Genomic DNA, 72,089 nt, shown 5'->3' with positions numbered 1-72,089 from the left:
CTCGAACCTTCGCACATCCGCCTAATTTGGAGCGAAATCGATTACATCTGTAAAATGTAAAACTAATTTTGCACTAGCGAAAAGGTAGTATCATACAAACCCCTGCGGGGTCCATACTTATTTATAGTACATATACACAAATACATGATACGTATGCATGAAAATATCAATTTTCATAGTTGACAAAACCCTCTGATGGCATGCAAACAATATTTATTTTGAACTTGATCCGAGCGATAATTGAAGAAATGTAACGCAAAAACACATTATCTCTTTTTTATTATTTTAATTTTGTTGTTTATATTTTTTCACTACCTCACGGACAAGCTTAATTAAATGTAGCCTCGTACAAAAACTCCCATTTAATGAGTCTGATACAAATTTTTGCATTCACCAAAAAGCAAAGCGCGTGCACACATACACACACACACTCACACACGCATACTCATGAGGTCGCACGTGCTTACACCCCGACTCGTTTCTCATTTCAAGCTTTGTGAACGAACTTTCTCACCTGAATAGTTGAGTGGCGTTTTTAGTACCAGCAAAGCGATATCGTGATGATATTGGCCCTGTTTATAGTCTGGATGCACAATGACATGGCTAATCGCATGATTGACGGAGCGAGGCGCACAAAATCCTGTGCTCGCACAATCCGGATCACTGGAGGTGTCATATTCACCCACGCGCACCGAAGAGCTGTAAAGAGAAAGTATCAAATTACCGTAAACATGAATTTAATTCACAATTTTCATTTGCGTAGCTTACAGTCGATGTCCTTCTGCCTTAGCCAAGGCACAGTGAGCAGCTGTTAAAATGACGCGTCTCGCAATGACCGAACCAGCGCAAGGATACGCAAAAGCACCAGTGTTGATATCTAAGAGAGATTGTACGAATTTTTTATTAACTTCTTTTTATATAAATACTTATAGCTTTTTTGCATTCCACAAACTTACGCTTGAAACCGACGCGCGCCACGAACGGGTGTGTGCCTAGGCCCCGATAGAAATGCCCTTGCACCAGCGATTTGCCGCACACTTGATTCTTTTCGAGCGGACTACTCGGACAGCATACGTATGGCATTTCCTCGCCCCCGCCGCAAAATAGCGATTTGTCGCCATAATAGCAACGTTTCGCCACTTCGTAAATCATTGCCGTACAGTCGTGTAGTGGGGTGCATTCCGTGCCCACTGTGCACTCGGTGCCGCCTTCGTAGTAGGAACGTGGCGCAAAGGAGCGTCCCTGTGGTGATGCTGAAACGCTGGGAATTGTGTAGGTATCGGGCACAACGAGTTTTTCTGTAAAAGATATTTTGCAATTCGAGATAGAAATACAAACAAAGAACAACTATATAATCAAAGGAGCCTAAGTGCGGTCGAAACCGAAATTCGTATACTCGGCAAATCCAATTTAAAGTTGCAGGGTGAATCTATAGGAGGCGATATCATTGGACCAGCTGATTTGTTTTTTTTTCCGAGGCGAATCTATTCAAGGTGGTAGGTTAAGTTAGGTTGAAGCGGTTGTCCTGTGGGACACACTCAGGCACATAGTCTATTGTGATGCCGCGAGGGGAGCTTGCCCCTATCTCTCCTAAAAGTAGTGTGTGCTTTTCAGAAATTTTAGAATATCTCTGATTTCTGCATTTCCAACTCATTAAAAAAGTGTCTACCTTGAATAGTAAACCTACGTCTGGATAGAGTAGGACAATGGCACAGGTGGAGCATTGAAGCAACAATAGCATTTTTTTAATTGGAACTGTCAAGGGAAAAAGAATAGAAGACTGGAATGTTAGTAGGTAACATATGTCCACTAAGCATTGAGACCAACTTCAGATATTATATATATTTGAGTGCATAAAGAAACACACAGATGTAGCTCCATGCACTTGTCATGCCCAAGTGTGCTTATAAGGCGTTTTTCAATAGGTGCGCTTCAACTTTTTTCCGATAGAGAGAGCGAACGACGCAATATTTTTTATTTTTCGCTTGTCATTTGTAAACTTCATTAGTATACATTTCATTATGGAATGCTACACACTTGAGCAACGATTGCAAATCGTGCAAATTTTTTATGAAAATAATCGTTCTGTTGCTGATACTTAAGAGCATTATTTTCCAAAAAATCATCTTCAGTGATGAAACTCACTTTTCGCTCAATGGCTTTGTCAACAAGCAAAATATGCATTACTGGGCAGAAAGCAATCCACACGTGATTCATGAGGCACCGTTGCATCTCGAAAAAATCACTGTTTGGTGCGGTTTACATGCCGGCGGCGTAATTGGCCCATATTTTTTCGTTGACGAGAACGATCGCCACGTTACTGTGAATGTAAATCGATACCGCGACATGATAAACGATTCTTTTTGGCCGCAATTGAATGGTATGGACTTAGACGACATGTGGTTTCAACAGGACGGGGCCACAAGCCACACAGCACACGCTACAATTGATTTGTTGAAGAGTAAGTTCGATGAGCGCATTATTTCCAGAAATGGACCGGTCGAATGGCCGCCGCGCTCGTGTGATTTGACGCCTCTAGACTATTTTCTTTGTGGTTATGTGAAGTCATTGGTCTACAGTAACAAGCCGGCGACGATTTGTGAGCTCAGAGCCAATATTGAACGCGAAATTGCTGGAATTTCGGCCAATTTATGCAAAAGAGTGGTCGAAAATTGGGTTCAACGATTGGACTTCGTAAAGCGTGCACGCGGTGGTCATGCAAAAGAAATCGATTTTCATATTTAAACGTATATGTTCAAACTCGATAATAAAAAAAAAATTAGTTAAAAAAGTCAAACCGTTTGGGTTTTATTCAAAAAAAAAGTTGAAGCGCTCTTACTGAAAAACGCTTTATATACTTAACTGTCAAACTCATATTACGCGAAAGTTTCCATTCAAAATGCCGTACAAGCTGGATTTACGTAAATATGTCGCCAATCTGTTTGGACGACTCAGTACAATGAGTACAAGTGAAATTCTGAAGGTGTTTGAAGATAAACCACGGGAAGACTATTTTGCGTGTTTTGAAAGATTGCTGGAATGGAAAAGAACCGGAAAATAAGGTTATACCGGGTCGCCCACTAAAAGCAAGTGCCGCAACAACGAAAAAACTGAGCACGAAAATTTGGCATTTCAAACTCTGGCGTTCACAAGATTTTAAAGAAAAACAATGTAATTTTTCGTGAAAGAAAAAAATACCAATTTGCTGCCGTGCACTTCGTCGTGAACACTTTGCGAATGAAAAATTCATAATCGTACTTCACATTTCCTCACCATGAATTGAGTGGCAACGACGGTTTTTACACTGACGACATCGAAACAACACCAATCGAGGTTAAATATGTCAGCAAATCAAAATTTGAGCTGAAGGTGCTAATATAGTATGGGTGATCATTTCTTCGAAGGGTGTTTCAAAACCATTGATTCGCAAAAACAAAGCGATCAATGCTGACGTTTATATCGGTCAATGCTTGCCAGAACTGAATAAATTCGTCGAAAAATATCACAATAGCGACGTAATCATGTTTTGGCCAGACCTTGCAAGCTGCCATTATGCAAAAAAAAAACATTGGATTCGTTAACTGAGCAAAAAATAACATTTGTGCCAAAAAAAGACAATCCTCCTAACGTGCCGCAGGCACGTCCAATAGAAAATTTCTGGGCAGTTCTTAAGCGGATGGTGTACGAAAAGGGCTGGGAGGCACGAATCGAGCAACGAAAGATCGAGTGCAATGGTCCATTGAGTGTAATCTAAATGTGTTTTTGATATGTAACCAATCGACTGAAGTACCAAATAAAAATAGTTTTTAATTCAATTGCTTGTTTTCAAATGGCGTATGCCAGAAGTTAGTCTCAATGTTTAGTGGGCATATGTTAGGTAGGCCTACGGTTGTATTTCTTCCATGAGAAATCTCCTCATAAAAAAACCATCTGCCGTTCAGAGGCAGTATGAAGCTGTAGGGCGCCCCGTTTGTGAAAAAACATCATAGCGCACACCACAAATTGGAAGAGAAGCTCGGCCAAACACCCAACGAAAAGATGTAAGCACAAAACAAAAAACGTTTTTTTTTTAATCTTGACAATCACTTTATACGGACTTTTTAAATTACCTATTCGCCATGTTTATAACATTCCGTTTTCATTAGATTTATTCTCTTAAAGATTATGATAAAAAAATGCTTTCCCATGTGCTTTTTTTCTATTGTCATTAGATTCATTCTCTTAAAAATTATGATAAAACTTGGCAAAACTCACTCTACATTTTCCTTAACTCACCTGGATTAAAAGTAGATGTGAATTTTGCATTCAAGCCTCTTATGCCTTTATAAAAACCCTCAAGACTTTAAGGAAACATGCTCAGTATATGGCATTTGTTCCTTCATTAGGATTTTCTTTTTCTTTACGTCCTTTCAGAACTGTTGAATTTCAGATTTAACAAACACAGTTGAAGTTTGAACTTAGACGCATATACGCATTTTTTTTGCTCCTTTTTTGTAGAAAAAGGTTGCTCTCTTTTTTTAGATATTTATCGCTTTTCTGCAACTTTTGCTTGGATTTTTTTGAACGGGAAAATATCGGCAGCTTAAGGGTAATGGATTTAATGCTTTTATCTTATTTCAGCAGCGGAGCACAGCCATAGATACCATAACCAATAATCGGAATCAGTTCTACAGGAATCATGAATTAGATGCATGTGTGCAATTTAAATGAAGTGCGATCGTCCAGTCTAGAACGCTACAGAACTGCAGTACTGTCAATCTCGAACAGAAAACTGCCGAACTTTCTTCTCAAACTTGTTAGAAAAGACGTTCGTGTGAAGATCGGTATAATTACAGGACACAACTCATGGGGTCAACATATGACTACCATTAGAATCAGCGAGGGCCCGATTTGCCTGTCTTGCTTAGAGGAGCCGGAACATTTTCTCTGTATCTGTGAGTGTTCTGCCTTTGCTAGAGCAAGGCTATGAATTTTAGGTTTCGATGTCACGAGAATGAGTAATATTCGTTCTCTTAAACTGAAGAATATTTTCAGATTTGCTAAAGAATCTGGAAAATACTCGCAGGACTAGCTATCTCTGCTTCTATTATATCCTATCTCTTTCTCTCCTTTCCTCCTTGATTATCTAATTCTTTACTTTCTAGAGCTTTGAATACAATGGGCTTTTTAGCCTGAGTGTTTTAGGAGCTACCATTCTCTCGCTCGCATTTTTCAAATTTAAATTTCAAGCAAAACCATCAGTATGGAAATAAAGAGAGAGAGAGACTACAGATTGGCTGCGACACACCATCCGTAATCAAAAATAGTCCTTTAGTAGAATCAAACTAGAGTAGAAGGCTCACGCGGACGAGGAAGACACAAAGGTTTTTGGCGCAGATCTATTCGATATGAATTCCAAGCAGTTGACAGCGCTCTATCATGGAACCAGCTGAAGACTTTAGCGAGAAGTCGACAACAGCCATGAAATGGTCCTCATAAAAGCCATGAAAAAGGTCCTCATAAAAAAGATCTGCCGTTCGGAGTCAGCTTAAAACTGTAGGAGGTATAGTGGGAACATATGTGGAAAAACGTCAGAACCCGCACCTCAAATAGGAGGAGGAGCTCGGCCAAACACGCAAAATGGGTGTAAATTAATGAATAAAAAGTAGATTCTTTACATCAACGTCATTATCTAGAATGTTGCGTGACAATTTGCCGAAATTGGCATTGATTTTTTCACAAATATCAATTATTTGTACCAATTTATTTCATAGTCAACATTTTTTTGTATTAATTCGCCATTTAAATGTTTCTTATAGGGATACCAACAGTCCGGTCACAAATACAACATAAATTTTTTTTCTAGCATAACAGTTTGTTTTCAACTTTTTTAACCCTCGATAGTCCTTGTAACAAAATCTATGTATATTAAAAAAAATTATCGTCATTTCACATTTCAAGCTTTTCTTTGTTTTTGCACAGCATTTGATTTTAGATAATTATTTTTTAAATTACACATATTTTTTTAATGATTTTTTAAACAACTTCGCAATTGAACCTTACCGAAACTACCAAATTCACAATTTCCGGCTTCTGCAAACCAGCCAATTATAATTAATGTAAAAATTTGCCAAGCCGAAAGAAACCATTTATTGTTGGCATGAATGTCATTTTGACCGAAAGCATCCTGCCACAACATATTGCAGCAACGAAACCGACACGAATAGGCGTATTTGAATAATTTTCGGAACAACTTTTTTTAAGATAAACTAAATAATTTAGCTCTTCGTAAGCTTTGTATATATGTAATAAAAAACAAAAATTTAATTTTTAATAAAATTTATTTTCACTGAAATTTTGGTGAAATTGTAAACACATCAAGCAATTAAATTTAAATGCGTCCAAATGCGACGACAACACTCAAACTACTGGTCAACGGTTGATGACAGTTACGGGCAATAATGGCTAGTGTGACAAATTTCCATTTTTTTTAATGTTTTTAGAATAAATGGAGTAACACGCACAAATGAGCCTGCAATACCAACATAAGTATGTACATACATATGTGTGTGTGATGAGTTTAAAAATGTGTTTAGCAATTTGTGCTCATACCTGTAAAAAAACACATACATATGTATGTTCGTACATGTGTTTGTACCACTCGCATGCACTTTGCCCGGAGTCAGTGATGGAGAGAAAAATAATCAAATTTTTTGGTTAAGCCGAGTTAAGAGCAACGAATTGAAAATCGTTTGGCAAATTAATGGCTGAACCCTGAACCATATTTCAATCGAAGTCCACTAATATTTTGTGGAAAATCATCACCACTAAATGACTTTCTAAAAATATTTAATTAGTATACAAATTTGAATACCCAAATTATCTAAGAAAAAAAATATTTTCAAATTGTAAGCGAAATAAGTTTACTTGGCAGACTATTTGTACTTGTTTTGTAGTAGCTGGTTGTTGTTCTAACAGCATAAGCCAGCTACTACAAATTTTTTTCCACTATTGATGTAGAAACAGTCAGTGATCAAATACAAATCGTGACGTTCCAGTAACGTAGAACTGACTGTGGTTATCAAAACTCATCAAACTTTCTCATCAGTTGTTGTTGTCGCTGTCTTCCAAGGATAGTCTCAGGAAAAGAGCTAAAACGTCGAATTCGAACTAAAGAAAAGGTGTCTTAGGAAAATTGGTTTAAAGATGCAAGTGAAAAACTGGTTGGTGTCGTGCGGGATTCCCTGACTAACGGGTAATATCTTTAGTATAGCGAAGTCAATTCGGGAGAAGAGCGACTTCTTGTCAAGCGAACCAAGTATTTTTGGCATAGCATTCAATTTTCGAGAAAATTTATTTATTTGTCAAAGATATTGAAGAAGTTAATTGAAAAAATTAAAAAAAAAAATTTGAATTAAAAACAAAAATTTTATTAATAAAAATTAATAGTTCAGAATTTGAATATTGATTTAATATCTTTAGTTATTACTAAGAATTTTGTAATTTTTCCTTTTTTTTTAGTTAAAATACAATATACTTAAAACAACATTGGAAAAAATAAAATTTTTAATTAACATTTCTAAGAAAAAATTTTCCCTAAATATTTGCGATAGATTCTTTTCACCTCGCTCAGGACGAGGGGTATTGAAGTGAAAATAAATACGTTGAACGTTATAAAAACTAAGGCTTTATTTAGCACACACAAAAATTTTTATAAATTCAAAAAATATTAATATACAAACTGCTATCACTGCTAAAATTGAAATTCCTGAGTGGATTCCTTATTGCATGCATTTCACTTCCACCTGACGAAGTAATGCCGTCATCTTCCGCCTTATCAAATTCAAAGTAATATTCGTCAAAACTGTCACTATCTAACGTATCATCTCCAGATCGCTTATCCATCGTGCGTAGGATAAAATATATAAAAAGCTTGCTGGTTCCTCTGGCAGTGACCCTGAGAGACTGAATCGAAGAACTGAAATCGAGAACTGACTCTACCGTCGTCTCACATCGTAAGTTTTCGTTATAAGGAAGATAAGACTTCATCGCTAATGGCCCCTAATGTCTTTGAGCTACGAACTAATTTGCGCAGCTATAGGTATGCCGACACGCGTCCAAAACGGTAAAACGGCTTGGGCGGCTATATGCCGACACTCGTCCCCGAGGGGTTAAAGTGAATTGAAAAAAATGTGAAAAATTTTTGTAATTTAGAGTATTAATATTCAGTTTTTAAAATGAAATAACTTCACATATTAATTGTTTTTCAATCTTTTTTTAAGTACATTTTAATCCAACAATTAAAAAATCTGAATAAAATTTTTAATTAACATTTTTAGGAAAAAAATTAATATTTTGGGGTAAATTCTTTTCGTTCTCATTTGTGAAAACACCTCACTCAGATTTTTTTCTTTTTTTAAGTACATTTAAAAAAATGCGAAAAAGAAATGTATAATTAGAGTTTTAATATTCAGCTTTTTAAAGTTAAATAACTTCAGTACATTTCATAACATTTCTATTTTTTTAGATAAAATATACTAAAAACAAAATTTAGAATAAAATGAAATTTTTGTGTAACATTTTTGGGAAAAAATTTAATATTTTTGTTCAAAATTTTTGGAATAAATTCTTTTTGTTGTCATGTGTGACTGTTTCTTTTTTTCTTCTTTTTTAAAGTAAATTGAAAAATTGAGAAAAAATATTGATAATTTAGGGCTTTAATATTGAATTTTTTAAAGTGAAATATCTTCACTTTTTAATAACATTTTTATATTTTTGTTTGGTTCTTAACCGCGCTCCTCCTCCTCCTATTTGTGGCGTGCATCTTGACAATGTTCCACAAATGGAGAGACCTACAGTTTCAAGCTGACTCCGAACGGCAGTTATTTTTTTATGAGGAGCTTTTACACTGGGAGGCGTGCCATTGACTGTCGAGGGGCGACTGCCATTAAAAAAACTTTTTTCTTCATTTTGGTGTTTTACGGCGACTCTAACCTACGTTCTCCGAATAGTAGGCACGCATCAACCCATTCGGCTACGGCGGCCCAGCCAAGATCCGTAAGGACAAAGGCTAACAAGTTGAGAACGACGACGAATCGACATTTCGGCATCTTCTTGAACACTTCGCGAACAAATTTACTTTTTCTTTTTCAAAGAAAATTCTCTCATAATTATGTTATAATAGCTTACCAAACCTTAATGAACAGAAATGTTAACACAATTTGCCATTGTGAGCTGTTAAAACATCGTAGTTATCGAAATCGATAGTTCTCATACAGCTAAAAGAACACCCTTTAAGTGGAAAATTTAATAGCTTCTGAAATATAACAATTGGAAAAACTGGCATTGCTCTTTGGTCACCCTTTACATGTTACGAGTGTAAAATTACTTTGTCATTTTTGACATTACATTTTTGATTGTTACTGACTTCTTGTTTTTTTAATAATAAATGCCATAGCTTTTCTAAAACATATCAGCGCTATTGTACAACCCTTTGGCAGTGCACACACTATAACATTTTTATGTACGAAATGTTAAAAGTAGAAACATGCAAACCGCAAACTAAGCACCGTTACGTTGCATGTAGTTTGTGGCACTGATAAACACTTTTTGCGCTGCACCGTCGCTATGCCCTTTCTCCGTCGGGGGGTAGTGGAAAGGTATGGCGATCGTTTAAATGTGATATTCACATTTCACTGATCATAAGCCGGTTCTATTCATATTTTTTGAGTAATTTTTAATCACACTCCCTTTCATGTGCATATATATGTATGTATTTGTATGTGTATGTAACGTGGAATTCATGTTTTTTTGTCTTTTTTATTTATATACCCTTTGGTCCCCAATAGCGACCATTTTTTCTAGCTAGTTTTTACTTTCATTACATTTTTCTCGTTATTGTGTTTTATTAACAACTTTGAAAATTTATGACTTTTTTCCACTTTGTACTTTAATATTATTATTAGCATTGTAATTTGCCTTTGTTTGTTTTAATGGTTTTATTTTTTTCGTACATGCCTACACACGACAATTTTACAGCCCATTTTAAATATATTTAACGCACTTTTACGAAGTAGCAATTGAAGTGGAAAAATATTACATTTCACAATAAATGACTACTACAAATGGTACCCTTATGTGCGGATGTGTGTACAAATAAAATACTAAGCCGTAGTTGCTGTTGACCGTCCACTGCTTCTTGATAGGACTTTCTTTAATATTCCGGCCAGAGTCCTTCATAGTTCCGAGTTTTTCTGTGGGTTGGTCTCGCAAAATCTCTATGCTCGAAATGTTCCTATTACTAGAGCCTTATTTGAGTTTAGTAAGATCTCTAAATTTGTTGAGACAGATGCTTCATCTTCAAAAGATCGGCTACTGAAATTTTTGAAAATTTACTCGTATTATACAGGGTTCGGCACTCGAAGTGTAACTAACCTCAGACTGCTTGCGTAGCTGATGCACTGGAAAGGCTGGAAAATCACAATCAGCGATTGTTCGTGAGCTTGAGCACCTCAAAGTAAATAAAGTTTTTGTTTATCGCACCATTAATCGTTACAAAGATACTGGTAGCATCGCAAAACGTCATGGAGGTGGTCATCAAAAGACTGCAACGTCACGTGAAATGGTTCAAAAAGTGAAGAAACTACTTGAGCGAAATCCCCGACAAAGTGCCAATGAAATGGCGAAAGAACTGAAAATATTACGGCCATGCCGCATAATGAAAAATGATCGCAAAGTTAAGCCTTACAAGATCCAAAAAGCGCATGATCTCACACCAAAACAGCAACAAGTCAGACTTGAGAGAGCGAATGAGTTACTTCGCTTGGCCGAAAGCGGTCCATTTCCCAACATTCTGTTTTCTGACAAGAAAATTTTTCAAATTGAGCAATTCGGAAACTCTCAAAACGATAGGGTTTGTTTGAAAGACTGTTCTTACGAGAATTTGAGTCATCGATTGGCCACCAGGAGGCAGCACACGCCACAGGTAATAGTTTTGGCCACTGTAACCGCAGATGGGCGCTCTCCAATCATTCATCGTGATTCTTAATTTTGTATTATTTTTACACATTTTTTACTTTGAATTGAATAAAAGTAATTTTCTAAACAAAATTTATGGCCTTTGTAATTGGTTACACTTCGAGTGCCGGACCCTGTAAATAGTCTATTTGTACTTTATTTTTTGTCATCCCAGTTAACCTTAAACTATGTCTACTTAGCCTATAAGAATCTATTATATTCATTGACTTAATAAATAAATAAATATTTTCAAAGTTTTACAAAAGTTTCAAGAACGATTTCTCTTTTTCCTATTTTAACCGGATCGATACCTGTTTATCCTCCAGGATACACCACTGGCACAGAATTGATATGCTTCCGGAGAGTTTGGATCCAAAACTCGTGACCGTTCATTTTCGATGTGGCAAGTGGCAATAGTTTTGCACCGCATTCGATTTGGGTATATTCGCATCTACCCGAAATTCGACTCATTGGAATTGGTAATTCTGACGTTTCTCGCAGCAATTTCTATGGGTCGAACATAATAAATTTCAATTTGAAAGTGTTTTGTTTCGGGAGATGGGTGGCCAGCTGTCAGTGGGAAGTGAGGTGAGTCAAATTCAGCTTCAGGGTGAGCTCACTGGCTCCACAGATGATAGATTTACAAGGTTTGGCCAATAACTAGAATATAATGAAAAAAAAATTGTGTGTGTGTGTGCAACTTCGGCTGCCCCGTCATGGGGGATTCGGCAGCCGAATTCTGCCCGCTTATTTCACAGATATCTACACACTCGTCCAATCAGTAATGCAGACGGCAACGAAGCAAAATGAGCGAAGTCTGGGGATTGTTTTCGTATATCCCCAACACAAATTGCAAAATTAGTGGCATTGCATCAGTGGAGCCAGCAAGAGGAAACGGGCGATCGCAGTAATAGCGCAGACACACGAAATTTAGCGAAGTCCTCAACCGTCTGTGTGATCCTTCTGCAAGAAAAATGTAAAACACAGATGGCGCTCCTAGCAGTAAAAAGGCGCTGTTCCTAAGCAACGCCAGGTGGGCATTCCCACTACTTTGGACTGGTAGCGGCAGGCTAATCACCCACCCTATCAGAAATCAAAATAGATTAACGAAACCAACGCTAGACTGAGTCTTATCGAGGCCCTATGCTCCAGAGAGGAGTGAACAAGGGAAAAAAAACACAATTTGAGATTTTTCTTAAACAAACCGCAGTCATGACCCTGGTGGCATCAGCTAATGAGCTGATTCTTTCGAATTCGCTGAGAGCTGGTTAACGGTCTGATCTTGGCCACACCTTCTGAATTTTTTTCACCATGATTGTCTTTATGTGAAGATGAGACTTTTGCTGCTATTGTGAAAGGACTCCATATGATTTTCCAACACACGACATGTCTTTACATTATTTCATAGGCATATTGAAAATTTCAGCGGTTGTGCTAGGTGAATGAAATAATAAATATATAGTGAAACTCACTTAACCATTCTGACATGCAAGATGACTTAGTTGTCTAGCTGGGCACTGAAGGCCATGAGATCGAAGTGCAAACCTCTTATAGAATCTAATCTAATCTAGGTATTTAGTTGTCTAGCTACTACTGCAAAGCATCGTATGTGGCTCAAAGAACTATGTTCAGTTTCGAGAAAGTATAAGTAGCAACTACTGGGGGTTGCGGAAAGTTAATCTTAGTTTGGGGGAGAAGCTCGGTCATTGTTTTACTATTTGGTCTTGTATTCAAGCACAGGGAACTATTTTTTAAATCTGTTGAGGAAAGGTGGAGTAAATGAAATTAAAAAACAAATGGAATGACTCGTTTCAACAAAAAGGAAGAAACTTACGACAAAGCCAATGAATTTGCAAAACAAAATCTTGAATTTAAGACAAGATGCAAGAAGACCATTTAACTACAAATTATATCCATCAAGCTAACTGAACCGTCAACTTTGTTAATAAATAATCAGAGGAAACCGAAATCTGAGATTATGCTAACAAACCCATTCAAACCGTAACTCATTTAATTTTGGACACGTCGAACTCGATCTTGTGTGCAGGTTTACTGACCCAGCTTAAAAGATCTTTTACCTTCCTCTTATTTGCCTCAAATCGACGTGGTCCTGATGTTGTTGTACAAACGGAAAGGCCTACAGTTTTAAACCATCTCCGAACGGCAAATGGTTTTTATGAGCAGAAATACATTCGAAGGTTTGCCATTACCTGCCGAGAAGCGACCGCCAACCTTTTCTATAAAATGGTGCTTCATGCTCGGGGTCTCGAACCCAAACACTTCTGATTGGTAGTCACTCACCAGCGCATTCGACTAGCATTCAAGCACCAAAACTACTTTAACTGGGCTTCTGCTTCGGGCTTTTATTCAGTAAATAAAGCAAAAAATGTAAAAAAACTTCAGTGTATTTCCGTCATGAAAAAGCTCCTCATAAAAAACCATCTGCCGTTTGAAAGCGGCATAGATGTGTAGCTCCCTCCATTTGTAGGAAACATCAAGACGCACAACACTATGAGGAGGAGCTCGGCCAAACACTCAATAAAGGGTGTATTAAAATCGATTAATCAGCCGAGATGTCAGTGGACTGCATAGAAGTTGTGATTTGGCTCCATTTAACAACTTCTCATGAAACGCCGTTAAAGATAAATGTTACTCCAGACATCCAGATACGATTTAGAAAATATGAAATCGAACCTATCATTGATGAGATACGTGTCAAAACCAGCAGAAATGTACTAAAACATTTAATGAACAGAATAAGCTACTACAAGGCCAGCTTTAGAGTTGATTTGAATGAAAGTATGCTATCTGTTTGAAACTAAAATACATAGCAAAATATTCAAATACCACTTATACAAAATTGATTTGTCACTATTTAAAAAAAATTGTTTCCAAGTTTTAGATCTATCACTTTGCAGATCACCCTCGCATGCATATCATGAGCATATGGAAATGTTATTAAATGGGAATAATGCTCAGAAATGTAGAAAAGTGATGGACGTTAATAAGCCTGGCAATATTATTACATAATTCAAACGCGATATTTTGACATGTATGAGTACATTCACACAGAAAAGTATATACATAAGTATGTAAAAATGCACATACCTATAACCACAACAATCATGCCGCTTAATAATAAAGTGTAATGTTGCTAATTTTGTTTAAGCAACAATGGTTTTTGGTTCAATCAACTCGACTGTCAGTCACATGGACAACTGATGACCAGAAAATTAGTTGAGGGAACAAAGAAAAAAAAATCACCTAAATCTGTTTAATTTAGACGCTGCTGGCTGATGAGCACTGTGGAAAATTTATGAAAAATAAATAAGTCAGGTTAATTGAAAATGCGGAAGACTTTTGACGAAAATCACAAAAATCACGCAATTGACACTTTGTGTGAACTAAAGTAGACCACATCTAAGTTTATTACTATTTTACATATATAATTAAACAAACAAAAAATAGTCATAATTTCAAAAATGATAAGTACATATGTGTTAGGGATGCCAACTTTTTCGATTTCTACGATCCCGAAATTTCAGAGTCCCGGCACTAGTTTCGAGTTATACCTAAATGTTCATTATTTTGCGACAATTTAACTGGAAAAATTGCATCAATATTGTCTAAGAAGCTCTTTTATGGGGTTATTGGTAGTCAGAGGCCCGAACAAATGATGATTTTCAATAATTCTTTTTTTTTTGCCAGTCAATTGCTTTATTTTACAAAAATAAAATGTCATCAAATTTCGCCTTAACTTCAGCAAAATTTAAAAAAAAAAATAATAATTGTAAAAGGTATCGCTGTTTGTGTGGAGTCCGTTTCTCCAGGAGTCCCTTGCGGTGATCATCACAAGTCCTTGGAGATTTATTTAAAATCAATCAGGCAAGAGAAATTAGTTTTATTAATAGAAAACCTTGAGCCTGATCGAAGCATTTTTTCCAGATTAACAATATGGCGGCCTCAGGAAATATTTTTCAGATTTTCGAAAAAAAAAACAATTCAAAAAAATCGAAATTTTTGAAAAAACATCCTTTGATCAGGCACGGGTTTTTTTATATTTTTCAAAAACAGTGTACATTTTATTGAAATCTTCCAATTCGTTTTTAAGATACAGTGATCACCAGTTAAAAAAACATAGTTTTGAAAAAAACGCATTTAAAGTTTTACTACCGATTTATGTAGAGTTATGCGAATTATTTAATTATTTACACTGTGTCATATATTCCTGGGTCATATAATAATTCTTCAGCCGTCATAGCAACTTCCAAAATATCGATTTGCTGCTGCCTACGTAGCAATCTACCTTCTCGAGTGTTATCGGTTGCTTGCAGCTGCTGCTAGCTACTTGCTCTCGAACACTCCGGAGCGCCCGAGTGCCCTTTGCTAATTCTTGAATAACTCGAAGGGTATTTGTCGGATTCACTTCAAGTTTTCACAAATATTTTTAAGATATTATACTTTAAGAAATTGCGAAAAAAAATTAATTTTTTGAAAGTTCTGGCTACCTCTAACCCCTTATATCTAGTACTTTTTAGCTACATGAGAATTATCGACATTGATATCGATAACTCTAGTTTGACAGCTGATAATGGCAAACTGTATTGGCATTTTTGTTGAAAGAGGTTTGGCAAATCATCATGAATCGTTTAACGCCAGACCAACGCTTCCAAATGGTGGAAATTTACTTTGAAATAAATAAATCTGTTCCCGAAGTTCATAAAGCACTGGCGGCATCATCGGCATGATGACAAGGCCGATCTTTATTTCTTTCGGAATGAGGAGAGCTGAATTTTTATTTCCAAAAATTAATCAACTAAGCATCAACCACATTTGGTTCCAACAAGGCGGCGCAACTTGCTATACAGTGCGCTTAACAATCGATTTATTGCAATATTCAAGCCACCATAGACGCCATAAGGCGAATGGACCATGCAACTCATAGCCACGGACATATGCCGGATACTATATGTATTTAAAAAATAAATGCCATGAAATTATCTACTAGATAATAATAGCAAAAGTTCATTCCAACAATACTTCTGTTTTGTATGCTTTTAAAAAAGCACCCGTTATGTATGATATACATATAATTGGCGCTTACACCAATTGTTGGGTGTTTGGCCGCGCTCCTCCTCCTCCTTATTAGAGATGTGCTTGTTGATTTTTTTTTCCATAAATGGAAGGAGCTGCAGTTTTAAGCCGACTCCGATGATTTTTTGTGAGCAACTTTTTCATGGCAGGGATACACTCGGAGGTTTGCTATTGCCTGCCAACGAGCGACCGCCATTAGAAAAAACTTTTGTTTTCATTCTATCATTTGGTGTTTCATGTTCGGGCTTTCGAACACGGGCACTATCGAATGGTAATCACACCCAACTCATTTGGCTACTATATAATAAAAAAAAAACATATCCATATTTGGAAAAAAAATATTAAAGTCAATGTTGGTTTTTCGCCTTAAAAGGTAATTTTTTGTCCTAATTACACAAACTTCGTAAGAATTTTCAGGACTTAAAAATATCGGGACTCCGACATCTCGGGTTTGACTTCTCTAATATGCATACAGTGAATACTCAATTTGCCCAACTAATTACTATGAGCGGTAGCTGCGCAAATCGAAAAGCTACAATTATCGAGACACATAAAAAAGGACCTTGCAACCATAACACATGAACCGTCGTTTCCATTGAAATAAATTAGGAATATCAAACGTATTGTTCAGAAACAGAAGAATATTTTTTTTTGTTTTTCGTTCTTAGTTTTTCTACACGCCAGTATTGAGCGCATTTTATTCAGCCATAGCTATGCAATTTGTCGTCTACTCAACCATCTACTTCTATTTCGTCAACATTCCTTACATCAACCAATTCCAATTTGTTCATTCGGATCTCAATCCGAAACCAATCAGAGATTTCTTCAACAGTAAGTCGCTTAGAATTACTATCGGTTACCAAATTTTCCTTAGTAGTAGTCCATTCAAAGTTTCTCAACTGGGATCGGTACGAGGATGTATAGATTAATTCCAAGCAATTTTAGTAGACGAAGGATCAACAAGCCCTTTCCAATAAGCTCACTGGTTTTTTCAAGCTGAAACTCTTGACTTAGTTTTAATTTCTGTAAGTTGACTTCCAACCAAGTAAATTAAAAAGTGTTTTTTGTATAACAAGTTCATAAAATTAGTAACGTTCTAGTTCAATGGCTGGATCAGAGTTGTGAAATTTATTGGGAGACACATCATCGCTTTTTTATACCTTGGGGTGACAAGGAGCGCTGTCAATGATCGAAACCGCTTTTTTCTGCAGAACCTTCATCATCATCATTAGCTTCACAGCCTTTGACAGACCATAGCTTACGCAGCCGCATTCCCCCACTTAACTCGATCATTAGTCAACTCCTTCCAATTGGCAATGCTCATTGTGCTTAGATCATTTGCGACAGAAGCCAGCCACTTTTTTCGTGGCCTTCCTCTGCTTGTTTTTCCGACTCTATTTTTGGCATTCTGCTAACATTGGATTCCAGAAATTTTCGATCCTGGGACTGCCTTTATAAGTTATTAAAAAGAGGCAGTAAAGTTCTAACAATACTTCAGGTACAACTTAACCATTCCGAGGAAAAAAACTTGTAGTTATCCAGACGATTTTATTTATCTTGTACACTACGATTTTTTTTTATTTCTGAAAGTGCGAAAATCATTTGCTTTACCAGTAGCAAACAGCTTGACTTTGTGCTCTTCTACTAGCTTTCACGCAAGCCAACTAGGCTAAAAGCAATGAAAGTCAATTCAAAATTGAAGAGTTGCAATTATCAAATACCTTTTTTGAAACAAAGGAGAGTCCCTATTGCAAACATAGAGTCCGTATTGCAAAATAAATGCTTTTCCGAAAATAGAGTTGTAGCGCAAATGGAATGTTGCAAAAATCGAGACACTGCTGTATCTTTAGTACATACAGGTTGGTTTAAAAGTTATGAAGCAAAAATAAAAGAAGATGAATTTTTAATTGAAATAAACTTTTTTTATTCAATCTCAACTTAAATTTTTTTATTCAATAATCCCTCCTTTAACTCCAAACCGTAGTGTATTTCTGCGGTGAAAAAGCTTCTCATAAAAAACCATTTACCGTTCGGAATCGGCTTGAAACTGTAGGTCCCTCCATTTGTGACACAACATCAAGACTAAAGCCGCAAATAAGAGATGGAGCCAAATACCTAACAGAATTTTACTTTATTTAACTTCAATTCATTCATTCTAATGAGCCTCCAATAATTGTATACCATCTCTGTAATGATTTTACGTAAGCTCAGCAAAATACTGTGCCACAGCTGAATTGTTAACGAATGCGACACTAACTTTCCGTACAGCTTTTCCATTTGTATGTAAATCTTCGTATAAAATATCAAGTAGGCGCTCATCTGGTATGATATCAGCGATTTCAGATTTAGTCAAGATTGGGGCTTCGAAAAAATATAAAAACTTCTTGAACTGTTGCTGGTGCAGTTGCACTTATTTAACGTCCACTAAGTGATTGTTGATTTTGTTGTTGTTGTAACAGCATATTCTCCATAAGTGTTTAGGTAATACTACTGAAGTGATAGTCCTCGGTCGAATAAAAATTCTAGTCATTCCGCCTGTCGTGGGAGTTCTCAATGCTCTAAACCCTGTCCGTGTTCAGTTGGAAATGAAAAACAAATTCTTTTAACGCTTTCACCACTTTTTTATGAATTTCTGAGAATCGGAGGCCTGGCTTGCCTCGGAGCACATAAGCAGACGCCTTCAAACATTTGTCAACAAATGCCATAGGATTATATGCCGTATTTTTTGGCGAAGCCCAATCACCAATGTAGACCTTCTTTCGCTCACTAATAAATAGTTGACCGTTTAATTACGAAATTAAAAGACGAAAATGGAACTGGAATGGACATACTCCCCTTAGGGAAGCAGACATTGTTACCAAAAATGGTTTTTCAATAGAAGCCACAAGGCAGCCGGAGCAGAGAGAGCCATGAGAGCACTTCCACCGCCATCTAAAACGAAAACAGCCATTCAGTTGCTGACAGAAATCGTTGGAGAGCCTTTCTTACGGCCCTATGCTCCGACTAGGAGTAATAATATAGTAGTTCTAAGTTCCTCTTGAGAATGTCGTCCACAAACCGTCCACTTTATAAGGCTTGTAAATAAAGAATGTGTACTCTGCCCAGCTTGTGAAAAGGAGGATGAGACGACGGACCACTTTCTGTGCGTCTGCCCCGCCTTCGCTCGAATCAGGCTTGAGGTCTTGGTGTGTTTAGAAGCGACCACCTTGGCTCCTTGGCACCAAAAGATCTACTTAGATTTCTTCGGAGGTCGGCTAGATTTAAAGAAAAAAAATAAATGAAGAATGAATTGTTACGTAGATGGAAATAAAATGTTGTGTGTGTTCAAATGAAGGATGAGATAGCAAAATCGCGTGAAGATTTTTATTGCTGTACTGGTTAAATTTCTCAACAGCAATGATTTGAAATTTTAGTCGCATATTTCCTATATCTGGCGTGACTTCTACACACTTTTTAAGCAGCAAAGCTTCCTTCTACAGGATGGGCCAAATGAGACCTGCTAATGTTAAGCACAATTAATTTTTTTATTTTTTGACATATTTATTTTTCTCTTTTTGTAGGTTATAATTGAATTGATGGAAATTTATTATGGAACCCTACAGTACAACACAACGCGTTAAAATTATCTTACACAATTAGCCACACAAATTGATTTTTTAAATAATGGTTTGATGTCGGATGAAGCGCATTTTCCTTTAAATGGTTATGTCAACAAACAAAAATCCAAGGGCAACACACCAACATCAGTTGCACCCATATAAATGTACTGTTTGGTGCGGTGTTATGGCCACTAAAGTTATCGGTCCATATTTCTTCGAAAAAGAGGATGAAACTCCGGAATCGATTTCAGGAGCTTCTTACAGAACATTGATTGAAAACTTTTTGCGACCAATGGCGGAGCAGTATCCTAATTTGTGGTTTCAACAAGATGGAGCAACTGCGCTTACTGCTAGGCAGTCCTATTTGATCCACCTTGTAAATCCCGTCCAAATATTTTCCTAAAAGTTTGTTTCTTTTTTTTTTGTGAAGTCTTGGACCAAATCTAATAATCAAACAATTCGTGAAATCGTTGTCGCTGAAAGCGGTGATTGCCGTCACTTTCAACACTTTTAAGCCAACCTGTAATTTCGCTTTATTTCCGCACTCCAAATATATGGGTTTTTAATTGTTGCACTATCTGCTTGAAAATATCTAACCATTTTGTTTCCATGCGATTTCAATAGCACAAATAATTTCAATCGAAATTCGAATGCCTACAATCAATAAATGTTGCGTTTAAAATTTCGTTTTTTATTACTGTTATTTGGCATTGTTAAAACGTGGGCTTAAGCTGTCATGAAATTGTTTTTGTTTTTTCTTTTGCTTTTGTTTTTCTACATTTGGGTGCTGCTGGTACATTTGCTTCAGTGGCCAAAATTAAAATTTCAAAAAATTACAAACACAGGCAGACTATTACTGAAATTCTGAATCGACATTTACATAGCAATAATTTTTTTTTAAAATTTTTAAATTTTTAAATTTTTGTTTTTCTTCTAACCAGCTATCACTCACGCCAAAATAATAAAAGTATAAACAAAAAGGCAGTTAAATGGTCATTAAACTTTAAGCCAAAAGTGACTATTACCACGGATGGCGTAAGTAGCATAAAAAAAGGGTTAACCGGAAATGTTCGTTTAGTAAAAGTGAATTTTGTGAATGTACATAAATTACATTTCATTTATGATATGAAAGAATGAAAGGGTAAAAAGTATGAAATTAAAATGCTTTCGTTTATAAAGCGTCAAATTTACTATTTGGCATTCGGCAGCCACTGGCCATTGGTTTATGAATTAAAAATTGAAAAACTTAAATTTTAGCTACTGATGAAAGCTAAACCAATTAAATTTATTAAAATTTCGGAAAAAGGTTTTTTTATTTTTTTTACCTTACCTGATCTCATGCGGGTGTTACTATTTAAGTCTTGAAATAGGATATGGCAAGATAGGCATGAATATTTCAAGTCGTGACATTACCACTGTAAATCGTCTGGTCAAAAAATCAGAATCACAGATCGAATTTTGTGAAGGTCGTCCAAAATCGGTTAATGTGCCAAGAAAAATAAGTGCTGTGCGTAAACTAATAGTGCAAGATCGTCATGTGGCATATGTTGAGAATGATACAGGCATTAGTTCCGCTCATACATACATTCTGCCAAAAAAGCACCGCGAATTGTTCAATAAAACGCAAAATATTCGTTAAATCATCAAAATTTATTTAGTCGCCTTCAAAATAGGCTCCATTCGAAGCAATACACGATTGCCAATGATTAGTCCAGTCATCAAAGCATCTTTTAAACGCGTTTGAAGAGATCTTCTTCAGCTCCTTCAGCGAATTCCCCTTAATGGCTTCTATCGGCTCAAAGCCGCGTCCGCGGATTGGCAATTTAAGTTTTGGGAAAGGAAAAAGTCACAGGGGGCTAAACCCGGTGAATACGGTGGTTATTCGTTGATATTTGTCGAGTTTTTGGTCAAAAAGGTGTTCACAATATGAACCTTGAGAGATGGTGCGTTACCTGTGTGCAAGATCCATGAGTTTTCTTTCCACAAATTGGGCCGTTTTCTAGGCACATTCTTTCTCTAACGACGCATAGCTTCCAAATAATATTCTCTTTTTACCCTAGAATGGTTTGGAATGATTCCGAGTGTACAACACCATGATATCAAAGAAAACGAGTAGCATAACTTTCACTTTTGACCGGCTTTGACGTGGATTCTTGGGTTTCGGCTCATGAAGATAGCGCCATTGAGCCGCCTGTTGACTGGTTTGCTTGTCAAATTCATATACCCACGTATCATCACCTGTTCTGATACGCTGGCTAAACGTTAGGCCCGAATTCAATTGCTCAAGCATGTCTTCAGCCACCTTCTACCGATGAATTTTTTGAAAGAAATTTAACTCTCTTGGAACGAGTCGAGCAGAGACGCGTTTCATGCCCAATTGATGGTGTAAAATGTTGCGCATTGATTCGTGGAACACGCTAAGGTCAGGAGCTCCCTCCCTTAAACTTAAAAGATGGTTTTTCAACACCATTTCCTTGAATTTGTCGACATTTTCATCCGTTGAAGACGTTGATGAGCGACCAGATCGGGGCAAATCTTTCACAATCTAATTGACAGATCACTCTCAAACTCTGTGACACTATAGAGGACAGTTGTACCAACATTCCAGCAAAGAAATTTAGTCATATGTGTAACGCGCGCTTTTTACATGAGCAATTCCCCATCAAAAAGTCTCGTGCCGATTGGTGCTAAGAAATTTGAACGAAACTAAATCGCGGTGCATTAAAAGGCGTCTACAACTTCGTGACAGGCGGTGAATCATGGATTTATGCACATAAAACCGAAGCAACCATCAGCTGTATGGATCTTTCACAACGAGCCAAATCTAACAAAAGTTGTTAGCGCACAAAGCACTTCGAAACTAATGGTCCCCCGTTTTCTTGGAATAAGTAAACATGCCGTTCTCAATTAAAGGCAATTCTATGTGGTGCACCACCATTTGCTTACCAGAAGAGTTCCGAAAAATAAGGAAAACGAAGCGTAGATGGCGAATTACTCTCCACCACGCAAGCGCTGACACAACGGAAAAACAAATGAGTTTTTGCCTAGCCAGAATATCGAAATGATGGGCCAGTCACCATATAATCCCGATATGGTACCCAATGATTTCTCTTTAATCTCCTGAGTACCAAAAATTATGTGCGAAGTAAAAATCGATGCCTGAAAGCGCATTTGTTGCCTTCGAATCCCAAGTTTTGGAGTTAATTCAATCGGTGTGGAAAAAGCTCTCGAAAATAATTCAGAGCAAGCAAGAGTACAGCCGTATAAAAATACTTAAGGGGTTCCGGTGGTCTAGAGCTAGAAATTTTTGGGTATTTTCAGACATTTTTTTTTACAATAAAAGAATGAAAAACGATATTTAAATTTTTTAAGTTTTTTATTTAACTTCTTTTACATACAAAAATGAAAAAAAAGGTTTTATTAATTTAAATAATTTTAAAAGTGGCGCTGAAGTTGACCCTCCCGAAAAATTGGAATTGGTCGGTGTTGTCCTTTTGGCTCTTCTATTTATCTGAAACACAAAAACCAAAAAAATTAATCAAATCAAATCAAAATTATTTAATCTGTGTGACTGTAGCTATGTCCCGTACTAGAACAAAAAAAAATTGAAAAAATGACACGGTTTTGATTTTGGCACTCTAAAAACCGGGGTTTTTTTCAATTTTTTAATCAAAAAATACGAAATAATGGAAATAATAATATGATTCTAGTACGGACGATAGCCAATGATATTGTGAACAAAATACAGGGTGGCTGATGAAAGCCGCTACCAAAAAAAAATTGAATAACGTTTTTTCTTTTTAAGTTATCTGTTCCATTTTTGTTTTAATTTGCAGATTGATCTTTAAAATTTATTAAAATGGATAACTGGGACACGCAAACAAGAATTTGGATAGTCCGCCGCTATCACGCACTGGAGTCCGTAGTTTTGGTACAGAGAGAGTACAGGCGGATGTTTGGCGGCGATCCCCCGAGCAGATGGACCATAATGAGACTGGTGAATAATTTTGCTGAGCAAGGAACAGTCGCAAGAAGGCCTTATCATCGAAACCCACCAGTTCGGACGGAGGAAACGATCGCTGCTGTAGCTGCAGCTATACAAAGCAATCCAAGGGTTTCAACAAGAAGCTTATCTGCTCAACTTGGTGTCAGCCGACAGTCTTTGCAAACAATAATGCACAAAGATTTAGACTTATTTCCCTACAAAATTCAAATGGTTAACAAACTGAATGCAGCAGACTTGCCGATTCGCTTGGAATTTTGCCAGAAGATCCTGCAAATGGTGGAAGAAGACCAAAACAAGTTAAACTGCCTTTTCATGTCTGATGAGGCCCATTTCGATTTAAACGGCAATGTGAACAAACAAAATTGTCGAATATGGAGTACTTCTAACCCACAGATACTCCACGAGACGGAATTGCATCCTCTTCGCGTGACAGTGTGGTGTGCGGTTTCTTCACGCTGTATTGTTGGGCCTTATTTTTTTGAAGAAAATGGTCACACCGTTACGGTTACTGGAGACCGTTATTTGAAAATGCTGAAAGAATTTTTCTATCCAGAACTACGCCGAAAGAGAATTCCTTTCAACTCTGTGTGGTTTCAACAAGATGGGGCAACGTCTCACATAGCCCAGACTGTTATGACAGAGTTGCGACGAAAATTTCCCAATAAACTGATTTCAAGAAACTCCGAATTTCGTTGGCCCCCCAGGTCGCCTGACCTTACTGCAACTGACTTTTTCTTGTGGGGTTTATGTAAACAAGAAGTTTATAAAACAAAGCCAACAAATTTGGATGAACTAAAACAATCCATTCGGGCAACAATTGCGGCTATTCCTGTCGCAACTCTCAAAGCAGCAATGAACCACTTTTTACTAAGATGCCGCACTTGTGTCAACGAGCATGGGGGGCATTTAAATTCAATTATTTTTAAAACTAGTTAAGCTAATATACATTTAATAAAATTTAATGACCTTCAACTTGAAAAAAAAATATATGAATTCCATACACTAAAAAAAAGTTATTTGAGTTTCTTAATGTAGCAAAATTCATCAGCCACCCTGTATTAACATTTCAGATGATTCGGTTGAATAGTTTTCTTTCTTTTTTTGACAACACCAGACCGAAAAAAGTCATTTCGAGATATAAATGAGTTTAAAGTTTGAAGTACAGGAGCGCGCGGACCGCTCTCTACCTAGTTAATGGGCTGTAGAAGCTATAATATTGGGAATTTCCACATGAAAATTTCACAGTATATTCTTTAAACACTATACTTTCGAAATTCGAAATTATTATTAGAAGTTTCGAGCGTTGAAGAGCCGTCGAAGCCGCCCAAATGTTAAGACTTTAGACTCCTTTCCTTATCACGCCTTTTTGACTAAGACTATCATTTAGAGCCAGTATCGCTGTTTATGTTAAGGGGTTAGAGGTAGTCAGAGACCCGAAAAAATTATGATTTTCGATAACTTTTTTTGGTAGTCAATTGCTTTATTGTACAAAAATAAAAACATAGCCTTAATACACCATATTTTGACTTGACTTAAACAAAATTAAAAAAAAAATTAATAATTGTAAAAGTTATCACTGTTTGTATGGAGCCCATTTCTCCAGAAGTCCCTTGCAGTGATCATCACAAGTCCTTGGAAATTCATCTAAAATCAATCGTACAAGAGAAATAAGTTTTATTAACAAATAATCTTGGGCCTGATCGAAGCTTTTTTTCAAAATTAACAATATGGCGGTCTCAGGAAATATTTTTCAGATTTTCGAGAAAAAAAACCGACAATTGATTGTTTAAAAAAATCGAAATTAAAAAAAAAAAATAAAAAATAAAAATCCTTCGATCAGGCACGGGTTTTTTATATTTTTTCAAGAGCATTATAAATTTTATTGATATCTACCAAGCGGTTTTTAAGATACAGTGATCACCAGTTAAAAAAACATAGTTTTGAGAAAAACGCATTTAATGTTTCGCCATCGATTTATGTTGAGTTATACGACTTGTTTAATTACTTACGCTGTGTTATCTATTCCTGGGCCATATAATAGTTCTTCAGCCGTCATAGCAGCTTCCAAAATATCGATTTGCTGTTGCCTACTTAGCAATCTACCTTCTCGAGTCTTATCGTTAGCGCCACTTTCGTCCACTCTCATATGTACAGCATCCAACATCTCCAGAGCGCCCGAGCGCCCTTTGTTAATTGTACAATAACTCGAAAATATTTGTCGCATTCACTTCAAATGTTCGCACAATATTTTTAAGATATTATAGTTTAAGGAAATGCAAAAACAAATCCAATTTTTTGAAAATTCTGACTACCGCTAACCTCTAAAAACAATTATTTTTTTTTTTTTTTGGGTTTTCATATTTTTTTTTATTGAGTAACATATTACAATAAATTATTTTCATACTATAATCGACAAAAAATTCACAAATGTTTTATTTATTGGCAGACCAAGAATTTCTTTATAATTCTGTATGATTTGGCGTTATTTTGGTTTCAACATTCAATTTAAGCTATATTTTATATTATTTGTATGAAATAATTATAATTATCAAATAAATTGCGAACTTATAAAAGAAAACTAAGACAAAAATGTAATTAATTTGGAATAAACAAAGTCAAACAAACCAATACTTGCAACAAAGAAATATACAGTTTCACAAGGAAGTAGTTAAGTTTGTGAATTTTAAAAACAAAAAGTAATTCTAATACAAAAAATATTGCTTTTACAGCCAATGTATGTAATTATTCGAGGTTTTAATGCGATATTTAGTATATTATGAAAAAACATTTTCTTTTTTTAATTTTTTCGATTTGAAGCCTTTCTGTTTTTTGCAATATACGTAAATAAAACAGCACAAAAGAATGTCTAAAGAAACTAAGTGTGCACATACATAAAAAACAAGAAAATAAAAATTGCAAAGCGCACATTCGCAGTCAATTTCTTTTACATAAAAGCGCTAAAACGCAGTGTCTAAAAATGGTTTAATTGCGTAAAAAAAAATGTATATGCAGTAGGAAGAAAGTTGACATATTAAAATGTTTTGAATGAGAATTTTTGAAGCCCCATGCGCAAAAGTCTCAAGCTACTGCGCTTCGAAAATGTATTTTCATGCATCTTTAATAAATATTGCGTTACAAAATATGTATTTATGCTGCGCTTTTAAGTTAAAATGCTACTATTTGGCATGAGACTTGAATGCAAGCCATTTACGTACATACATAACTATTTCTAGTGTTTTTTGCTAAGCACAAATCTCGTCAGCACGAAGCCTGGTCTTAGCGTACATTTCCCAAGCAATTGCATTTAAAATTTATATCAGTTAATTTTACACTTGCAATTTTTCTAATTATATCTATACATTTTATGTGTGTGTGAGTGTGTGTGTGTTTGTGTGTGTCAACCGACATCGGCAACTGAAGCTAGCAAATATTTTCATATTTTCATGGTATATTTGGTATACTCTAAAATATTTTTACGTATATAAACTAAGTTTTGTATATAAATATTAAATTACTGCATTCACAGCTTATTTGTATTTTTGTATATGTTGTATGTGTGCTAAGCCATCATCGAGAAAGAGGTTGCAAAATTAAAATTTAAAAAAATAAATCTGCGCGATCAACTCCAAATATCACTACAATAATTTGTACCCACAGTGTACATTCCCATCATGCATACACACACAAAAAAAGTGCAGCAAAATATTAGATAAGAAAAATGAACATAACTTTAAAAAGACACACTACAAACATAAAACTTAAAAAAATATGTATGGGGGGGTTCAACACAGAATTGTTGTTGCTAAAGGTGCTGCAGCGATTCATATACTCGTTGCCACCGCCCGGGTCTCGCGCATTCATACTTGTCTTTTCATTTCATTATTAACTATGTAATTGGGCTTTAGCTTATCTAGTGCTTAGACTTAGACTTAGACTTAGACTATAATAGCAAGTAGCAGGCAACTTGCAGACATTTGCTTTCAGACGACGACGCACGCATCCTTCAATTGGCCTCCGACCCAACGCGGCACGGTTTCCGAATCCTAGCCGGCTTTCTGTGTTTGCTTGGCTCGCTGCAGCGCTTCATAGGCCTCACTCTCTTTCTTCTCTTTGGCTTTATTACGGCGTTCATATTCGAGTCGATGTGAAATAATACGTTCAACAATTAGTTCTGTTGTCATTGAATTTTTAGAATCGATGAGTGTAAAGATGCCGCGTGTCTTTGGTACTGCGTAAGGATCGATTTTGCCATTCTCCAGCGTAATCGGTGTTTGGCCATGGCAAACTACGTCGATTTTGAAATGATCGAGCAGATCTTCAGTGACGCAATAAGGTGCGCCGATAACCACTTCGTTCACGTACTGAAAGAAGAGAAATTATTAATGAATAAAATAAGAGAAATTTAAAATCTTATTGACTTCTTTATTATTATTAATAAATAAATATAAAGAAATATTAAGTTTAAAATCTCTACAGGGTCCGGCACTCGAAGTGTAACCAACTTTAGACCGCTCGCGCAGTTCTTGCATTGGCATCAGCTATATGTTCGTTGGCTAAATGGCAGTCCAGAGAATTGTTTACAAGCGCGCGGAAGCATTTTGCCGAGAGTAAACGCGAAAAAGGAAATCAGTAATGGATTTCAAACGTAATCGTGTGATTGCATTATATTTGGCTGGAAAAACCCAACGATTGTTCGTGAGCTCGATCACCTCATAGTAAATAAAGTTTTTGTTTATCGCACCATTACTCGTTACAATGAAACTGGTAGCATCGCGAAACGTCATGGAGGTGGTCATCAAAAGACTGCAACGTCACGTGAAATGGTTCAAAAAGTGAAGAAACTACTTGAGCGAAATCCCCGACAAAGTGCCAATCAAATGGCGAAACAACTGAAAATATCTGACCGTAGCATCTGCCGCATACTGAAAAATGATCTCAAAGTCAAGCCTTACAAGATCCAAACAGCGCATGATCTCACGCCAAAGCAGCAACAAGTCAGACTTGAGAAAGCGAAAGAGTTACTTCACTTGGCCGAAAGCGATCAAATTCCGAACATTCTGTTTTCTGACGAGAAAATTTTTCAAATTGAGCAATTCGGAAACTCCCAAAACGATAATGTTTAGTTGACCGACCATTCATATGAGAATTTGAGTCATAGATTGGCCATCAGGACACATCACCCAGCACAGGTAATGGTTTGGGCCGCTGTAACCGCAGATGGGCGCTCTTCAATCGTTTTCAGCGAGCCTGGCGTCAAGATAAATGCGCAATATTATTGGGAAAGTATTTTGGAGGTTGCTTTGAAGCCGTGGACAAGACAAACATTTCGGTGGCAGACCATGGACGTTTCAACAGGACACCGCGCCGTCTCACAAAGCTCGAGTGATCCAAGAATGGCTAAAAAACAATGTTCCGAACTTCATAACGTCCACACAATGGCTCTCAAATTCACCAGACGCGAATCCGATGATTTATTCTCGTTGGGCCATTTTGAAGAGTAAAATCCGAACTAAAAGATGCACGAGTCTCAAGGCGCTGAAAGAAGACATTGTCCGCGAGTGGGCCGCGAGTCATGTTCGGGCCGCTTTCGATTCGTTTCAAGGCCATAGTCAAGGCAAAAGGTGGTCATATCGAACAAAAGTAAATTGATCCTTAATTTTGTATTATTTTCACACATTTTTTACTTTGAATTGAATAAAAGTAATTTTCCAAACTAAATTTATGGCCTTTTAGTTGGTTACACTTCGAGTGCCGGACCCTGTATTGAGTCCTAAGTTTTTTGCCTACCTTACACGCCAGCACACTTAGCACGCGTTCATGTAAATTCATGATGGGATAATTACTGCCCTTATAAGAGTTCACCACTGGATCTGTATGCAGGCCGACAATCAAGAAATCACCTAATTCTTTGGCCTTCTCCAGGAAATCTAAATGGCCCACATGAAAGAGGTCAAAAGCGCCAGCCACATAAACCTGCAAAAAATAAGAAATGCGATTTAAATAAATCAAAAACACAACACATTTGGGAAAATTTGTGTTAATTTTTTTGCCTTCTTTTCATTCTTTTTCTTCTTTTCTTTTTTTCGGTTTTTGTTTTTTGTTTTTTGTTCTTTCTTTCTTATTTTTCTTCTTTTTCTTTTTTTCTTTTTTTTCTTTTTTTCTTCTTTTTTTTCTTTTTTTCTTCTTTTTCTTTTTTGCTTTTTTTTCTTTTTTCCTTTTTTTAATTTTTTTTTTAATTTTTTTTTAATTTTTGTTTTTCATTTTTCTTTTATTTTTTTTCTTTTATTTTTTTATTTTTTTTTCTTTTATTATTATTTGTTTTTTCTTTTATTTTTTTTTTTCTTTTATTTTTTTTTCTTTTATTTTTTTTTTCTTTTATTTTATTTTTTTCTTTTATTTTATTTTTTTCTTTTATTTTTATTTTTTTTTCTTTTATTTTTTTCATTTTTCTTTTATATTTAATTATCCTTTTTTTCTTTAATTTTTTTCTTATTTTTTCTTTCTTTTTTTCATTTTTCTTTTTTTTCCTCTTTTTTTCATTTTTTTCTTTTATTCCTTTTTTTTCTTTTTTGGTTTTTATTTTTGTTTTTCTTTTTTTTCCTTTTTTTCTTTTATTTTATTTTATTTTCTTTTTTCTTTATTAGTTAAATTAATTTTTGTTACTCCTTGCCAACTTTACTTACAATTTTATCATTTGGCTTTGGTGGTTTGCCATCGCTGAATTGTATGATTTTCTGTGTGGTGGGCAAAAATTGGCTGCATCCCGTCCAGGGGCTCTTCGCTGACGAGTCTTGTCCCATATTCGATGAACCTGATGATAATTTATTTTTTTGTACTTTTGTAATTAAGTCTTTTTTTGGATTTTTTTTTTTTTTTTTTTTTTTTATTTATTAGCGATAGAATTGAATTTATATGTTAGGAATGCACACAATTTCATACAGAATTTTTACGATCAATCAATTGCAGTTGCGTTTTAGTACAGACAGCGCATAGCGTTGATAGTTGAGAGCGGTTTCAAAGAGAGTGAAAGAGAGCGATACGCATGGGATGAATTAGGTATGCCATGCATTTGGCATTGCATATTTTCAGGCGTACATTATTTTGTTTTTATCATTAATTACAAGTTTTAGTGCAATAGCAGTTACGATTTTAGTAATTAGCAAGATACGAGTGGTTTTTTTTCAACATCATTTGCCATTATCAATTAAGTTAGGTTTTTGTGTATTTTTAGATTTGGAAATTTGGTTTGACATGTAAATAGAAATAAAAGAAAAGAGAAAAGAGGATAAACAAAGTGAAGGAACGAAAGAAACAAACATGCGAGCACAAGTGTAAATTTGGAAAATATTTATTAATACAAAACAAGGAAAAAAATGCAACCACATGCAGAATGTTAAAAGTACATTTGTTTGTATATAAATGGATAATTTGGAGTGAGATGCAATTTAATTAAATTTAGGTAAATCACAACTAAGAACTCGTATTGTAATGTATTGCAGTGGAATTAAAATTTTTTTTTTTAATGTATGTAAAACTATTTTCCATGAATATGGGGTATTACAAAAAAAGTTCTACTGTTGTTGGTGTTCAAGCAAAATTTTTGGTGAATGATACTGCAGTAACAGATATAAGCCCATTCCGATAACCCAGATTTAGACTGGTGGAGTAGTGCGGTAATAAAGCACTTTTGGCTCCCTAAGAAAATATGTTATGCTAAGCATACTTCGAAGCAGACCAAACATCGTATTTTCAATTCAAATCGGTGAAATCGGTTTGGCTTTATGGGAGCGAATAGCACCAGAAAACTTCAAACATGCCTCAATCGATGTCTCGGAGTCATTCTTCGTATGTGGTTCTTGGTATTTGGGTGTCAAAGCAAAAATTGCTGAGGCACAGTAAACCACAGCCGATTTACTTGTACATACGAGAGCGCAATTGAAGATGGATAGGCCACATACACTACGGAAACCTGCTTCCGAAATCACTCGATTTGAATCCAAGAGGATCGCACAGAAGTGAGCAACCCCGAGGCTCATGGAAGCGCAGTCTTAATACGACATAGTCTTTAAGTCAAGGCAAAGGCTGAAAACCGAAGCGATTTTCAAACATTTGTGAAGGCAGTATGCGCCCAGCAAACAGCGCTATAGCAGCTCTTTATGTATTATACGAGTAATTATTAATTTCTTAAAGGGGGATGTATTATTGTTTGCATGTTGTACTAAAAATGCCACTAACACAGGTCGACACCCTGCTTTAACAAGTTTTAATAATGTTTTAAAGGATAGTTCAGATATTGTTTTAAAGAAGTTTTAATGTAATTCGAAGAATTCTAATATAATCCAAAGGATATATGAAAACCGATCGAAAAATTGTTGTGCTTATTTTAAAATATATAGCATTGAAATTTGATTTTCTTCCACAACAGAGCTAATTGATCTTTTTCAAGCATGGAATACTAGGCCTTAGCATCCAACTAACTTTTGTAAGAATTTTCGAAAATACCTTGAAAAAAATGGGAGTTGTTATCGTTGAAAATATTAGATGATTTGTAGTTGATTATACCTTTTTTGAAAATTGCTTACCAATTGAATGCTTGTGTTGGTAGTGGTTAGCAACTGAGATTTGAATGGCACACAAAATGTTTTAAAAATTAATGCTCAAGAAGCAAGAAAGCAATAGTATTGAAGTATTTGTAAATGCAATATATGCAATATACACAAGGCGAAATAAAATTAAATAAAAATATGAAAACTAAGATAAGTAAAAATTATATAAAAAAAATTAAATTAAAGATAAAATAACTTGAAATGAAACGAAGAAAAAAAAATCAAATAAGATAAAAGAGACCAAAATACAATGAAATAAGACAAACGAAAAAAATAAAATAAAATAAGAAAAAAAAAATTAAAAGTCAAAAAAAAAAATTAAGAAAAAATATAATAATAAATAAACCAAAATAAAAGATAAAGATAAGAAAAAAGAATATAAAATAAAATAAATTTAAAACTAAATAAAGAAATAACATAAATTTATATTAAATAAAATTAAGAAAAAATATAAAATAAACCAAAATAAAATTAAATAACATGAATGATAATAAAATAAGATAAGAAAAAAGAATATAAAATCAAAAAAAAAAAAATTAAAAGCAAATAAAAAATAAAACAATTAAATTTAAATAAATAAAAAATTAAATAAAATTTAGAAAAAATATAAAATAAGAAGATAAAATAAACCAAAATACAATGTAATAAGATAAACGAAAATAAAATAAGATAATATAAAATAAAATAAAATTAAAATTAAATAAAAAATAAAATAATTTAATTTAAATAAAATTTAAATAAATAAAAAATTCAATTAAATTTAGAAAAAATATAAAATACGAAGATAAAATAAACCAAAATAAAATGCAATAAGATAAACGAAAATAAAATAAAATTAAATCAAATTAAATTGAATTATTTTCAAAAATAAAATTAAATTAAAAAATAAAATTAAATAAAATAAAATGAATAAAATACATAAAATAAGAGGATAAAACAAATAAAAATAAAGTGAAATATGATAGAGTAAAAAATAAAATCAAACAAAAAAATGAGTAAAAAAAAGTTTAATATTATATAACAAAAATAGATTAAGTTAATTAAAAACTAAAAATAAAAATAAAATAAATGAACACAAATAAGAGACAACATAAATTATAATAAAAAACTGTTTAAAAAAATATAATAATATAGTATTTAAATTAAAACATACATTTTGAGCCAAAAACAAACCAAAATAAAATTTTAAAAATTTGGATAAAAAATAAAGTAAAAGAATAAAAATAGCAGAATAAACATAAAAAAATAAAAATATAATAAAGGGTTTTCCAATAACAGGTGTTATCTATCGCTATCGAGAGATGATTAAGGATTTTTTAAGGCCGAAATTGGATGGTATTGATCTGGACAACGTTTATTTTCAACAAGACGGCGCTACGTGCCACACAAGCAACGACTCCATTGATCTTTTAAGGAAAAAGTTTCCGGACCGTGTTATCTCTTGAAGAGGTGATCACAATTAGCCACGGAGATCTTGTGATTTAATATCTTGTGACTTTTTTCTTTGGGGCCACATGAAAGAGAAGGTCTACGCCAACAGCCCAGGGTCGATTCAAGACCTCAAAGATGGAATTCGTGAGGCTATCGAGGACGCGTAGGGCAACCACTTTGCAATTCGGTTATGGAAAATTTCATGAAAAGGATATTGTCCTGTAAGTGTGGTCGTGGTGGTAATTTACCTGATTTTATTTTCCACTATTAACGGCATACCTTCCTCTTTTTATTGGAATAAACATCCGATCATTTATATAAAAAAATAGCATTTTTCTTTGAATATCAAAATAACACCTCTTAATGGAAAACCTTTTACAAAACAAAAAACATTAATATAAAATTAAAAAAATTTAATTTAACTATTGTAAATAAATAAAACAATAGAAAAATAAAATAAAATAAAATAAAAAAGCATTTACTTATGTAATATCTACGCAAACAACCCAAGGCTAATGTTAGTAAAAAAATTTCATTTTTACATAGCACAAATTTATATAACATTGACAAACCGCATGATATGGTATATAAAAGCCATCACTAAGTACGAGTAATGCTTAGTTGGCACTTAACGCAAAGAAATTACCTTCTTTCTCAATGGCATATTCTGCCGAACCTTGATGGAAGTGATTGCGCGTCAGCAGCAACATGCGCCCCACCAAATCTGTTGTTGAAACGCCGGCCGTGCGACGCACTTCTCTGTGAAAAGGCAACAAGAACAACATTTAATAAGAAAACAACAATAAAATTTAATAAATTAATGACAATAAAATTTAATAAACAATGCTAAAATTTAATTTAAAAAAATAAAATTTAATAAATAAATAAACAATTAATAAAAAATAATAAATAAATAATAATAAAATTTAATAAATAAATAGTAATACAATTTAATGAAAAAATGAATAAAATAATAATAATAAAATGAAAAAAAAAATTAAAAAATTAAAAAATTAATGAAATCTAATAAATAAATAATGATAAAATTTAATAAAAAAATAATAAAATATAACAAATGAATAATAATAAAAAATACAATAATAAATAAATAATAAAATTTAATAAATAAATATTGTAGTAATAAAATTCATTAAATAAGTTCATTAAATAAAAAAATATTAGGTGCGCAACTAAGTTCTCGCTGTTTTTATGATGAAAATACAACTTTATTCTGAAAAAATGGTTACAAGTGAATCATTGAAAGTATTGCCCATCGCTAGCTACTACTTTTTCCCATCTTTCTGGTAGATCTCGTATACCGTCGCGGTAAAACTGTACATCTTTTGAGGCTATCCACGGATCAAGCCATTTTTTTATGTCTTCATATGAATGAAACTGCTGAACCATATGCCAGCTAGACCATATGCCATCGATCGGAACAGGTGATAATCGGACGGCGCAATATCTGGAGAATATAGCGGGTGGGGCAGGATTTCCCATTTCAGTGTTTCCAGGTAGGTTTTAATGGGTTTGGCAACGTGAGGCGGAGCGTTGTCATGTTATAGAATCACTTTTTCATGCCTCTCCGCGTATTGGGGCCGCTTCTCGCGCAGTGCTCAGCTCAATCGCATCAAGTCGATACCGATCCCCAGTGATGGTTCCGCTGGGTTTTAACACCAGCTTGGTCGCACCAAATACATAGCATAAAACCTTCGCAGCGTGAATATTCGGCCGAGGCGACGACGATGTTGATGCATTCCCATGGCAGCCGGTTCTACGTTACCGGAATGACTCGGGTTTTTATTCCCGACCAAGGGCTGCCGCCCCAGTACACTAGCCCTGTCTAGTGCACCGTATTTTACCCAAAACCTTTCGTCACAGGAGCAACTCATTGCAGCCAGTTTGCTCCAAATACTTCTCTTCCGGGCTGGCGTCGAACCCAACCCCGGACCTGAAGTATTTTACTGCTGCATTTGCCACAAACGGCTCCACCCGAACTCCACCTCGGTTAGGTGTAACCACTGCAACGGGTGGTGCCATCTTAAGACCTGTTCAGGCCTTAAGACTCACAGGGAGTGGTCCACAAGGTATGTGGCCACGTGTTGCTCCCGCCCACAGGCGGTCACCGCCTCTACGGCGACACTGCCCTCAGTGCCGGCACATCACACTGCCGCCACTAACAACACCTCAACGGCCAGGAGCCCCCAAGAGCAACACGACTCCCTCTCCAACCCACAACCCTCCTGCTCCTACCCCAGTGCGGGGACAAACCAGCAGCTCTTGGTCCCCCGCACAGTCTGCTCCGTGTGCCAGACCGTAGTACCTCGGAACCTGACAACTGTCCAATGCAGTTCTTGCAGTGACTGGTGTCACTTTCGGAGGTGCTCCGGCCTGCACACCACCCGTGAGTGGACACGCGACTACGTTGCCCCCTGCTGCAGAGCTCTGCACCCGCAACCGCCCACCGTGGCGCGGCCACCCGACAACATCAGGCCACTCCCCATTTTGCGGAACGCACAGCAGGACCAACGCAGACAACATCACGCATCCCTCACCCCCCGAATTACGACGACCCTCCCGCGAAGCTTCAAGCTTTTGCAACTAAACTGCAACGGACTAACGAGTAAGATTGACGAGATAGTCGACTTCATGAGTCGGTTCGGAATTAAGATAGCTGCGGTCCAAGAGACAAAACTGCACGCTAGCTCCCCCCTGATTACCAGGGACGGCTATAACGTGCACCGAAAGGACCGCGAGCGAGACAACGGTGGTGGCCTAGCGTTCATAGTACACCATTCAGTGCAGTATCGTCTTATTGATGAAGGCATCGACCGCAGGGACAGCACCTTAGAACGTCAAGGTATAGCTGTCCGGTCAGGCGATGCCGAGCTCGAAATTTACAATATTTATATACCCCCTGTCACCTGCTGCCCGGCAGGATATCTCCCCGATATTGGTGCGCTCATCAGGGGAGAAAACCGATTGGTAGTAGGTGACTTTAACGCGCATCACGATCTTTGGCATTCAAGCCTGCCAAATGATCGTAGGGGACAGCTATTGGCAGAGCAGATAGACGATTCGACGTTCAGCACTGTAAACGACGACGCCCCCACTAGGGTAGTGGGCAATTGTAGCAGCTCGCCTGACATAACAATTGCTAGCGCTGGACTGATAAATAGCATAACCTGGCGACCTATGCTATCGCTTGCATCAGACCACTTGCCCATTATCATCTCGATCGAGAGACCCGCCGATTTTGTTTCCGCGGATCACCGGTCATATATCAACTTTAACAAAGCTGATTGGACCAGATTCGCGGAATTTACTGAGAACATCTTCGCAGCCCTACCCACTCCCACCGATGTGCGCGCAGGCGAACGCGCACTCCGCAAGGCGATTACAGCCGCCGCGGCTCGCTTCATACCTGCTGGACGGATCCGGGAATTACGTCCCAATTTCCCAGCCGAAGCAGCCGTTATGGCAAACGAGCGTGACCGTCTACGCCAGGCCGATCCCGGGGATCCTCGTATAAAGGATCTCAATTTGGAGATCCGGCAACTGGTCACCCAACATAAGCGGACCAAATGGGTAGAGCATCTGAAGTCCTGTAACTTCACCTCTGGTGTGAGCAAGCTCTGGTCCACCGTAAGGTCCCTGTCGAACCCGACGAAGCACAACGACAAGGTGGATATCTCCTTCAACGGTCGTACTTCGTCGGACCCGAAGAGATGCGCGAGCTATTTTAGCCGGCAATTTATATTGCATCCTCCGGTCGACAGATCCAAACGTTGTGCCACCAGACGGCTGCACAAACTGCCCTACAACAGTGCACCGCTTACTTTCACCAGCGACGAGGTTCAGGGGGCCATCAAACACATGAAACCATCAAAAGCCATTGGCCCCGACGGACTAAACATGCTGATGCTGAAAAAGCTGGGTCCATTGGGAGTAGAATATCTCACAAAGGTCTTCAACCTGTCTATGGCCACTCTCATCATTCCTGATAAGTGGAAATTAGGGAGAGTGGTCCCACTGCTGAAGCCTGGGAAACCCGCCAACCAAGGGGAGTCTTATCGTCCGATAACTCTCCTTTCCCCAGTAGTGAAGACACTTGAGGCCCTTCTACTCCCACTCCTCACTCAACACCTGACTCCAGCCCCACACCAGCATGGTTTCCGTAGAGTGCACAGTACCACCACGGCACTCACCGTCATAAACACCCAGGTAAACCGCGGCCTTAACCAAAACCGCCCCTGCGAGAGGACTGTCCTAGTAGCGTTGGACCTACAAAAGGCTTTCGACACAGTCAGCCACGCCACGCTACTAGATGACATTTTACAGTCGACACTCCCGCCAGGGCTGAAGAGGTGGACCGCGAACTACCTGAGTGGTCGTCACTCGTCGGTAGTATTTCGAGACCAAACCTCAAAACAGAGAAAAATAAAGCAAGGAGTACCGCAGGGTGGTGTCCTTTCACCCTTGCTTTTTAATTTCTATATTTCGAAACTCCCCCAGCCACCAGAGGGAGTCTCACTGGTCTCATATGCCGACGACTGCACGATAATGGCGTCGGGCAATGACATTGATGGCCTATGCTCAAAAGTAAACGACTACCTCGCCAGCCTTTCTCGCTTCTTCACTGCGAGAAACTTAAAACTTTCTCCCACTAAATCCACGGCGACCCTATTTACCACCTGGACAAAGGAGGTCAAGCTGCCACTTCAGGTACACGTCGACGATACCCCAATTCCGACGATAAACAACCCCAAAATTTTGGGAGTCACCTTTGACAGCTTGCTCTCCTTTTCGGCGCACACAACCGCTATTGCAACGAGAGTACAGAATCGCAACAAGGTCCTCAAGTCGCTTGCCGGCAGCACTTGGGGCAAAGACAAAGAAATGTTGCTGTCGACTTTCAAAGCAATAGGCCGACCGGTTCTGAACTATGCCGCGCCTGTCTGGTCGCCTGGAACCAGTGATACGCAGTGGACGAAGCTTCAGACCTGTCAGAATACTGCCATCAGGACCGCGACAGGATGTCTCCTGATGTCCCCTATCTACCATTTACATGACGAGGCGCACATGCTCCCGGTTAAGGAGCATAGCAAAATGCTCGGCAAGCAGTTTCTGCTTGGGTGTCACCGTAGGCCTCACCCATGCAGACACCTGCTCGAGCCTGAGCCACCTCCCAGGCACATCAGGAGACACTTCCTCAACTACGTGGACGAGATCCAGGACAAAACGGACAGACCTCTCCAGGATCGGACAGTATACAGACAGGCTATGAACGACATTCATCGGGAGACACTTACCACCTTCCTAAGCTCCCGACCCCCGAATGCCGTTATCGGAGTCCAACCACCACCCATCGCAGACGAAGAGCTCCAGCTTCCTCGAGAGTCCCGCGTAATCTTGGCACAACTACGTTCTGGATACTGTAGCAGGTTAAACTCCTACCTATCCAGAATCGACCCCGACATACTAAACATATGTCCTGCATGTGAAGGTACCCCGCACGACACTAACCACCTCTTCACATGCCCCATCAAACCCACTCATCTAACACCTCTCTCCCTCTGGACCCAACCCGTCGAAACAGCCAGTTTCCTGGGCCTACCGTTAGATGAGCTAGACGAAGACGACCGGTAATTTACCCTACACTGACAGGGCGAAGATACTGCTACAACAACAACAACAACGATGTTGATGCATGACCGGACAGTCCCCATGACTTTCTTTTCTTTGGATTGCTATTATGAATCCATTTTTCATCACCCGTCACAATACGATGGAGGAAACCCTTCCTTTTTTGCCGCTGGAGCAGTTGTTCACAGGCGAAAACCCGACGTTCAACATCCCTTGGTTTTAACTCATAAGGAACCCAAGTCCCTTGTTTCTGAATCATCCCCATAGTATGGAATCGCTAGGAAATGGATTGGCGGGTGACTCCTAATACTGAAGCAAGCTCTTCTTGCGTTTGACACGGATCCTCACTGAGCAATGCCTCCGAAGGTTTTTGGCCTTCCTTCAGGCGGACGGTCGACAACATTAAAATCACCGTCTTTGAAGCGATGTAACCAATCACGTTTCACGTTTGTTCACTTACGTTGTTTCACTTAAAGCAGCATCTCCATACACTTTTTGTAACTCTCGATGCGCTTCAGCCGCCTTTTTTTCAAATGAAAGAGGAAAATCAACTCTTCCCGCACATGAGATTATTCGGCACAAAATCAGACATTTTCACAAAACCAAAAGTATATGATACCAAAACAAAAACACTATTGTGTCGATGCAGTTTGTTTACCATATGTCTAAGCTTGGTTTATGACGTTTATGTTATGTTAGAATCGACTAGCACACACTGCTGGCGGCATCTATTGACAAACAGCGAGAACTTAGCTGCGCACCTAATAATTAATAATATATAATAATAAAAATAAAAATAAAAAATAATAATTTAAAAACAAAAAATGCTTATCGATATTCTATTAACTTACTCGTAACGCTTGGCAGCCTTTACGAGATGATAGGTGTCCACACCCTCGGCGGTCATTGTGATGTCATCTGTGGCGAAAGTATAATATTTGATAAGCAAATTTAGAAATTTTATTTATTTAAACTAAAAATGTCTATTACTCACCGCCATGCACACAAAAATCACAGTTGTATTCATCCAGCACCTCGAGTGTTGTCACATAGGGCGCGCCTAGCACCACCTCATCCACCCATTTGATGCCCTTGACCATTTTAACGCGTTCCTCCTCCGTAAAGACTGGGGGTCCTTTGTGTTTTGCGATCTCCTCGTCGGTGTGTATGCCAACAATGACTTTGTCACCGAGTGCTTTGGCTTGTCGCAGGGAATTGGCGTGGCCGAAATGCACCATGTCATAGCTGGAAGGGAAGACGGGTGAATTCATTAGAGAGTGTTGTTTGAATAAAAAAAAAATTGTATTGTACTTTTGCGCTTTACATGTTGATTAGCATAAAGCGTTTAGTTGTGTGTGTACGCAGTGTGCGCGTGAGTTCGTTAGTTTCTAAGGGCATTTTGTTATATTTAAAAAGCTTTGAAATTCACACAATTTCCTATGGATTAAGATAAAGAAAATTTATTTTTGCGTCAGGTGCTTAGTAAATGTGAAAAATATTTTAGGGTATTTAAAAATTGTAAAACCCCCAAAATGTATGAAAAGTAGTGTGCGTGGTGAGGTGAGTACAACCAGCATTTTTTAAGTAGCTTCCCTAAATGTAGCCGAATGGCGTTAACATTGTCATCAGACTTATTTTGCGAATAGATAAGGCACAGAAACTACCAAATAACGTAAAAAAATAACAAAATACAAATTTATAAATATGCAAACGAGTATTAGTCACCACGCCTTTTAAAGTTAATTTGTACTTTTCCATCAGATTTCAATTATTTTCAATAATATTTTAACGTAGAAATGTGAAAATTTAACGATTTTACTACTAATAGAAAAAATAAATAAAAATTAAAACGCTAATTAAATCTGACATAACTTCGGATTTAGAGTCACGCTCATAGAAAAATTGCGATACATTTGCCATTTTACAGAAAAAATGCGTTCCTCCGGCAGTCGGTTCTGCGTTGCCGGATCCGGATTTATGTCCGGCCGAGGACTGTTACTCCAGCTTCATTTCCCGTATATGTATGGGGAATGTTTCTGTTGAAACAACAACAACAAAAAGCAATTTACAGTTAGTATTTTAATTTTGAACTTTTAGAGTTTTATCCCTTTGCAATCGGCAAAGTTCTCTCATGAGAGATGACAGCTAAAGTGACCTTCAAAACTTGTTACGAAATGCTGCTGTAAATGAATGCCTTGATGTGATTATTCGAGTTTTGGAAAGTGAAAGAAGTCCTTTTAAGGTGAATACGGTGGCTATTCTGATTATGGTGAAAATATTTTTAGAAGTGTGCTTGATAACAGACCGCTAATCGGCTCTGAGCGAATTTGACAGAATCAGCTGATGGGCGACGTCACATGGGATGTGTCAAGGCGCATTCAGTACAGGTGGTGGCGCTAGACTAACAACAATATTTTGTACGTTTGATTGTCAAAGAAAAGTATCGGCAAAGTAGAAAACCAAGATGAAATTCGTCTTGTTTCATTCTGGGCCGACAGCCACATGGACACGGCGAAAGAAAAAACATAAGTCAGCTGATTTAACGATACCACCTTTAATAGATTCGCCTTGAGATGTGTTTAACAAAATTTAGCTTGTTTTAGTGATGTACGAAAAAAAAACATCAGCGCAACCAATGCTCATGCCATGGCAACGGTTTGTTTACGAATACTGTGAATAGAAATATGCGAAAGTGCGCATTTTGTTTGAATTTCATTCGCCTCTTCCAAGTGACGTGGCAGCCAAAGTTCCCCTAACAATTTTTTTTCACCATAGCTACCAAGCAAACCTAGTAAATCTATCATCCTTGAACCTAATGATTTTTGTTGAGTTTTTACCAAATAGCCAAGCCAAAATGATAGCTTTGTTAAGTGGTGCGTTGTCGTGCCGTGAGTTTTTCCAAAAAATCTGGTTTTCTTTGACGAATTTACGCGCTCAAAAGCCATATAACGCCAAATTTACCAGCCGATCTCTTTTCGGAATTTTGACAATCCCTTAAAACGGATTTTTTAAATTATGCGGTACTTTTTTGACAGAATGTATACCATATATTTTCAATTTTTCCTAATATTGTTTATTGCAAATTTTATTCTTCGCAACGCAATAAATTCTAAAAGCTTCCAATTCATCCAATTATAAGTATTTTAAAGCAAATTTAAGGCAGATCGTTTAATAAATTGCGACCAACCGCGCGAAATAGATAATCCAATTGAAGTAAATAATGGCGCAATACACAAGTTATTGTCCTATATATACATAAGTATATGCGTATGTATAGTGAATAAAATGAACGAAATTGACGGTCTGCTTCTGGAACAAAGGCTGGCGGTTTCTATTTCACTTTTTTATAGTATTGGAAATCATAGAAAATATGAAAAAAGAAAAAAAAATTTTAATTTCTTTTAATGCCGTACAAATGTTTTAAGGCCGTCTAATTGGCAAGTCTTATTTATCGCTTTAACGATTTTTAGTTAATTTTTCTTTCGTATTTCGATTTAAAGTCAAACGGTTGCTAACGTCAGCGAGCTGTGGTTAATTTCATGGCTAACCGCCTCACTTAATACAATATTCGCCATAAAAGTTCATGAACTTTACACAATTTTATGCTAATTAAATAGGAAAATAAACAAAAAATAAAAATAAAAAAGAAAATTAAAAAACCAAAAAACTAAAATAGAAAAATAGAAAAAAATAAACAACAAAACCTAAAACTTGAGAAAAAACTCTCATAAACATTGCAGTTTATGTATTTTATTTTTCAGTGCTATTTCTAACCAAAATTGCGGAATAGATTTGCCGCCAAATGGCAAGGTAAACATCACATTGCGCTAAATGCTCGTATATCGCAACTTGTGTCACTTCCCCTGCCATATCGTTGTCGTGCTCATCAGCAATGTGTGTGTGTGTATGTCTTTCGGCACACCAATCGCACCGCATAAAACTCATCAATCGGCTCAGCTGTTGCTGTTTGGACTTTGTACCCGATCATACGAGTATGTTGCATTCAGCACAATTTTCTTCTTATTGGTATGCGCATATATTAAAGCATTATTTTAGCTGTGTGTGCGCGAATATGTAAGAAGAGTAAGCGACAAGCTAAATAAAAAAATAATAAAAATATAAAAAAAAAGATACAAAATTTTAATAAGTTAAAATACAACCAGTAAATATTGGGTGCCCCATTAAGACCGCCTATTTTGATTTTAATTTGAAATTGTAAAAATTCACTAACGAAATGGTTCGTCTTAGGCCGATACATTTCCAATATATCGCAATTGCGCGTTGGGACGCTGTGCGTTGGCCACCAAAATCACACAATTTGACGCAGCTGCATTTATGTTTTATTTGCGGTTTTCGAAAGAAAAGATGTACGTAAATAACTGAAATCATATTCCTGAAATGAAAGCTGAGATTATATGCGCAATTTCATTTTCAAAACATTTTTGTAAAGAAAAGTTAAAAAAATTTAATTTTTTAAAATGGGAAAACGGACCGCATTTGAAAAAAGGGAAGACGTTATTCATTATAAGAGGACACTAAAATTTTCAGAAATTGTTGCTATTAGTTCCTCAACTGTCCAGCACATTATAGAAAGGTTTCGCCACGAAAACAGGATAGAAGATAAGGGCAGATCTGTGCCAAATAAAATATGTAATGATGCAGATAACAGATGGATTGTTCACAAAGTTAAAGAAAACCCCGATTTAACGCTCCAAAAGTAACGAACGAAGTCGGAAATTTTAGGCAAGATCTGTAACCCTGAAACTGTTCGTAGAGTTCTGCGCGAAGAAAATTTTCATGGAAGAACTGCCAGAAATAAGCCGTTGATTAATGCTCGTAATAGAAAACAAAGAATATAGTTTTGCAGACAACATTTGAATAAAGACATTTCGTTCTGGAAGTCCGTTGTTTTTGAGGAAGAAAGCAAATTTAATATTTTCAGGTCTAATGGGAAGTCTTCCGTTTGGAGAAATCCAAACACCGCGCTTAAACCATGTAATTTGCGCTCTACAGTTAAACACGGTGAAGACAATGTGATGGTATGGGGTTGCATGTCCGATTCAGGCGTCGGAAATTTAACATTTATCGAAGAAAACATGAATAAAGAGATGTATGTGGATCAGCTCAAAGATAATTTAGTACAAAGTGCGGATAAAATGGGCATTAGGGATTCGTTTAGGTTCTGCCAAGACAACGATCCCAAGCATACGTCTGGTATTGTAAAAACTTGGCTTATCTGGAATTGCCCACATGTAGTACAGACACCTGCACAGAGTCCAGATCTCAACGTAATTGAGAGTTTGTGGTCAGTGCTGGAAAAGAAAATAAGAAACCACAATATTTCTAATGCTTCTGATCTGAAACGGGCACTATAGGAAGAATGGGATAAAATTAGTTCGGATTATACAGCAAAACTTGTAGAATCTATGAATTCCCGATTAAAAGCTGTTTTGAATCAAAAGGGATACTCCACTAAGTATATGACCTAATCATGAAATCGACATATTAATGTGTTAATGTTTTTTACTTTTAATACTTTTAATTTAGTGCATCATTTTGCCATATCTTTTTTATGAAGAAACATTTTTCTGTTATTTTTTGTTATTAAATAAAATATGTTATTTAACAATAACAAGATGGTAAAGGAAATACCATAAAATTTATTTGATATTTTAATAATTTTTTTTTTTTTGGCTGCTTCAAATAAGCTGGGAGTCACTGTAAAAAGTGGCGTAAAATTAATCACCCTATCGGAAGATTAATAATTTTTGCAAATGGTGCCGTGCGACATATCATCATATTAGACACTTGTGAACTAGACAACTGCAGTATGCAAACAGACAAGCAATAAAGCGGGTAAAGGTCAAAATAAGAATTCCCGCTACTCCAAGTCATTTGTTTCATTTCATTCAGCAAAACAGTTATATACCAGATATTTACGATTTTGCCTCTTTGGCGGTACTTTTTACCCTTAGTGTTTTTTTTTTTTTGTTTTTCTTTCAATCAAATTTCAAAATAAACGCCTTTAAGGGGTTATACGCAGTTATGAAGCAAATAAAAGACGGGTTGTCAAGGATTTATCCTGAAGAAACTTCAGAATATTTTAATTTGAAAATTTTTGGCGGTTATAAAAGCATCCTTCAAGAACGTAACAAATTTTTTTATTTATGAAAATGTTGATTATAGAGCGCGCTGCAGGCGATTTCTGGAACCTCCTTTAAAAAAAGACGATTTACGGTGTACATCGTAACTCAGGATTGGATTATCTGAAATCAAAAAACCAAACAAATTTTGTTAATATATTAGATTATCTAGTAATTAATCGTTCGGCTAATCAAAATAGTGAATTTTCACAAAATGGCCGTAAATTGATTATAAAATGGAAAATAAGTATCAGATTTACAAAAGGAACGATTAATTACTAGAAAATGTATCTTTAAAGATTGAGTTAAAACGGTTGACCGATCAAACAAACCGTTTTCGAGATATCGTGTACACCGACTTGAAAAATGCCGTTTTGAAAAAAACACGTTTAAAGTTTGTCAACCTACCTTAAAACGTGCCGAGGCATCTCTACATATTTAGGTATAACTCCGAAAGTATTGCTTAGATCTACTTCAAATTTCGTGCGTATACTTTTGAATGTATGTACATTACAAAAATGCAATAAAAAAAAATCAATTTTTTTGAAAGTCATAACTGCGTATAACCCCTTAATGGGACACCCTTTGTAAAACGAAGCATTGCACACCGCCATCAATACACGTGCCATGAGCCACTACAGGTTTCACTACTAGAACGCATTGACGCACGTTTAACATATCTTTGACGTGCCAACTTGTTCTTTTCTTTCCGAACAATTAAACTTGTGCATAGGTACATATGTATGTATGTTCTTCTCTTGGAGAGAGCAGCGCTCGTATATAATAAACGATATTTGTGGTTCAAAGTAGTATGCAATTTTCCCCCTCACTCCTATATTTTACATAACGGTGATACTACGCTTTGCTTAGTCGACGATAACAGCTTGCTAGGTAGGAAGTGGCTCTGCTTTTATTTTAATAAACCGGACATTCAAGGCAAATAACATTAAATTAGAAACCTTCATACTTTGCTCCAATGAGATACCTGTTTAAACAGGCATTGCCAACTTTAGACAAACCTTCAAAAGGATACGGTTAAGATTGATTACCGATTTCGCGCAGAGAATCGGAATTGAATGTAGTAAAACATCCCATTTTTCCAATAATGTTGAATACACGCTCCATTTAATCAAAAATGTGTATACAAGAGAAGCCAGTTGCTATTCTAATTTCTGCGACTATTGGTGAAATTTGAATGTTTACAATTCAAAGAAATTATTATTAAAATATTAGACTATAAATAGTCAGAGGACGAAAACACTTCCTGCTGTTAAAAAAAAATGTGATGCTAAACTCAAAAATCTGAAGTTGTGTCCAAAATAATAATAGTGGGTACATTAACCACACATCAGTGAAGTGTTTAGAAATCATCATGAGCATTGGGCAGGGCATTGTAGATACAAAATGGACTAGTCTTGCTTTATTCGTTCTCTAAAACTGTGGATATCCCACAGATTTGTCAAAGAATTTGGAAAATTCTCACAGAACTAACTATCTCTATCTCTGTCTCTATTCTTTCCTATCTCTTTCTCTGATACTTTTCCCTTCTGACCTTGACTATCTACCCTCTTTCCAGAGCTCTAAATACTATTGGCTTTTTAACCTGAGTGTTTTAGGAGCCACCAAATCTCCTGGTGCTCCTTGGCTCGACCTTTTCACCTTTAAATTTTTTCAATTTCAGTCTTGTTGCAATTTCAAACAGGTCTTATGGGCTGCGGATAGAAGAATCGTTATATAACAGCTTAATGCCAGTTAATTGCGCCAAACTTCATCACGTCATATCTTTCATTATTGTTATTTTGTATGTATGTATGCATGTATGTATGTATTAAAGATATAAAAATATCAACTGACACAGTGGGTGGTTTTGTAGGCAACACTTTCATTCGATATAATCGAATATTTACTCACAACTTTTACGCATTTATAAATACACGAATACATGCATACATACTTATGTAAGTGACTGAACTGGACGATAGACAAAAGAAGTATTGGCAACATCGTCATACAGTAATTAGCAGCCGGCGTCGCTTATCTACCCGAGCTGTATGGCATATCAGCATCAAAGCAAGGTCGAGAACCCGGGTTTGTCACATAATAGCAAATTACGAATAGGAATTTGTGTCATTATTTTGAAGACAGGTAATGACGAATACAAAAATTTAGGGTATCTATATCATTAAAAAATTTACAGATAATGACGAAAATCAGACACACATTTATAAGTAAATCATTGGACTTTATCTTCAGGAATCCCCCCATTTTTAATAAGAAAGCAATTGACGACATCCCTTTAGATTGTAAATCTCATACTATCGCTGATATTAAGTACCACACCTGTAAATGGTAATAGACACCTAAAACAAAATAGTAAATGCTATCTAAAACAAAGCAGACATTTTTTTTAGAAAGTATAACGAAAAAATATTGTTGTTGTTGTTGCAGCATAAACATTCCCCATACATATATGTACGGGAAATGGTGCTGGAGTGACAAGTCCTTGGCCGCATAAAATACGATATAAATCCGGGACATTTCGGTAATGTAGGAGCGACTGTCGTTTTTTTTTTTTGTTTTTTTTTTTGTAGCCCAAATTAGACAGATACAACCACGGTGTTCGAATATTTTTTCGTGATCCAGAACAATTTTTCAAATATTTTTTCAGTGGTACCAAAATTTAGCAGCTTCTTAAGCATCTACTATGTGTTACGAATTTTATGTTTCGGATTCAGATTGGATCATACTTTTTCTTGGTACTAAAAGTGTTGATCGCAAAAATCGCAACTTGAAAATTGTACAGCTTTTTTTTGTGGAATTTAATATTTTTTGTTAATTTATTATAAAAATATTGTTCCACTTTCAACAAAGCACAATATAAATTAAAGTTGTAAACTTTTAAAAACTTGGAAAAAAATCGACGAAATTTAAGAAATATGTATTAATCAGAATGTTTTTTTTTTAATTTGTTTTTTATGTTTTTAAATAATTTTACCTTTTCACATTTTTTTATTTTTCATAATATTTTTAAAATTTTTTTTTTTTAAACTAAAAATAAATTTAATTCATTTATTTTAAATTTAAATTATTAATATTAAATTAAATTTATTTATTTTTTTTTTACTTTTTTTTGTTGAAATTAAAAATAAATTTAATTAATTTATTTTTTTTTTACTTTTTATGTTTTTTTTTTTGTTTTAAATAAAAAAAAATTATTTTTAATTTTTTTAAATTTTCGTTTTAATAAAAAAAAAATTATAAATTCAATAAAAAAATATCTAATTTGTTTAGCAAGTGGCACTAATTTTAAAAGTTTTTTTTTTAATTTCTTTTTCACCTTTTTTGTCATTTTTTTGAATTGTTTTATTATTATTTTTATTATTTTTTTTATTAATATTTTTATTATTTTTATTATTTTTTTATTATTTTTACTAATTATTTTATTATTTTTTATTCATTTTTTAATATTTTTTTATTAAATCTTTTATTGGTTGGTTGGTTTAAGGGTGACCCCGCATCGGAGTGCCACATAGACCGCAAGTTGGGTCCGTTGTGTTGCCCTAGAGCTCATTATACAATATTATATGATTTCCCCACCTAACCGAGATTTTTATTGTAGATTTTGGTCAAAGATATTAATTCGTTTCGAGAATTTGATGAGAGATTCAATTTTCAGGTCCAAGAGTACTGAGAGATTGTCATTGTTGGAGAGCCTAGAAGAGCGAGTCGACTTCTGGCTAGGCCAGGACAACTGCACAGCAAATGCCTGCTCGATACTTCCTCATCTTCGTCCTCGCAGTATCTGCACCGGTCGTTTTGAGGAACCCCGAGCCGACGTGCGTGAGTGCCCAAAAGACAGTGGCCGGTGATAAGAAATATTATATGCCTTAGTTCGTGTTTCGAAAGACTTATAAGGGTTTTTGTCTGTTCCAGATTGTAGGATGGCCAGATTTGTCTGGTCGTAACGCAAGTAGTTTCCACTCGCCACCTCCGATCAGCAATGCTGTGAAATTCTCGATCAATGATAATTTTACATGTTGCGAGCGGAATGTGGATTGTGGGCAAGTTACTAACATTTGATTGCGCAGCTCCAGCTCTTGCGAGCTCATCAGCTTTGCAGTTACCTTCGAATCCACTGTGACCCGGTATCCAAGTAACTTGGACAGAATTCTGAACACTTATCTCGTTAAGAGATAAGAGACAGGATCGAACCACATCTGAGTGGGTATAAGAGGAGCTGAGTGCTCGAACGGCCGCTTGACTGTCGGTGAAAAAGCGGATATCCTCTAGTGATATTCTATTTTCTAAGAGAGTTTTCGCAGCATACCAGATAGCGCATACTTCCGCTTGGAATACACCACAGTAGTCGGGTAATCTAAATGATAGATTGATGTGAGGGGAATTTGAAAAGATTTCAAATCCCACTTTACCGTCTTGTTTTGAACCATCTGTATATATAATTAGAGGGCCATCGATTTCGGTAAGATTTGTCTTCCATTCTTCCCTAGTTGGGAGTGAGCAGGAGAATAGCAAGAGTGGTGATGGAAAACTTGCATGATAGTCTATGTCGGAAGAGATAACAGTGTTCCTGTTCAGTATGGCCGAATGGCCAAGATACTTATTCCATTTCGATATGGCATTCATGCGTGTCGCTGCTTTCGCTGCAATCGCTTTGCTAGCCAGATCGATAGGGAACAAGTGAAGCAACGTATTTAGAGCCTTAGTAGGTGTTGTACTTAAGCATCCTGTTATCAGGAGGCAGGCTGTTCTTTGGACTCGATCAATTGCGGCTATTCTACACCGTTTTTCGAGTGCTGTCCACCATACAACCACACCGTAGAAGAGTATCGGTTTGATGATCGAGGTATATATCCAATAAATGATCCGAGGTGAAAAACTCCAGGTTTTGCCTATAGCTTTCTATTATTTGTTATATTTTATTATTTTATTATAATATATTTGTTTATATATTATTTCATTGAATCGACAAGATCTTTTTTAATTCTGTTCCAGTTATTCGCTCTATACAAAATATTGGAATTTGTTTTTAGATTCTTTTAAATGTTTTAATATTCATTTTAATCAATTTTTTATTTCAAATTTTCCATAAATCCAACATAAAAATTAGCATTAAATTGCGAAAGTAAATATCAGCAGATTCAAATTGAAAATTCACGCAGTCGATTCGAGGGTTAAGTGCCATCTACAGTTCCCATTGTTTTCGAACACACATTGCCAGAAGTTCGTTTACAGGTTCAAGGATTTTCAAAAGTATTTCTTAAAATGTATGTTTGCTTTTGTTGTTTGTTTGGCATTGCGAATTATTACAAAGCTGTGCAAATAATGTAAAGAAAATTGTATCTATGCACTTTTGACAAAACAACTCATCCGCTTATAGCAGGTTTAGTCAGTTAGTCAGTTATGTTCTTTCATGGACAAATTTTAAATTCTTATAAAATTTTTATTTGGATGGATTTCTAAACCAAGCATTTGCATGATTAAAAGTTCCAATATTGTATTAGAATCCAGTAACTTAGAGCTTAACAGATGGAAAGAGCTAAGCCGCCTAAAGTTGTTTTATCAAAAGTCCACAAGCTTCCGACAATTTAAGACGCAAGACGTTGTTAAATAAATATTTAAACTTGTGACAGATGCCATCAAATTTTAAGTTCGATTAATTTTATTTTAACAGCTTTCTTTAATTGGCATAGAACATGCAAAGTAAATTTCAATCATTTTAAAATGCACGAATATTTTATGAAAGTATTTAAGAACTAAAAAAAAGGTTTAAAGCTATTAACTATTTATTGACAGTCAATTGTGATTGTGAAATTTTTTTTGCGACAAATATAGCAAAAAGGTGTTGATTAATTAATATTTACACTGCCTTCTATTAAAAAGTGTGTGTGGCTAATTGCTTTGTAAATAAGCTATTAATTTCGTGCATACTGAAAATTTTGCTATGTTTGATCAAAGAGCTCGTCTAAAATTGTGTGATCCTGACTAAATATACTTTGCAAAAGCATTTAAAATTTTAACTTTGGCCTTCAGGGACCAGAAAATATCGAAAACAAATGTAATGATTGATTGATGAGGTTTTGCAGGCAGTTTGCTTTGACAGCCGTGGTGTGGCTCACTCCGGGTGCCTTTGGCCAGGCCAAAAAACAAAAGTCTGAGACAGAATGTTCGTCGCAAGAGACCGGAATTGTAAAGAAACTACTCTTGGTTTATGGCATTGCATGACAATTCACCGGCTCAAGCACCTCATCTTGGGCGAGATTAAATGACCAAACAAGACACACATTCCTCTGGTCTACTTTTCACAACTTGAGTTACAACTTCGAGGAAAGAGTTTCAAGATGATTGAGGCAATAATGCAGAATTCTCAGGAGCTGAACGCGATTCTACGTGGAATATCCAGTGATTTTTCTTGTAGCTTATAGCTTATCATTGCGAAAACTAGATGAGCACAAAACTGGAATCTATTGAATTCAGAAGCCATTTATAGTATAGGAGATACTGCAAAACCGCCTATGTAAGCGCTGCGATATATAAATACCATTATAAATACTATTTGTATATATTGTACCTCGAACTCTCAACATTTCCCGACTCAGTTGTTAAAAGCATTAATGGTCTAGGCAAGAAACTAACTTCGGCCTGTTCGGACTGTTAACAGCACACACAGTTGTTCAAAAGACAACAGAAATCTCTGTTTGATTTTAACACAACTCTGGTACTAAACGGTTCACACTAGTAGCATTTTTAGGATAACAGAAATACATTAATTTAACAGAGCAACTGTTAATAGACATTAAACGGCTAACATACAATAAGTTGACTGCTACACATTTAGTTAAAGTAGAGAATGTTAATGAAACATTCTCATTTACTCATTACATTCTCTGGTTAAATGTTAAGGAAACATTCTCATGCATTCATTAACATTCTTTGGTTAAAGGTCAACAGTCTAATGCAATTTTGAAATTTTCCAGGCTGTTAAAATTTAAAGTTGTACAATTTCAATACGAAACTTTGCTATTTTACATTTTAATTAATTAATTTAATTGATTGGTGAAACCGAGTCTGAGTCATGGATGAAAATCAAGAGTGAATTTGGTTGAATTTTCATACTTAGTTTAAAATTACCAGCTCTTTTCTTTCATGGTAACACAAAAATTATGTTCAACGTTTTTTGCAGTTGAAACAACAAGAACGCCGAACCAACTATCTGCTTTATAGTGCATAGATATCAAATACCAAAATAAATAAATTACAGAGTGAACGAAATGAAGTGTTACCTATTCAAAACACAATAACTTTTTTGTGCGAAATTAGTTTTTATTGATTTCAAAGACAAAATTGTTCAAAAATGATTACAATTTTAACATATATTCACTTTAGCTCGATATGACCACCTTTGACCTTGACTATAGCCTTCAAACGGTCAAAAAATTAGTTGCGTGCTGCACGAATGTGATCTTGAGGTATTTTGGCCCATTCTCGTATAATCGCTTTTTTCAGCGCATCCATACTGGCATATTTTTTAGTCCTCACCTTGCTCTCCAAAATGGACCAGATGGAATAGTCCATCGGGTTTGCGTCTGGCGAATTCGAAAGCCATTGTGTGGACGAAATGAAGTGTGGAACATGTTTTTATAACCATTCTTGGTTCACACGAGCTTTGAGACGGTGCCGAGTCCTGTTGGAACGTCCATGGTCTACGACCAAAATGTTTGCGTGTCCACGGCTCTAAAGCAGCTTCTAAAACATTTTCCCGATAATAAGTCGCATTCACTTTGACACCAGACTCGATAAAAACGATTGGAGAGCGTCCATCAGCGGTCACTGCGGCCCAAACCATTACATGCGATGGGAAATTGCTTCGAGTGGCCATACGTAGGCTCAAATTCTCGTAAGAGCGTTCGGTCAAGTAAACACAATCATTTTGAGTGTTTATGAACTGCTCAATTGGGAATTTTTTTTCATCAGAAAACACAATGTTAGGAAATTCGCTGCAAACGCAACAACTCCTTTGCTCTTTCGTACCGAACTTTTTTTGCTGGGGTGAAAGATCGTGTGCTTTTTGGAACTTGTACGCCTTGACCTTGAGCTCATTTTTCAATATGCGTCGAATGCTGTCTTGCGATATTTTCAGTTCTTTGACCATTTTTCTTCCACTTCGTCGTGGATTTCGTTCAAGTCGAGCCTTCACTTTCCGAACCATTTCTGGCGTTGTTGCGGTTTTTTTTGGTCCACCTCCATAGCGTTTTGCAATGCAACCAGTATCTTTGTAACGTTTTATAGTGCGATACACAAACATTTTATTCAATTTGAGGTGACTGAGCTCACGAACAATGGCTGGTTGTGATTTTCCAGCCAAATATAACGCAATCACACTATTACGTTTGAGTTCTATCACAGAAAAAAAAATTCAACAAAATGGAGACGCAAATGCTTTTGATGGCTTATAAACAATATATTGAACTGTCATTAGAACAATTTTGACGTTGATGTCATGAGCATGAGTTTTACAGATACAATCAGTCTGAAGTTGGTAACACTTCATATCGTTCACCCTGTATTTATGAAAATTTTTACAACTCTAACTTAATCTTAATTGATATTAAAAATAGCTACGCTTTTACAGAATTTGTCGCTGATTATTTTCAAGTTTGCTGCGACCTGTCCTTTCGAATGCTAAATAAAGTAACGATTAAATATTATGGAATTTGAAAATCATAAAAAATTTGCCTGATCTTTTTATGAATAAAACCGTACGCCTTCAGTCTATACATAAATGCTGATATCGCAAATGCGTAATTCAGGTTAAGTGCAAGTTCATCGATTTCGCTTTCGTGCGGGATTTTCAATAAAACAAAAAAGCAAGTATTTCATTAGTTCAGTATTTTTTTCCATCCATTCATATTACCATACAAAGCTAGTCAATGAGAAGTGATATAATATATTTAATTAATTAAATAATTGTCGCATTCACAATAATCAAATTACTATGAAAAGATTCCACCAACGGAAAATCAACCTTAGTTTTCAAAATCTACGCAAATCGTGCCGGAAGGCAGATCAGAACGGCAGACAGCTCAAGTAAAACGACAAACTGTGGAACCTTTGCTCCCGGAGATTTTGTACGGTCTTCAACTACCGCAAGAATGCTCGTACGAGTAAACTCAGGAATACTCTATTCTTTCGCCTGCGACAAGCGATTGTGTGGCTTGGTGATAATGTCTTATCAATTGTGCTCAAATTTATTTTAAATGATTATTTGTAGTATAATGCCACTAGCCTGTTGGTAAAGGCTTTAAACCCCACGCGCAAGCCGCTTTTGTGATGTACTTCCTTCATAGTAATTAATATACATATATAAAGGGTCTTTCAAAAGACGCGCCTAGATATCGTTTCAAAAAAAACAAAACAAAAAACGTAAAAATTTACATACATAGATTCTTTGAGGATTCACAATTTTTACTCACAACATACAACTCTTAACAATTATATGTAAAAAATCACCATCATCATCAATTCCTTTTATCCCTAATAGAAATAGGACCTCTGAGGTTTCAGAACTTCTTCTTTTCTTCTTGATTGGCGCGATTTTGGCCGCGTTTAACAAAGCTTCAGAACTAGCTTCAGGTTTCAGAACTATTTCCATATAAACACAAATTCTGCACCTCCAAATCTGTCGTGCATGCTGCCGTAGCAGGCGGATTTTCCACATTTCTGAGTACCACTTGGAGGATGTATTCCTCGCAGGTTAAAATGCGTGTTTTTATATTTGTAGCTCGAAAAACGTGGAGTACATCCATAAGTTACAAGCCTAAGAAAGATCTAGTGAGCTCCACGAGTAAGCTGAGCAGATACTCAATAGTACGATGAGGCCGCTTCTAGTCTGAAGAACAGACGCCTTTGGCTGTGGCTCCTTTCGAGAAAAACGCTGCGAACTTTAAACTGTATATGTCAAAGTAGCCCTCCGAAATCCTCCCTGGATACCTCATTGTTGTTGTAGCAGTACCTTTACCCTGTCAGTGTAGTGTAATCACCGGTCGTCTTCGTCTGACTCATCTTGCGGTAGGCCCAGAAAACTTGCTATTTCGATGGGTTGGGTCCAGAGAGAGAGAGAGGGGTGTTAGATGAGTAGGTACCCCGTCTTCTGTCATGGTTGCTGAGATTCCCACGGTGCGCCAATACGAATTGAGGTTTTAGAATACTGATAGCTGCTTCCTCAGATTTCTAAAAACCCCTTACACCTCCCGATATGTGAAACAATCGATTCATGAATTGTTGAGAACTTCGAGATCACTTTGCGCTATAGCAGTAATTTTCTCAACAGAACGTCCACTTTTGTTCTGCCAGTCCGTTTTCTAACCCCGACAACTTAAATTGTCGACTCATTCAGCTGATTATTTCCACCAAAAAAATAAGGAATTTGGAATTTGTTGTTCTTTAAAATGGAGCATTTTCATAATAAGATTCAATAATTTTAAGGAGTTGTTCTAGTGGGTAAAATTGTACAACTGTATACTTGAAAAATGTCAAAGATGACAGAAAAAACGTTCCCACGACAATCGGTTCTGCATTAGCGGGACGACCCGGATTTATATCCGGCCAAGGACGTCACTTCAGCAGCATTCCCCGTATATGAATTTTTATGCTGTTGCAACAACAATAACAACATGGCAAAAAGGTACCGCATAGCAATTATTCAATACTAGCATCTAAGCGTCACTTTTGAAAGACCCTTTTTATACATGTATCTACATATGTACATATATACAATAGTACACATTGAATTGGAACAAGGGACCGAGATTAAGGCGCGCAAATGTGCACTTGTGGATTTGTGTAAAAGTGTGTAGACATACATATGTACATACATATACATATATATATGTATACAATTTTTAATCAATTGAAGGCGTTACGTCAATGGTACGTCGAGTGTGATTGGAGGAAAGAACATCACGCGATTTTGTGTAGAATTTGGAATCTGGCTTTATCAGCGCAAATATACTTTTGTTATTTGGAAGAATTAAAAACGCATATGTGTGTATGTATGTATGTATGTATGTATGTATTTATATATATATGCATATATTTATGTATGGCTGCAAGAATTTTTGCTACCGACCACTGTATGCATACATAGATATTTACGTAGTAAAAAATGAATTCACTGAATGAATAATATATAAAATAAATACTATAAATATTCACCGTGAACATTTTTTTTTATAAATTTTTTAGTGAATAAGGATAATATAGAGGAATGTGCGAAAGTTGAGAGCAGCACGTAGATGTCATATTTGTTTTATTGTACAAATTTTGGAATGCATACGCGTACTAATAAGTCAATAATTTATAAGTCATATTCTCTATTTTTTTCATTTCATTTCATTCGACTACTACATTTTCTTTTGTATACAAATTTTTGTTTAAGGTGAATGGCCACACATACAGCCATGTTTACAATTGATTTTTGCTTCTTTTTAATTTAACAATTTATTTTTGGTTTGTTTTGTTTTTAGACAGACGCAGATGCATTTGTTTATGTACGTAAACCTACCCAATAGATCCTATTTGTTGATAGTGTAGCTGCTGAGAATTAAGGCTCGTGCGATGTTTACATGCATAATGTAGTCATATGCAATATGTATGTATGTATGTATGTATGTGTGAACACATTGTAAACATGTAATAATATACTTTTCGTTTATGTAACTAGACCTTAATTATTGTAGACAATTGCATACATAAGCGTAAACAAGTAGCGATTGCCCATAAACAAACCATTTTTTAACAAAAGCGTCATTCAAGGAGAATTCATATAAAAATTGCAACGAAAGTACATATACATTGTTTGTTTTTGCAATTTGGAGGTTCAAATGTCCAAAACAACAGATTACTTTTTACGGATTCCATGAATTGCAATCGAATCACTTTAATATTCAAAACACAAGAAAGCAAACAAACAATGCAGCCGTTCTAACAACAACACCTTGTTTGGATTCGGCATTGGCGTCATTTTGCAGCGAGACACGAGCGTGGGAAGTTTACCTGATGTTGTTGTAATAGCATAACATTCCCCTAAATGTTTTGCGAATGCTGCTGGAGTAACCGAATATGTATATGCGTGTATGTAAATCCGAGTAGTAGAGCCGACAGTAGTGGAAATGTTAGCTCCAGCCAAGGCGCATTTATTACAGGTGATGGCATCCGCCCAGCTGAATTTTACGCCGTAGATTTGAATAACGTTGAAATTATTTGTTTTGTTTACATCTGTGTGTTTACTTCGCCATTAGTGCACATTGAGAATGTATAGTTGATCATTCAAATAAATATCTAAAGTGAAATATTGCAAAACAAAACATGAAAGTGTATTGGGCTTGAAAAAGTTAAGCGGGGTAAAGAACGCTTTTTTGGCGTTCATGTAGGCGAAGGGGAAATGGCAAGTGTGGAGGAATATGATGATGATTTCAAAAAGCAAAAACAAACTAAATGTATGTTTTTACTAATATTATATGTGCAGATTTACACACGGCTACATCTGGAAGGGAGACACTGAAAATTCTCTTTTCATGTTTAATTCGCGGTCGCACGGACAAAATTGTTTTCGGCAACATTTTGACGGTTCGTTCCGATATATTCTACAACCCGCTAACATGTAAAGCGGAGAATGTTCGTCAACAGTTTCTTAAATATTTCAATGAAGAATGCAAAGTGATTAAATAATAAATCATTTTTTTGTTTTTTTCTTTCATATACATATGTACAATATATATAAATTTTTGTACTTGAATAAAAAAAAATTAAATCAAAAATACTTCATATATAAATAATTAACTTAAAATTAACTTGAGTATTCGGATGTTTGTCATCGTTGATTTCTTTCGTTTGATTGAAAACCAAAACATAATTCAGAACTTTCTCCCGCAAAAAAAGAAAACAAATGAAGCAACTGTCAAAAATTGCTTTAAGATTGGAAATACGAATGAGAAGCACAAAGCGTGTCGCTAGTACGGGAGACAAATTCCCTTCCCTCTTCCGCAGCCGTCCTTCTCCACGAACAAAATGTTTCCCTGTGTAAATGGGCCCTGTGGAGATCCGTAAATGAAAACGACGTTTAGACATTATATGAGAAATAACATCTGTCACCTTGTATGTATGCACTTGTATGTGCTGAGCGGTCAGTGTCGATAAAGAGTGTAGTGAGAGTCGTAGTCGATGTCAGACAGTTGAGAAGCACACGTAAATAAAGAGACAAGCGGTCAAAATCAAGAATTAATTAATGTGTATTAATTATTGGATAGGTAGGTTGTTACAAGCCCTATGCAAATGCCATCACCTGTAATAAATCCGTCTTGGATCTAGAGTTTTACTCAAAACTTCAGTGAAGTCGTCTACATTAATCTAATATTTGTTTTAATTAGATATGCCTTTGTATTAACGTTACTTAACTAGCTAGCAACTTCTATAGAGGGAAAAAGAACAAAGTGCCGTTTTTCATTTACAGCTTCGCAAACAAATTTATTACACCCAGCGCATACGGATCTGCTAGAAATCGAAAATGGTTTCACAGACGGCAGTTTGCCATTATAAAGTCCAAAAAAAATTAAGGGAAAGCAAGAAGTCCCTGAAAATATAAATAAAAACAAACTCTCGCCAAAAATCATTTTATCTTTCAACATGGCCGCCCTCCCCCTTTACATATCTCGTCACCCATCATCCCACGTTTCAATCATTTTTCGACGTCAGCCAAATGATAGCATTTATCGAGGCCTTCGAAATTGTGTGCATTTAGTTGTTTGCTTCATTGACCAACTCTTTATTCGACAAAAAAATTGTATCTACCGCCAAACCACATCTACAATTTGTGAATAAGTCTGGAAAATACGATTTGCGAAGAAACATTCCGTAAACGAATTTAAGCCGTGCCGTAACTTTTACTTCGAGTCGTCGTCGAATCAATTCAACTCGTTTAAAATACGTAGGCAGAGAGCAGAAAGTTGTACTTTTTATTATTTGTAATCAGACGTATTTTTATTCAAAAACTTAATTTTAAAAAGCATAGAAGTTTTTGTCCCTTTGTTGAAATTCTGGATCCACCATTAACATAAAAAATGAAATACTATTAATATCCAAAAAAAATTATACTTTTAAACTAAGAAACACGTCAGCAACAATGAAATCATACGAGTCATACAGACATTGTATCTGCAGCTTCCCACTATTATTGTTGTTACTGGCACAGCATACACGATACATTTTTGGAGAATGCTGCTGACCATTTAAATCTGCTTCGCTCTTCTTTGGTTTAAATATTCTCTAATTTAGATGTTCTCCGATTTCAAATACAAATTTAGAAGCTTAGTTAAAAAAATGATTTCATTAATTTCCTAAATTTGCTGCATTCCACTACTCTCACCCCCTTATTTGCGAAATTTAAAACCAACCAAACTGCTTAAATAAGCAAATGCATTTTTTAATCAAGTTGCCAGACATGCGCAATGTGTGTAATTACTTTTGTTGTTGTACAACAAGATGAGGTATGATGAGGTGGTCAGTCACATCACGTGATTTTTACGTATCTACATGCATTATTTTAACGCACCACACCACAATAAAATCAACAAGACATGAATGGCTGCACTGAGGACCAACCTCAGCCAGTACGGCCAATGTACATTCATGTACAGTCGACGTAAAAAAAAAAGTGCTTACCATATATAGACAAGTTTTAACTGTTTATTTATTTGCTTTGTAATTTCAATTATTCTTTTATAAAAACACAGTTCATACTACAACAAAAAACAGATAAAGCAAAATTTTTTGTATAATTTGCAAAAATTCGGCAATTTTTAGTCTAATTTCTATACTTCCTACTCAGAATTTTTAGAAAAATTTCGGGTATGCAGTTTTATAAATCATTGAATTTTAGTATAATAAAGTTCAAGTTTTAAGGAGGTCAAAGATGAATTTTAGAGAATTTTTTTTGTCGCGGTCTTGTGCATTTTCTTCATTTAACAACTACTGCACATTTTTTATATAGAAGAAAACAACCAACACAGTCAGCAGAAAAGCTTTTGAAAAATCAATGCGAGTTTTGAACAACTTGAAACTAATTCCAAATTTGACACCAAAATTCAATGATCTAAAGGGTGTTTTTTTTAGAGGTTAGGTTTTCAAGTTGGCACTACTTTTTTCGTAGATGGTCTTTTTGACAGCTGTCACTTGATTTATGCTCGGTTTGGTTTGCCATTTCATAATGAATAGACTTACACCTGAACAACGTTTGCAAACGTGCAAATTTATTACGAAAATAATGGTTCGGTTCGCGCGATGCATCGCGCGCTGCGTCCAATATTCGGTCGACATAATCGTCCATCAGAGTCACTAATTCGATTAACCATGGATCGGTTTCGCACCACGTTTGCTCTAGTGGATAATACGCATCCTCCGAGACGTCGTACAGTGCGCACCGAAGACGCTATTGCTGCTGTGGAGCAGAGTATCGAAGAAGACCCGAATGAGTCCATCCGCCATCGCGCGCAGCAATTGGATGTGCCCATCCACTTCATGGAAGATTTTGCGGAAGGCTCTTGGTTTGCGGGCTTAGAAAATCCAACTCGTGCAAGAATTGAAGCCGAACGACCATCAAGCGCGTCGCACGTTCGGTGAATGGGCCCAAAACGAGATGGCCACCGATCCCGATTTTCACAAGAAAATTTTGTTCAGCGATGAAGCTCACTTTTGGTTGAATGGGTATGTCAATAAGCAAAATTGTCGCATTTGGAGTGAACATAATCCACAAGCCATTGCTGAGACGCCGTTACATCCTCAAAAAGTCACTGTTTGGTGTGCTCTATGGGCAGAGGGAATCATTGGTCCATATTTTTTTAAAAATGAAGCCGGCCATAATGTTACAGTCAATGGAGAGCGCTATAGAGCCATGATTAATGACTTTTTCGTGCCTGAATTGGACAATGTCGATGTGGGCGACCTTTGGTTCCAACAAGACGGCGCTACATGCCATACAGCCAACGCAACAATCGATTTATTGAAGGAAACTTTTGGTGAGCGCATTATCTCGCGCCGTGGACCTGTGGCGTGGCCTCCAAGATCGTGCGATATAACACCGCTGGACTATTTCTTGTGGGGCTATGTGAAGTCGCTTGTCTACGCAGATAAGCCCGAGACGATTGACGTCTTGGAAGAGAATATTTGGCGCGTTATTGCTGACATACGGCCCCAATTGCTGCAAAAAGTGGTCGAAAATTGGGCCTCTCGGCTGGAATTTATTCGAGCCAGCCGCGGCGGCCACTTGCCCGAAATCATTTTTAAAACATAATGGCAAACCCTTATCTTTATAATAAAGCTAAATTCTTGGCCATAACATTAAATTATATACGTTTTATTTCATCTTGGAAACCTAACCTCTAAAAAAAACACCCTTTATAAAGCTGCATACCCGAAATTATTCTGAAAATTCTGAGTAAGAAGTTTAAAATTTTTATGAAAATTTGGCGAATTTTTACAAATTCTATACAAATTTCGCAACTTTGCTTTAAATGGTTTTTTTTTTTTTAGTATGAACTATATTCATAAAAACAAAAAAATTGAAATTGCAAAATAAATAGTCAAAACTTATCAATATGTACATCACATTTGTTTTTTGACGCTGACTGTATGTGCGCTATTATTATATACATATGTACATATGTACCTACACTTCAAAGAGCATTAATCGGAAGCACCGAAAGAAATGCTAGAAACTGTTTAATAGTTTCCCCTTTTCGAACACTAACAAATTCATGCATGCATACATATGAATATACGATGAGCAAAGAAAGTCAAGTCTAAGGGGAATAACAGCAATAAAATTTCAATCAGCGACAATCTGTTTGTAAATATTAACACTTAGCCGTATTGGGCTGGTGTGTGACTACCATTCAATAGAGCCCACACTCGAAACCCCGAGCATGAAACAACAAATGATAAAAACAATTTCTTTTTTTTTCTAATAGCTGTTGCCCCTCGGCAAGTAATGGCAAACCTACGAAAGTTTTTCTGCCATGAAAAAGCTCTTCACAAAAAACCATCTGATGTTGCTGTGGCAGCATAAACATTCCCCATACATGTACGAGAAATGCCGCCCATCTGTCGTTCAAACCGCGCACTACAAATAGGAGAAGGAGCTCGTCACGACGCAAGGGGTGTAAGAGTCAATTGTTATTATTATTATTATTACTTTTATACCACACACATCCCATCATGTTCCTGCACACATCACGCCACAATTAGAAATCACATTCAAAGCCAAAAATAGATAAACAAAATGAATCAAGAGGAAATGCATACATATTTGTTGATGCCGCAGTGTAAGATTTATTTCGCAGTTTACATTTCTAAAGATTACTATGGGTATTTATAATTTATTTATTTACAAATATATGTGCATACGTGTGTATTTATGTGGGATTGAAATCCTAGAGCTTTTATTTTTCATGTTTAAGTGCGTATTTTATTTATTTGCACTTAAGATTAATAGCATTTAAATATTTAAAAATAGTATTAAAGAAAAAAACAGAAAATGAGTAATATTAAAAGCGCTCATGAACTTAAGCAAAATAGTTCAATCGCAGGAACTGAGGTGGCCTAAATTTATATTCGGCCAAGGACTGTTAGCACAGAAAACGTTATTTAATTTAAATAATTTTCTACGAATAATTCCAGAACTAAGTATAACAAGGCAGAATATGCTATTTTTTATAATTTTTATTTTTTTTCTTTTAATTTCTTATAATTTTTTTTTTAATTTTTTTTTAATTATTTTTTTTTTTAATTTTTTTTTAATTTTTTTCCTTATAATTTTTTTTTAATTTTTTTTTAATTTTTTTTTAATTTTTTTCCTTATAATTTTTTTTTAATTTTTATTTCTTTTTTTTAATTTTCGTTTTTTTAATTTTTTTTTTAAATTTTTTTTTTTCAATAATTAAAGTAACTTAGCCTCCCTCTTAGTTAGAAGTTAGTGAATTTAGTTTGAGAAATCTCTTCTGGCCGAATCAGAATATTGTTAAAAATAAACAAAAAAATATTTTGTTTATGCTCAAAATGGTTGCTTATAGCTGCATTTTGTTCACACAAATAAAACGTTTTAAGAAGAAGAACTATACATTCGGTTCTACGTTACCGGAATGACCCGGACTTCCATCCGGCAAAGGACCTGTCACTCCAGCAGCATTCTCGGGTGTTCCAAGACGGGCTTGATCCAACAAAAGTTGAACGCCGAAGCACTTTAAAGCAACTGTGCCACTAGTGAAACTTCAAACAGTCAATTCTGAGTGGAATACATTTGTTTGCAAGAAGTTTTCGGACAATTAAGGAAAACCAACCGCAGCAGCCGAATCAGCCTTCTTCAAGAAAAAGCGTGATCTCTTTATCGGCGTCCACAAATATAAATTTAATGGGTCATCCGTCTTACAGCCCTGCTTTGGCACCTAATGATATTTTTTGTTCCCTAATATCAAAAAACTAAAGTGTGCGGCCAACATTTTTCAACGCCTGAAGAAGCTGTTGCAGCTTTTAAACAGCTCGTTTTGGAGGCATTCACTTCTGAGCGGCAAAAGTGCTTCCAATGAGAATATTTTGAAAAACAATAAAGCCATTTGCATCATTATTTTACTGTGTTTTCATTATTTAGCGTAAAATACAAAAGGCAACCTTCATAGCTCCAGAAGAAATTAATGGAAATTTCGTTTTAGAAAAGCGGTTTTCCGCGGCATAATAATGAATTCTTCTGAAACAGATCTAATAACCATTTCGCTACCTGCCACCAAAGTAAGAACATTCCATCATATCAAGAAAAACATTTTTTTTTTTTGCCAACCTTTCAATACAACTTTTGTGCAGCATTTAAGGGGTTATGTACGTCCAGAATTTTTAGAAAATCAATTTTTTTTTACAGATTATTATTCTTTAGAGTTTTAGGTGTATTTCTGTGGAAGTCGATTGTAAAAATTCCCCATAGATACAAAGTTACTATCCGGCGCGAGTTTGATGTGCGCAGGTAGCTGTCCTTCGTTTGAGGGACTTGAAAGTTTTAACTCGTTTTTCTCTCGAAACTATTTACTTTTTCTGGCACGGTCTGCATGATAACTCTTGCAGTTTTTAATATTTTTTCATGCGGTTTGTTTTTTAAACAATCTATAGTCTGTCGAACTGAATTTTTGATATTTTTATTAAAAAATTGTATAAACATAATTAAAATGTGACATTTATGACAGACTATAACTATTTTTACAAGAATTTTTATTTTATTTTACATTTGTTTTTTACTTTTTACAGATCCATCAACATTTCAAGGAGAAATGATGCAGACCGTGGAGCAACTTTTTTTCAATGTAATTTGGGTCACGTGATTTTTTATATTCTAATTTTTGTAAAGAAAAATTGAAATAAAATTTTCTATAAAGTTTAATTACTAATAAACAATGTACAAAATTTTTTTTATTTATTTCTATTGTCATCCCTTCCAAAAACAGTTTTTCGTTTAGCGCATTTTTCGCGCTGCTGGACGTACAGGTATGTAACCGCTTAAGTTAATAAACTACGTTTTTTTACTTTGAATATTATTAAATTCCCTAACAAACATCAAAATATATGTAAACATAAATAAGGCATCCATTATGATAAACTGTAAGCACGATTTAAAATATTTATTTAATTGTTTATACCAAAAAAAGTAAAGTCTAACTAACTAAATTAATATCGTCTGTATTTAACATCCATTAACGGTTGCAGAATTGTCATATTATACGCCACGTGAATACAGATGTGTAAATTAAAGAACAGAGTTCAGAAAATTGTTTATTTTTATTGCAAAATATTAGAAAAATTTTCCGCCATAAAAAATAGCTAAGTATGCATGCAAATTGACAAGCTGCTTGGCTAATTAAAAATTAACTTATTCCTTAGTGGTAGCAGAGGTGATTTCATTGCGATGCAGTCTCGCAATGACATGCATTTTAATTCCATATAATCAATAGCGAAGCTTTGTTGCTTTAAGTGGTACCGTAGACAAATGTATGAACAGCATGCATGTGTATGTGTGTATAAAGAGGAGAAAATAGTCTCATTGCAAAAGGGGGAGGTTCGGCTTAACGAGTGCAGTCTCATTTTCGCACATATCGAAAAAATACATTTGGATACCAACGTACATAAAGCGTCGCACAAAATATTTATAATGGACTGGTGCATATTATTGACACTCACTAAGCGAAATAGCTAAATGGGACACTGAACAAAACTTTCTTTTTTATAATAAAATAATCAGAGAGGTTAATCTTTTTAGCTTTCGACATAAGGGAAGAATAAAATATGTTAAAGGATTTATTTAAGCCTTTTATTGTAAAAGTTGAATTACTTTTAAGCGCATAACAGTAGTAAAATCTCCAGTTAAGCACATGCATCAATAATAATGTGTCACAAGTTTGCGGCATTCGTAAAAGTATTTCTGACTATGGATGTAACAATTGAATAAAAATTAGTAGAGTATTTCTGGCTCTGAATGTAACAATTGATTAAAAAAAAGTTCCATTATTACGTGAAAGTTAGGTTAAGTTACGGTGGTTCCCACTCTCCATGAGAATGTGGAGGGCCCATTTAGGCCTGGAGACCCATTGTGGTAACACTGATTTGGGCATAAGTCTCCCGCTCTCTTGTTGTACGTGTAGTGTTGCTGGAGTGGCAGTCCTTATAGCTCCTGGTGACGGTCAAGCATGCATGTCCTGCAGCTTATATGTGTACGTGTCGGGTGACTCACGAACTTGCTTCGTGTCACACATACTTGTTATCGGCTTTGGTGAAAATCAAAAATTTTAGATATTAAGCTGCAGGACATGCATGCTTGAGCGTCACCAGGAGCTATTAGCCGGATATATAGTAAATCCCTGTCGTTCTGGTTACACAGAACCGAATGTAGGGGGAACGTGAAGCCATTTTGTCTCTTTGATAAATGTCGAAAAATTGTGGATGGTTAGAGTTTAGGCAGCAACAGCAAGACAGCAAGTTTGGCAATAGCACGACAGTGACTGAGAAAGTGTTCAACACTATCCACCTTCTCCTCGTTCCGGCAGCTGCAACAGAAATCATTGGAGGAAAGCCCCATACGCTTACTATGTATTCGCTCTAGGGCACAGTGTCCGGTGATGCTGCCAACCAGTGCACTACTAAAAAAGTCAGGTATGACAAATGGCCTGAAAAGTACTGGACTTAACAAAGCAAACAGGTTTCCTTCGTTCAAAATTAGCTTTATTCATCAACGTAATTTCCCTCAAGAACAACGCAATCATTCCACCGCCACTCTAGCATTTCAGTACCACTTTTGAGCGAATGATTTATCTTTTGCCTCAAAATACTCCTCAGTATCAGCGATATAACCTATTCATTCGAGCAAAAATTCTCGCCGCCAAGCATTTTTTTTTTTGGGACTGCGAACAGCCGGTAGTCGCTGGGAGCCAAATCTGGTGAATACGGAGGATGTGGGAGCAATTATTCTAAATATCTTATTTTTGCCCACAGTGACACCCTCTATGGCCATCCCCCGGGATGGTATTGCTCACAGATTTCTTATTGGATCAACCCCTTGGGTTGATGTTTGGTGACTTCAGTTAATTAGAATTGCAAATAAAAAATAAAAAAATTATAAAAAAAAACACACCATCCGCTCCTAGGACAAACAAGTGCATGACGTGCCTCAGACGTAAAATGTACCCAAAGGGTTAAGGGGTTATACGCAGTTATGACTTTCAAAAAAATCGATTTTTTTTTTATTGCATTTTTGTAATGTACATACATATATTCAAAAGTATGCGCACGAAATTTGAAGTAGATCTAAGCAATACTTTCGGAGTTATACCTAAATATGTAGAGATGCCTCGGCACGTTTTAAGGTAGGTATTGAAACTTTAAACGTGTTTTTTTTCAAAACGGCATTTTTCAAGTCGGTGTACACGATATCTCGAAAACGGTTTGTTTGATCGGTCAACCGTTTTAACTCAATCTTTAAAGATACATTTTCTAGTAATTAATCGTTCCTTTTGTAAATCTGATACTTATTTTCCATTTTATAATCAATTTACGGCCAAATTTTAACGTAAAAATCGAAATCATTTCTTTTAAAAGCTGCCATTTTGTGAAAATTCACTATTTTGATTAGCCGAACGATTAATTACTAGATAATCTAATATATTAACAAAATTTGTTTGGTTTTTTGATTTCAGATAATCCAATCCTGAGTTACGATGTACACCGTAAATCGTCTTTTTTTAAAGGAGGATCCAGAAATCACCTGCAGCGCGCTCTATAATCAACATTTTCATAAATAAAAAAATTTGTTACGTTCTTGAAGGATGCTTTTATAACCGCCAAAAATTTTCAAATTAAAATATTCTGAAGTTTCTTCAGGATAAATCCTTGACAACCCGTCTTTTATTTGCTTCATAACTGCGTATAACCCCTTAAGGTCGGGTAACTGAGCCGGCCATTTCTTCAGTTGCCAACCGATTTCCTACTAGTTTTGCGGTGTGCTTCGAGTCTTTATCATATTGGAACAACCCTGAAAGTGGCATATTCCACGTTTGATGGCGAAGCATTGCACTTTCAAGAATATTTTTGAATATAAATCGATCCATTATGTTGTTTATTTCGGTGCAGGTGTGCAGTGGCAAATCACTACGCCATGCTTAACCGTACCTTGCCAATAAGACGGATCTCTAATCTTATTTCTTCGTTGGTGAACTTTCATTATTCCATTTGAATATTTCAAATTAAAGTTGGATTGATACGAAAATAGTAGAGCGGTCCTGCACTTCACTGACCAATTAATATATTCGCAACAAAATTTAAATGTTTTAGTTCAATTTTTCGTGAAATAAATGGGTTTTTAACTTCTCTGTGCCTAAATGTCTGATAATAATTGAAATCGTTTACGATTATAAAGTTATTATTATTAGTTCCATATGTTTTGTCCGGCACTGTATGTGTATGTATGTATGTGCATATGTACATGAAATCAGTGTTTGTTTAAATGCATAATAGAGGGCGGATATGACTTACTTCAAAATTATGCTTATAGAATTCACAGTATACTCGATTTTCTATATCAACCAGCGGATATAAACGAAAGCAGATATGTGTTATGTACATACATATGTATATATATAGTATGAAATAAGAAGAAATCTTGAAGATAAACCGTAACCAAAAAAACATAGTGAAACCCAATTTACAATCCATACATACATACATACGTACATATCGTATTTTTTTTTCATTCTCATGACAGTCAGTCCTACGCTACCGGGACGACCCAGATTTATAACCGACCAAGGGCTAACACTCCAGCAGCATTTCATCTACATACATATGTACATATATAGGGAATGTTGATGCTGCTGCAACAACAATCGTATTTTTTTAATAAAATGTTTTTAAACTAAAAATAAAATAAAATTTAACACCCGGCTCTACGTTTTATGAGCTTTGTCGAAAGGATAAATAATACCTTTGAAGCCAAGCCTGTTTTTGCACAAACCTTAAAGCACTGTCCCGCTCGTAATAAATAAAATTTAAAAAAATATATGTACATATGTATGTATGTATACCACCGATACTAAATATCTTTAACGTTCACAAAAAGGAATTCACATCATTAGCAATGTGGTCGCGGAAAAGCTGATAATAAATATGTATACGTCGTATCTCAACCGGAAAAGAGCAAACAAGTGCAAATAGGTTAAAATCGCACTTCAAGTGTTAAACACGTTTAAAAGAATTTAAAACATTTTGTATGGACAATGGCATACGAAGTGCTATCATTTCACATGTTTTGCCAACTCGGAACATCTCATGTCTTATCAAAACATAGCGGAACCACTGACGTATTACGTATGCATTTGTACATATGTATGTGCATTACCATCAAACTGGTACATGACTAACTTCGCTTATTGTATGACTGACCCTGGTGATACATTTTTATCGTTTTTCTACTTACAAATTTTGTTGACTTGCCTTGCAAAAACAATCTGATAACTGGTGCGTTTTGCGCCATAGCAGCAATACCTATGCCAGAGCTAAGGTCAAGGACACATGCAAATGCAACAAATACATATTCTATTTTTTATCTTTTACTGATACTCATGCTCTCAATTCGCTGATTTTCACGACAGACAATACATACACATGCATGCATACATAGGAGTACACATATGCACATATAGTGAACTTTAGTTTACCAAAAAATAAAATTTTTAAATTTGTGATTGAAATTTGTTATTGTTAACAAGTAATAAAAGTATCTCTTTCATGAATTCTGAGCAATTTTCCATTCTCATTTTATACTATCAGTAGCGCATTGAGAAGAATTTGTCTACAAGTGCACTCTAAAATGTGGCATACATTCTCATGCACACCCTCTGTTTAGAAATTTAGGTTATCAAACTCAAACCATTTCCAATGATTCCATAAAATGAAAGTATTGCGTAAGTGTACATTAAGAAATTCCTACACACAAATATATGTAGGCAAATGGAAAATTATGTATTACACACAATTTTCACTGTTTTATGAAAATACAAGAAAACAAAACTAATGGAGTGACTCACCATCCATCGCACCAGACGCGCACTTCTTTTTTCTCAACCGGAGGTTGGTCAGTTGTTTGCTGTTGCTGATCTTGACTTTGGCCGTTACTATTACTAGGCCCTTCGCCGGTCGCCACCTGGGCGTTGTTGATTCCATTGTGCAGCGCTTGACTCACTTTTTCACTCATTTTCTTGTCTTTCTTTCTTTTTTTACCGAATGCAACAACCGCTTTTCACACTAATTGATTTTTCGATTTCTGCAAGAATTTTCTTTTAATTATAAAATCGCTTGTAGCTTTTCTTTCAGAGAATTTCTTCCGCCTTCTATAATCGAATTTTCTTGTCGAAACAAGTTAACAACAATTCTTATTGTAATATATACTTTGACTTGCACAATGTTGTACGAATACGAAAAAACACAACCGCACAACTTAAGAACTGTGAAAGAATTATTTATACTCGACTACTTGTATTTTATATATGCCAAAACGCGCAACTACTTCGTCAATTGTTTGCTGAGTAATTTATTTAAACCTTTTTTATTGCCTTCCACTTTGTAACAAAATTCAGTGGAAAAGCACACTGGCGCAACAACAAAAAACACGTTGAAGTGGTTCTCATAAGGAAAAAAAAGAAACAAGAAACACATATGTCACCTTTTTTGAGTATAAGCGTAGTAGAAATGTAAAGTACTAAAGAAACGAACCCTGTCCAACAGCTGACTTCGAGCTGAAAGAGCTGCCGCAGTACACATTTATTTTAGTCGGAAAAATATTATATAAATATATTAAACTTTGAAATATCCTTATAGAATATTGAATTCTATCGTATTGGCAACGATAGTTTTGAGGTGTGTAAGTGAACTAAGAAGAGTGTCAAAATAGTCAGTTTTCGTAAGCAAAAATTAAAAGTTAGGTTAGGTTAAACTAAAGTAACAATAAGCATATATATACGTACATAGGCCTCTAATTAGATAAAATATTCTTAAGTTATTATAATCAATAATAAACACCCTAAATCCACCTTTTAACTAAAATAAGACTGAGCACAATCATTCATAGGACTGCAGTTGAAAAGGCCCTCTTGCGGGAATGCATAAATTTCCACAGAACTACCATCACGAGCATATAAGATGCTGTTGCAAAAACCATTGTAAAAATCGAAATCTGGAACCAAGTCGGAGTGTTGATGCCAGATGGAAGCAATAGTGGACAATTATGGAAGTTTAAAAAAAAAAAATACTTTCTTGCAGAACGCAAAGAAGTCACAGCACTTGGAAAAGTTGTTGAAGTATCAGAAGCTCATGATGATGAATTACTAATTTAGTGAATTATACAAACAGTGACAGCTCTTGAAACCTGCTTAAAATGGTACAACTATCACACATCCCGGAAAGCTTTAAACCACTCGAAGAGTTGTCAAATCAAATTAGACAAAATAATTCGCAATAGTAATAGGGAGAGAGAAAGAGAACAGCACCCGTGGGATCACTAAATGAATTAACCATAAGCATATTTCCTATGGAAAGTGTAGATTTGAAGATAGACTTCTCAATTCAGAATTTCACAAGTTAGATTTTAGTTCATAAATAATTTAAAAAATTATTAACAATATGCTGCAGGAATAAAAATTTACTTCCTAGATTTTTTAATTCGATTAGTTAATTTACCCGTTCACATATGGCAGATTACCTGCAAAGTTGACAATCAGCTGTCAATACAGTTGTGAAAGGTTTTTCTTCATAGAAATTATGTTGGTTGTTGTTGTTGTAGCAGCATTAACATTCCCACTACTTACATACGGGGAATGCTGCTAGAGTGACAGCCCTTGGCCGGATATAAATCCGGGTCGTTTCCCGTAACGTAGAACCGACTGTCGTGGAAACGAAATTTTTTTTTGCAAATTATTTT

The 72,089-nt window shown here is 35.9% G+C and overlaps 2 protein-coding genes across 3 annotated transcripts in view; both read right to left on the bottom strand.

Annotated features, from left to right (window-relative positions):
* The window catches only part of LOC128864478 (CLIP domain-containing serine protease B4), a 21,035-nt gene extending 14,654 nt beyond the window's left edge, over positions 1-6,381 (bottom strand). The window contains exons 1-4 of the mRNA XM_054104157.1: positions 6,043-6,381; positions 957-1,298; positions 769-877; positions 515-699 (exon numbers count right to left, since the gene is read on the bottom strand). Of these exons, the coding sequence (XP_053960132.1) occupies positions 515-699; positions 769-877; positions 957-1,298; positions 6,043-6,178 (772 nt within the window). The 5' untranslated portion in view covers positions 6,179-6,381. The remainder of the gene's footprint in view (positions 1-514; positions 700-768; positions 878-956; positions 1,299-6,042) is intronic.
* A 19,705-nt stretch (positions 6,382-26,086) lies between these two features.
* Positions 26,087-70,768, bottom strand: LOC128864598 (ethanolamine-phosphate cytidylyltransferase). Of its 2 annotated transcripts, none has more exons than XM_054104349.1 (7): positions 70,201-70,768; positions 40,372-40,622; positions 40,229-40,295; positions 34,378-34,490; positions 30,378-30,544; positions 29,482-29,667; positions 26,087-28,055 (listed from the first exon to the last, which is right to left on the bottom strand). In XM_054104349.1, the coding sequence occupies exons 1-7, from the start codon at positions 70,365-70,367 to the stop codon at positions 27,738-27,740; spliced, it is 1,269 nt and encodes a 422-aa protein (XP_053960324.1). In that variant the 5' UTR covers positions 70,368-70,768; the 3' UTR covers positions 26,087-27,737. The 2 variants fall into 2 exon arrangements, with proteins under 2 accessions (XP_053960324.1, XP_053960325.1); XM_054104350.1 differs by having other exon boundaries at positions 30,378-30,505; positions 70,201-70,766.
* Between the last annotated feature and the right edge of the window lie 1,321 nt (positions 70,769-72,089).

This window comes from Anastrepha ludens, chromosome 5 (assembly GCF_028408465.1).
Source record: "Anastrepha ludens isolate Willacy chromosome 5, idAnaLude1.1, whole genome shotgun sequence".
Taxonomy (NCBI): domain Eukaryota; kingdom Metazoa; phylum Arthropoda; class Insecta; order Diptera; family Tephritidae; genus Anastrepha; species Anastrepha ludens.
Note: the sequence above shows the minus strand (reverse complement) of the source record. Positions and strands in the feature narration are given on the sequence as shown.

Coding starts and splice junctions, on each gene's coding strand:
- LOC128864598 (XM_054104349.1), bottom strand. CDS start 70,367: ATGAGTGAAAAAGTGAGTCAAGCGCTGCACAATGGAATCAACAACGCC. Junction 40,623..70,200: donor CGCGTCTGGTGCGATGGATG/GTGAGTCACTCC, acceptor CTTCCCTTCCAG/CTATGACATGGTGCATTTCG. Junction 34,491..40,228: donor AAGGCTGCCAAGCGTTACGA/GTAAGTTAATAG, acceptor GCCTTTTCACAG/AGAAGTGCGTCGCACGGCCG.